The sequence below is a fragment of the Schistocerca serialis genome, chromosome 3, assembly GCF_023864345.2.
Source record: "Schistocerca serialis cubense isolate TAMUIC-IGC-003099 chromosome 3, iqSchSeri2.2, whole genome shotgun sequence".
Taxonomy (NCBI): domain Eukaryota; kingdom Metazoa; phylum Arthropoda; class Insecta; order Orthoptera; family Acrididae; genus Schistocerca; species Schistocerca serialis.
This window is the reverse complement of record NC_064640.1, coordinates 403,205,668-403,277,756: the sequence shown is the minus strand read 5'-3', so window position 1 is coordinate 403,277,756 and position 72,089 is coordinate 403,205,668.

Genomic DNA, 72,089 nt, shown 5'->3' with positions numbered 1-72,089 from the left:
GACTGATATTGCCCTGTTACAAGAAGTTCTAATTTCGGATTTGGTAATTCCCGGTTTTGTCAGTTACATAAATGTGTCTCCCGAAACAAGTGTTGGAACAGCTGTTTTGGTAAGGGAAGGGATTACAGTAAGCGAGGTGGAACGACTGGAATCCGGAAGGGGAATAGGACTAAATATCTATGATGTGACTATCATCAACTTGTACGCCCCTTCAGGAAGTTCTCATCGAGCTGACAGGGCAAGTTTCTTCAAAGACGACTTGATATACTTGTTAAGGAAATCACCAAGACAGTTATTACTTGGAGGTGATTTTAATTGTGTTTTAAATCGAAAAGATCAGTTACCTAATTTTAATTTCTCAAGTGAACTAAAACAATTAGTTACTGGTTTAGAATTAAAGGATATATGGGAAATCAAATACCCCTCCATTGTTGAGTTCACTTATGTCACGGCAACATCACGTAGCAGGATTGATAGACTATATATTTCTAAAAATCTTGTAACTTCCGTGACAAAAGTAGAAACCATTCCTACGTACTTTTCAGACCATTCAAGTGTCTTAGCTTGGATAAATCTAACAAGACAGCCGGTTCGCCGATTCAAGAATCAGTAGAATTTGAACACTTCCTTGTTAGTTAATCATGATTTAGAAGATCTGATTAAAGAAACATGGGCAATATGCCTGCGAGCCCGTAGTAGAAATGCCACTGCTATTGACTGGTGGGTTAAAATGGCAAAGCCAAAGTTGAGGAAAGTTCTTATTCAATACAGTGCCCAGAGCGCAAGGGAAATGAAATGCACTATAGAGTATTACTATTCCGTTTTGAGAGATCTATATGATCAAGTCTCAGCAGGTTCCTCACTTCGGGTAGCAGACATCAAAAAAGTCAAAGCCAAGTTACTTAATATCAAGAGAAGTCAAATGGAAGGGTTGAAAATAAAATCGAAGGCAAATTCGGTGTCAGCAGATGAAACTACTTCCCTATATCATTTAGTGAAGCATACGAAAAACGGGAGAAGGACTTTTATTGAAGAAATTCGAACAAAACACGGCACGATTCTCAGAACCCAGCAGGATATCATGGACGAGATTTATCGCTATTATTGCGAGCTATATTCTGTACATCAAAGTAGTGATGCTTCCTTGGAAGAATTCCTTGACATCCTAGCCCCACAGCTGACAGAAGATGACAACGAAAATTTTCTCGAGGTTGTCAGTGAAGAAGACGTGTATGAGACTCTGTGCGCCTCGCCACCAAAAAAATCCCCAGGACCGGATGGTCTGCCAGCAGAATTTTACATCCGTTACTGGCCAATAGTGGGTGCGAAAATCACGGACATTCTAAATGAGGTTATTCAGGGTAAAATGATTCCGGCTGAGTTTAAGGAGAGTAAAATTGTTCTGGTGCCAAAAAATAATGGAAACAAAGATTTAAATAATTTTCGTCCAATTTCACTGCTGAATTCTGATTATAAATTAATAGCTAGAATAATAAACAAGAGAATTTCATGCCTTACAGATAAAATTATTAGTCAACATCAGAACTGTGCGCAAGGCAGAACCATTTTTCAAAATCTAGCGGAATTCAGGGATATCATTGCAATAACTTCTGTAACAAACATAAAGTGTGCTTTATTGTTTTTAGATTTTTATAAGGCGTTCGATGTAGTAAACCATGAATATCTTCTACAGACACTGAAGAAAATAGGTTTCAACGATAGGGTTATACAGTTGATTAAGAACATAGCAACTGGAATAAATGCTAAAATAGCGGTGAATTGTCAACAATCCAGGCCGATGCAAATACAACGAGGTGTTCCTCAAGGAAGTCCTCTGTCCATGTCGCTCTTCGCAATTTCGCTGGAACCTTTCCTCCGACATGTCCATGCTACATTAAAAGGCTTAACATTATCAGGAAACAAAACAGTTATAAGAGCCTATGCTGACGATATAGGGGTCATTATAAGGAATAATGACGAGGTAACCACGCTAGCAACAGTGATTGATTCGTACTGTAGAGCATCTGGAGCCAATGCAAACGGAAAAAAAGTAAGATGTTAAATCTCAGAGGTTTTGATAATATCAACGTCGAGTGGGCAAACTTAGTCCGACAACATAAAACACTTGGGATCACCCTGACAGCATGCCCTATGAAAATGACGGCTTTAAATTGGAAAGTTGCAGCAGATAAAGTGCAAGGAGCCATTGTAGAGAATTTAACTCGATATATGAACCAAGTTCAAAGAACACAGTATATCAACTCATGCATCCTTGCTAAGGCTTATTATACTGCCCAGCGGTTTCCAATACCGAGAATGATAGCGAGGAGAATAATGTCCAAAATCACAAAATTTTTGTGGAGAGGTGAAGTGTTCAGAGTACCTGCTAAAGTAGCCACTTTAGATCCTAAAAATGGTGGACTAGGATTAACTGATATAACGGATAAAGCCTCTGCTCTTTTTATCAAAAGGCAAGTTAATTTAATAGGAGACTCGAGAGAAAGCATAACCAGCCAACTTTTCGACATCATTAAACCTCCAAGCCTGCTTCCACCGATTGACGTGCAGAATATCAACAGTCGCTTACAGCACGTGAGGATTTTCTATGTTGAGTTTAGTTATGTCAGTGTCGAACTCAGGCAGTCCCGACACTTAACATCGAGAGCCATAATGCGGGAACGAAAGAAAAGCGAAGGAAGAAACAAAATAGAACGACAGTTTCCAAATATTGAGTGGACTGAGATTTGGAAAAACATTAGTTCTAATGTGCTCACGTCTAATATAAAAACGTCATGGTACAAGACAGTTAACAACATAGTTAGCACCAATGAAAGACTGCACGCAATCGGACTCTGTGAAACAAATTTATGTCAACAATGTCATCTAGTTGACACAGTAATTCATCGATATACTTGCAGTGGTCACATGAATAGTTGGAAGTGGATCCGGGAGCAAATAGCTCTGATTACAAGAACATCCCCTGAGTATATATCGCTGTCATTGATACACAGGCCTGAAGCACGCTATTTCCCAGAAGCAAAAAATAACGCTGTGTACTGGTTGCTGGGAAATTTTGTTAACTACGTCCTTAACAAATTAGGATCCGATAGCATCATAGAGTTCAAGGTACACATGCTGTGTGAGTTGCACAAAATTAGAAGCTATTCGAATCACAAGAAAAAGTTCGGTAATATGCTAAAAATTGTATTTGAAAGAATGGGCATTGGTTAATATAAAAAAGAAGACTGTGTTGACAGTGATGTATTGTAGTTACCTTAAGGATACTATTTAAGATTTTACAGTATATTTATGATGTGTGCTTTCTCTACTTCAGAGAGTAGTTTTTTGAAATTTATAATCTAATGTACATAACTTATGTGACATTGAGATTGTGTGTCTAATAGTGCCAAACACAAATCATGAAAGGTGCATTATTGGCTTATACTAGAAATTTGGAAATAGTTTTTATAGAAATCTCCTTATCGATTGGTTAAAACCATAAGATACTATCCGATAAATGTAATATTCAATGGCTGGCACATTGCCCTGTTCATTTTTGCAGTGAATGACTGATTATATAGATCTGATCACTTCAAATACTTAGATTCAATTAATGTCCAGAAAGTGTAGTTGGAAGGCTAGTCAACTTTATTATATATCTCCTTTCCGCCATTCTCAAGTATTTATGTTTAATTTAATTCTTTCTGGTGATTTAGTCAGTAACATAATCTTCTGTTGTCTTTCCTTAATGTCAGCGCAATTGAAATGATCAAACCGCTTTGTTTAAATAACTTCATGTATGTATAACTTAGTATGTATTTGCAATGTGTAACATAGTTTTTTTAATAAAGGTTTTATAAAAAAAAAAAGAAAAAAGTGGTCAGCGTGACAGACTGTCAATCCTAAGGGCCCGGGTTCGATTCCCGGCTGGTTCGGAAATTTTTTCCGCTCAGGGACTGGGTGTTGTGTTGTCCTAATCATCATCATTTCATCCCCATTGACGCGCAGGTCGCCGAAGTGGCGTCAAATCGAAAGACCTGCACCAGGCAAACGGTCTACCCGACGGGAGGCCCTAGCCACACGACATTTCCATTTCCTTCAGTGCATCGATTCCCACACATTTCGCTGGTAAAAAGAACAGTTTGCAATGCGACGAGGAACAGGGCGACATTCGTCACAACGTTTGACGCTGCTGAGACCTCCTGCACGATTAAATCCTTCTGTAAGTCCATCTTTTTCTTGTAACCCCACTGAACGTGATCGCACCCCTTGGGAGTGTAGCAGGACTTTAATTTTTACCCTGGTGAACAGGGTGGAACGACTAGGGATCGTTAAACGCCATTCAACAAAATTTGAACGTTACCCGAAGCAGGAAAGAGTGTTTATGCCTTTTCATCCCTCCTTTTTCGCACTCTCCTTTGGGGTGGTCATGGGGAGATACGACGCTTACACATGCCTGAATAAAAGAGCAAAGGCCCCTCTAAGATCCTCTAAATTCTTCAACAACCTAGGAGCCAGGCGTGAACTTTTGTTCGGCGCTTCAAAAATGTCGCTGTCAGAGACAAGCATTTACTGATTCCCAGATGCCTGTGTGACAAGCATCCCTTTCGACACTTATTAAACTTCGCATGCGGCCAGCAGGTATTAGTTCAGCGATGTACAACTACTGTGCAGAGGTGTGTCGAAATGGTTGTCTTTCACACTGGTACCTAGGTATCAGTGAAGGGTTGTCGCTGTAAAGGGACATTTGTAAAGTGCCATTTATTAACACAAGTGTCATTGTTGTACACCCCTCCCTTCCTCTCCCCCCCGTCCCTTCCCCGGTAGTCACACCACAATAGAGTGCGAAATACGAAGGATGAAAAAAACATAAACACCATTTTCTGCTTTTGATCACGTTTAGATTTCGTAGAATGGTTTTAAACGATGGTTTCACCCTGTACACCAGAGCAAAAATTGTAGTCACACTACTCTCCAAAGTAGTGCGATCATATTCAGTGGGGTTGGAGGCCAACGATGTCCAAAGGGAAGGGTTGAATTGTCCGGCGTGTATCAGAAATGTCAAATGTTGTCACCGCATTGCGAACTGTCGTTTGCGATGGCGAAATGTATGAGAATGAACGTCCAAAGGAGAGCGGTGGTTTCGTTGACGCCTTTTTCGTGTCTATTTTGAGCGGCGATGTGTCTGAAACGGTTTCCTCTGCCACACATAAGGAATCCGCATGATTTAAGTTCTAGGCGATATGGTTCTGACCTTCATCGCAGAGGCGTCAACAGAAGGGGTGAAATGTGGGTAAGAGAGTGTGTAACCATGTCCCTATTGTGTGACACGTCCACCGTGGCGTTGGGTAGAATTATAGCGAAATTTGGTGCCATTGTGACATCGTTATCCCACCTTACACCTCACATGATCAGCTGAGCTCTGGTCTCTGTTTCGCATGTGTCTGCGTCTTGCTGCCTGAAGTATCGTGGATCCGGGGAGTGCCGTTGCAGGGCGCCGTGTTTTTGCATAATTACAGAGGAAGATCGTAGGTACCTTTGAGCCAAAGTTTAATCCTCTGCTTCACAGTGGGAGATAGAACGGAAAACCCTTTCTTTTGTGACACCTCTTCCACGCTACTGAAGAGTATCTTCACAGAAACTTTTAACGTTATTTTTAGGTCAGTTTATATTAGTCTTAGGATTATAATATTTTAAAATTTCACAATAATAAGTAATTTCATTGTATGGTGTGTCGGTAAAATGTCCATCTTTGACTTTTTCCACATAGCAGCAATCCCTCCCTTCAGAAGCCACAGGATGCGACTAATATAATGTAAAGAAAGGAATGAGGTGACGGGTATTCATCCCTTCTTAGACTTGTGTTGCTATGTAATCTTCTTCTTGCAGTTTAGTAATTTACCCTGAAATTACAGGATGTTTGTTGATAGCTAGTCTTCCAGTCGTGTAAACTTGGTTGTGAGTCTTTTCCTGTATGACTTACGTGTATGTTGAGTATCTTAGGTGTTTGTCCGAAAGGGCGTGGGAAATTTATTTACTCGTAGCCTTGCCATGCACTAGGCCAGAAACTGGTGAATCATGTTGTGGCTCCCCTCCGTGAAACTTGTTAAGCTAAACGAGTATATTTAGAAGTGGATTAGCCTACAATTGTCAGCAAGATATTCATTATCCTCTGAGTCACAGCTTTCTGAAATATTCGAAATTTTAAATAATCTGTGTTATGGTGTAAAGTGCCGGCACGCCAGTTGGGAACGATAGAGAAGAGATGGCTGTGAAAAGACGTCAGCCAATCGCTCGCAGACCGACCCCCTCCAAGAGGACAATGCGACAGGAGCGGTCCCTATGTGAAGAGGACATAAGCGCCGCGACCAACTGGTGACGGCCCAGTTCAATAGCAGCTTCATGATTAGCGACTCGCGTAGCAGCGTCAACGCTATTCACTTCGCTTGTACTCTGTATAGCACAGACCTGGGATTTTCTATACTGAAGAAGATTGCTTATTTCGTATGTCGCCCTTTGTTTGCGACTCATCTGTGTAATTGCAAAAGTTAAGTATTGTAATAAAACTCATTAATATGACCGTTTGTCTAGTAAAACGTGTATGCAGGCTTCCTAGACAGAACATATTTGGCGACTAGAATGGGATCGAACACCAACATGATAACCCAGAGCCTGGTTGCCACAGTTTTTCGTGGGCTTTCGTGTTTTGATGGCGCCTTAATTCTACCGTGTCTATTCTTTGCAGGGGTGTACTTACATGTTCTAATAGTGTCTCTTATAGTGTCTTTGCTTATCAGTGTTTTCAGGTGGTAGTTGCAGAAATTTTCTTTGCTTGTGTGCTTATTTTTCTTGCTTGCATTGTTTGTTTATTGGGTTTGCCTATTCCAAAATGAGCAACCCACCTCTCCCACCCCTTTCTCAGGCGCCTCAGCTGCAAGTGATTGATGCAACACCGCTAACACAGATGTTTCAGTTTCAGACGCAGCTGATTGCAACCCTTCTAAACATGGTACAGAAGTTACTGGCGAACCAAACAACTAACGCAGAGCAACATGCAACGACTGTAGCTCAAAGTGCCACACTGGCTTTTCGCCAGTTTAGTGAAAAAGAAGAGGAATAGCTCGAATGGTTGCAACAGTATGCAGCTCACATCATTGCTCACAAAGTGTCAGCTACTGTGAAGCTACATTACTTTTTGTCCACAGTAGGAAGTGCAGTTTTTCGCGTCATTCAGAAATTGTTCCCTAACACCACTCTGAGTGAACTTTCCAATGATCAAGTTGTAGATTCGCTACCTATCCATAATGACCAACAAGTGAATATACTGGCAGCAAGGTACCAATTCTTTTCTTGCAAGAAAAGATTTGACCAAACTTATCACGACTGGGTAACAGAGTTACAGGGTATGACGAGGAAATGCTAATTCAAATGTGCTTGTGGTGCTTTATATTCTGATGTGATGCTGTGTGATGCGATCATGCACAATGTAACTGATGTCAGACATAGAGAACAGATTTTGAAACAGTTGGTTCCATCATTTCAACATATAGTGGAAATTGTAGATCAGTATGATTCAGGTGCCAATGGCCTTGCCGCAGTGGGAACACCGGTTCCAGTCAGATCACCGATGTTAAGCGATGTCTACATCTACATCTACATTTATACTCCACAAGCCACCCAACGGTGTGTGGCGGAGGGCACTTTACGTGCCACTGTCATTACCTCCCTCTCCTTTTCCAGTCGCGTATGTTTTGCGGGAAGAACGACTGCCGGAAAGCCTCCGTGCGCGCTCGAATCTCTATAACTTTACATTCGTGATCTCCTCGGGAGGTATAAGTAGGACGAAGCAATATATTCGATACCTCATCCAGAAACGCACCCTCTCCAAACCTGGACAGCAAGCTACACCGCGATGCAGAGCGCCTCTCTTGCAGAGTCTGCCACTTGAGTTTGCTAAAAATCTCCGTAACGCTATCACGCTTACCAAATAACCCTGTAACGAAACGCGCCGCTCTTCTTTGGATCTTCTCTATCTCCTCTGTCAACCCGACCTAGTACGGACCCACACTGATGAGCAATACTCAAGTTTAGGTCGAACGAGTATTTTGTAAACCACCTCCTTTGTTGATGGACTACATTTTCTAAGGACTCTCCCAATGAATCTCAACCTGGCACCCACCTTACCAACAATTAATTTTATTATTTAAAACATAGCTGCACAACAGCAACGGTTCAACGTAATAAAATTATAAACAGCCGACCAGTTGCAATGTATAAAGAATTCTTTACCTAGGTTTCGACAAATATAAATTTGCCTTCTTCAGAAGGTGGCCTAAGGACAATGAACATCATAGCTTACATTAGAAAAGTATGAAACTTAAGTCAAGAATAGATTTTAACACAAATTAGAGAGCTCTTGCATTACAGAAATATGAGAACGACGACTGGTACTTACAATTTTACATTAGTAAGGACTAATGTACCATCGCCGCTTTTACAAATGTCGGCATAGATCCATTTGTCAAAAATGAAATATAGCCCTAGAATTAGGGTTTGTCACGTAAATATAAATTAGTACATGGATCTTGCAGAGCTCACAATCGACTGAGTGTAATTGGCGAGCGTAGTTACTCTGAGACCAGGGCAGGTGGCGCTCATGGCGCGAACCATGTGCCAATTGGCGTACAAAGGCAACGTGTAAATTATCAGTATTAATAACGTCCTTAAATAAAGTAACAATAAAAAGAAGGAAGGCGTTAACACTCCCGTTATAACGGTATGGGAGCATTGGTACAATTAATGTAGTTATACATCAAAAAGGCAGGTGGCGCTTACGCCGAGAGAATTACGACCAGTGGCATATACAGCCAAAATATAAAAATTACATTACTATATTAGTGAAGCCCACAAACGGTATATATGTCAGAACTTTAAAATTGACAATAATGGCTCTTAAGACAAAATTACGAACCCTGGTACATAATCCAGTTAATAGACATTCGCAGGGGACCAAAGTTTTAGAGCCAGACAAAATCACATAAGGCCGATGTAGTGGCAACCATACATCGTGAGAAAACCACATTACATAAAGGGTAGTGAGCTTAAAGCATTGAAGGTGCATCATAGCTTCCTGAGGAAATAGACCACTTAGGTTACCAGCGTTAATGTTATACCATAAACAGTACAGGTTTAAAGCCTTCGAAAAATTGTCTACAAGCAAGGTTCAACTGGTCGTTCAGTATATTACCGTCCTTGAGCTCTAGATGTTTGAAAATTTGTAACTATTCCCACAGATCTAATCTACGCCTTTTGACTTCTCAGTGTAGGATAACAGTGTCTCCTAACTAATTAATTTTATATGATCATTCCACTTCAGATCGTTCCGTAACCATACTCCCAGATATTTTACAGAAGTAACTGCTACCAGTGTTTGTTCCGCTATCGGACTGGGCTAGCACTTGGATGGGTGACCATCCAGTCTGCCGAGCGCTGTTGGCAAGCAGGGTGCACTCAGCCCTTGTGACGCAAACAGAGGAGCTACTTGATTGAGGAGTAGCGGTTCCGGTCTCGGAAACTGACATACGGCCGGGAGAGCGGCGTGCTGACCACATGCCCCTCCATGTCCGCATCCAGTGACGCGTGTGCCTGAGGATGACATGGCGGCTAGTCGGTGCCTTTGGGCCTTCATGGCCTGTGCGGGAGGAGTTTAGTTTCAGTTTTAGTTTTTATGATTCAGGTGCCACCGCGGATGATAAATTTGACCAGCCACAAATTTGTCGGGGTGAGTTGTCCTTTGCTTGCGACCAGCCCATTAGGCAGTGGCAGCTTGTGCGAGCCGCGCCACATAAACAGTTCTTGACGCTGCATGAACAACTATCTAAATAGGCGAACAGAATTAAGTCATGCCCTCAGTTCCTTTCACAGCATAGACGGTAAGACTGCCCGTCCAGTCAAGCTTGTGGCAAGACGGGTCACGTACAATCCGTATGTTTGCAACGGAATAAACATAAGAATTCTGCCCACTCACAAAAAAATCTGGTCACAAGGCCCATGTATGCAATGCAGTGTATTAAAAGCCGGCTGCAAGCATTAGCAAAACTAGCAAGCAAACAATTTCCTCAGTGCTACACCAGTCCAACAAACTTCTTGTTCATTTGCATATTAATGGAAAAATGTGAAATTTCAGTTGAACACGGGTGCCTTTGTTACATTGCTGAATTGTATCACGTATGAACTGTTAGGCTCCCCACGGCTGTCTAAAACTAGCACACACCTGACGGCTTATAATGGGCAAGAAATCCTCATTCTCGGAAAATGTACTTTGCCTGCCATATATCGCTCGTATATGCGAACTGTGACTTTCACTGTGCGACAATCACACAACTGTGAGAACACATTTGGTCTCGATTCGTTTGATTTGTTTGGCTTTCAGATTCAGGACAATGTGTTGTCAGTGACTGCATTCAGTGCGAGCTTGCTGAAAGAATTCCCTGAACTCTTTTATGAAGGTTTAGGCAAGGCTAAAAGTTTGTTGGACATATTACTATGAAAGACAATGCTCAGTTGAAATTTCGCCAGGCCAGAACTGTTCCCACTGCATTACGTGACAAAGTCACTGCTGAAATTTAAGAATTGCAAGATAGCCAAGCTACTGCGCCGATACAAGCTAGTCAATGGGCAAGTCCACTGGTTTTGCTCCCCAGACCATCAGGTCGCATTCGCCTCTGTGTTGTCTTTATGTCTTCAGTCAACCCACAAACTATGGTTGACACTTATCCATTGCCACTCCCAGAGGATCTCATGGACAGATTAGGCACTTTTCAAAAATTGATTTGCGCGCTGCATATCTTCAAATATCACTAGATGAAGAATCTCAAACCGTTTGATTTGTGAACACTTATTTGGGCTTGTTTAAATATTTGCATTTGCCTTCTGGCGATGCTTCTGCACCCGTCATTTTTCAACGGTATTTGGAACAGTTGACTGCTCAAGTGCCAAACTGTTCGGCCTGGTTAACAAACGGGTGAGCATATGGTAATGGCGGTGACTCTCATTTTGATGCAATTGACTATATTGGGAAACACTGGCCATTTAAACCTACCACAGTTGTAGAAATTGATTTTTAACACAGAAATAAAGCGTCTCAGAACTCTTTTTCATATACTATATGAGGAATGTTTCCTGAAACTTTTGCTGTGCCTTGTATAAGGGGAGATCAAATAGTTTTCGTTAGAGGGCGTTGTTGCAGTATACATGCAACGTAGCGCGACCCCAATGCCGATATATAAGCACCAACGCGTAGGAAAGGGATTCATCTACATCTACATTTATACTCCGCAAACCACCCAACGGTGTGTGACGGAGGGCACTTTACGTGCCACTGTCATTACCTCCCTCTCCTGTTCCAGTCGCGTATGGTTCGCGGGAAGAACGACTGCCGGAAAGCCTCCATGCGCGCTCAAATCTCTCTAATTTTACATTCGTGATCTCCTCGGGAGGTATAAGTAGGGGGAGGCAATATATTCGATACCTCATCCAGAAACGCACCCTCTCGAAATAGGCGAGCAATCTACACCGCGATGCAGAGCGTCTCTCTTGCAGAGTCTGCCACTTGAGTTTGCTAAAAATCTCCGTAACGCTATCACGTTTACCAAATAACCCTGTAACGAAACGCGCCGCTCTTCTTTGGATCTTCTCTATCTCCTCTGTCAACCCGACCTGGTACGGATCCCACACTGATAAGCAATACTCAGGTATAGGTCGAACGAGTGTTTTGTAAGCCACCTTTGTTGATGGACTACATTTTCTAAGGACTCTCCCAATGAATCTCGACCTGGCACCCGCCTTACCAACAATTAATTTTATATGATCATTCCACTTCAAATCGTTCCGTACTCATACTCCCAGATATTTTACAGAATAACTGCTACCAGTGTTTGTTCCGCTATCATATAATCATACAATAAAGGGTCCTTCTTTCCTTGTATTCGCAATACATTACATTTGTTTATGTTAAGGGTCAGTTGCCACTCCCTGCACCAAGTGCCTATCCGCTGCAGATCTTCCTGCATTTCGCTGCAATTTTCTAATGCTGCAACTTCTCTGTATACTGCAGCATCATCCGCGAAAAGCCGCATGGAACTTTCGACACTATCTACTAGGTCATTTATATATATTGTAATTAGTGTGGCATTCGTGTCTTTGCGACGCGCATGCGGTAAATGCACGAATGTGAACTACCAAATGCGTCCTAACAGGACCAACATGCTGTTATTCTGTGCTTGCTGCCGACGGACAAACACCAGCAGACATCCATCGGAGAATGAAGAATGTGTATGGGGTAGCATGTCTGTCGAAAACCACCATTGTGTTATGGTGCGCCGAGTTCCGTTCCCTTATCGCAAATGTAACGCAGGAGTTGCGCCAACTCAAGTGGGAAACACTCGAGCACCCGCCCTGCAGTCCTGACGTCTCCCCAGGCGATTGTTACGACTTCGCTCCCTCAAAACAGGCCTTGAATGGTCGACGATTCTTGTCGGACAAGGACGTGCAGCAGGCAGTTACGCACTTCTTCACGCAGCAGGACACGGTGTTTTACCAAAGGGTATCTTCAGTCCAGTGCGGCGGTGAGATGATTGCTTCAGTGCTCACGGCGATTTTGCCTGATTGGTATACTGATACTGGATTGTACGTCCTTTGAACGGAGACTTTCTGACCGCGCCCTATAGAATAAAAAATAATAATGGGATGGAAATAAAAAAAAATTAAGTTAATATCAGATGTAGGAAGCAACTTTCATATACTTGCTTTATGCGTTTGGGGTTCAATAAAAACGTAAAAACGCAGCATGAACATACTGCATGTTTATAAATCCCCCCTATCACTTCATAAACTCATGACCTGGAAACTTTCGGAGATACAGCATCGTTGTTTTGTTTTGGAACGTTCAGCATCTCTCAATTTTTTTCTTCTATGCTAGAATTTCAATGCGTGTATCTCTAGCCGCTTGCTGAACATCAAGGCGATATTCAGAGATCTCACCATGTGCCGGTGAGCACTGATTCATGCACGAAGGGGAGCAGTGTCATTGACTTGTGTTGTGTACACGCGATTCTTGACGTAACACGACAAAGAAATAGAAGTGGGGTGACATTGGGAGAGCATGCAATGGGACCATCACGACGCAGACATTTCCCAGGAAGTGTGTCATTTGAAACATATCAAATGTTGAAACCCCAATGGGGAGGTGCACAGTCATGCTGGAAGATGGTGGACATCAGCAGCTGTTTGGTCTGTTGTAGAAGGAACTACTCGAACACGTCGAGGTAAACGTTTCCAGTTAAGGTTTTCTTTTCGGACTATCATGGATGTGTTTACGTGTGTTTCTTGAGTTTTCGGAGCCCCAAATCCTTATACTGGGGCTATTCACATGTCGTGAAATGTGGAACGCTGCTTCATCTGAAACAGGAACTTTTTCAGGTAGTCATTGTCACTATATATGGAGCCGATCATGGAACACACGAATGCATACGGAAGGGGACGATCGCGATGCAATGCTTGGACCATTTGCACTTTGTACGCAAAAAGTCGTAATCGGTTACGTAACACTTTACGTACAGATGATCTTGCTAATTGCAATTCACCTGATGCAAAACGGATTCACTTCTGGGGGCTGCGTTGAAATGCAGCTTATAGTCCACCAACATGTTGACTGTGTTCCGGACGCTCACTTCGAAGAAGGTCCCTGATGCTAGTTGTCTCTTTAAAATTTTAGAATTGCACAATTATGCTTCTTTTTGCCGGTGGTGGCCTGCTATGTGACGTCGTTATTCATCTGTACCGTTGTCACAGATTTGGATTCAGCATACCAGATGACACCCTGCAACTTTCCCTGTTGTCAATCTGATGCACTCAAAGTCAATTCTACAACGACGGACAAGCGAAAAATACTTTGAGGAATTCTTTTTCTGTATGACAGTGAAACTTAATGGCCATCCTGTAGGCCCCGGAAATGAAGGTAGTGTGCAGGAGCGTTATTATAACTGCACGGACGGCTGACAATATTTCCGACCTCTAACGGTACTTTTTCCCTCTTAATAGGTCATAAAAACAGCAATAAAAATGTATCGCGAAGAACAATGCCAGAAATTTAAAACAGCACGGGTATTGGAAAAAGGTACGCCTCTTAAAATGTTACGTACTCTGTAAGAGCACCAACGAATCGAACGTTTTCGTTTATCTTATCGGAAGGTGATTCTGTGTTTTTGCACCGATTTTAATCGCTGTAGCAGGATTCCCTTGGCAATTTAATAAACATATGTTTATAATTTATTAATCGTTGGCAAGACTTCCTGTAATGAAGCTACTAAAATGAAATATCAGAAACAGTTCAAATATTATTTTGTGAAATATATTCTAGTAAGTCTGATAAAAAGTAGGTTATATTTATCCGCTTCAGCAAATGGTCAATTTAGGTATTATGTTATCTAGTAGAAATAGATGACAAAGTGAGAATAGAAAACAGCGAGTATGCAGAAAGAAGCAGCCATATCTGTCATCCAATATCCCTGCGACTTGATTCCCAGCCAGATTACATCCATTGTCCCTGTCAGAGATCGCAGCTCTGTGTGCTGATTTCAGACAGCTCACCCCGATGTCACAAACAAATTTAATTACGTATTCATCCTACTATACTGTATACGAACAATAATCAAAATTTCGTTGTTTGCTATCCTTCTTGATGTTTCAACTTTAATGGTTAACATTGTACTTATCAAACTGGAAAGCAGTTACTTTCCTTCAACCACTGTTCTCATATGTTTCCTATAGACAAATGGTGGGAACATTTAATTTTTAGGATGGACTGTGCGGCTGGTCCCGGCGGAGGTTCGAGTCCTCCCTCGGGCATGGGTGTGTGTGTGTTTGTCCTTTGGATAATTTAAGTTAAGTAGTGTGTAAGCCTAGGGACTGATGACCTTAGCAGTTAAGTCCCATAACATTTCACACACATTTGAACATTTTGAACATAATTTTTAGGACAAACAACTCAGTTCACTTCCCCTTTCGCTCCTTCCTCGTTTGGGTGGACTCCACCTGAAGTGTTAAAATTTCGAAACAGAAATGACATTTTTCTGCAACTTTCACTAATATAGCACTTTTTTGCAATTTTATAATTTCAAGCATTGCACAACAGATACTTGTCCTTTCTGCCATGATTTGTATCCCGGTGATTGTCTGCTTTCGCAGTTTTCGCCAATTTCAGTCTTCCTACGCCTTATTCATCTGCTCGTCACGGTATGTCTACGTGAGCTTCCACACTGATATTTATCAAAAATGGTTCAAATGGCTCTGAGCACTATGGGACTTACCATCAGAGGTCATCAGTCCCCTAGAACTTAGAACTACTTAAACCTAACTAACCTAAGGACATCACACACATCCATGCCCGAGGCAGGATTCGAACCTGCGACTGTAGCGGTAGCGCGGTTCCAGACTGAAGCGCCTAGAACCGCTCGGCCACAACGGCCGGCTGATATTTATCGGAATTTCTAGATATGATGAAACGTCTCCGTATGAGCCGTTCAGTTGGTTTTGTTGAGGTGACTTCGATTTTCCAATATTTCTAGGCACCTGTGATTTTCGGTGCATCTGTGCTTTAACCTGGGAGATAAAGACGAAAAGCAAAATGCTTTAGTTTAATAGCCACAGTGGAATTTCAATATTTTGATCTTACGATTTTCATGTTTCACACATATATGTCCATTAAGTGTTTAAGCAATCGTATAACCATGTTTATTATGTACTTTCTCTATGTTTATGCGTTCCCTTTCATACTATTTCTCCCTCCTGCTTAGGAGAGTTTGTGAGTGTCTGTAAGCGATGCTTCGAAATGCATAGATTTATGGGCACAGGTTCTTTGGATAGCAGTGGTAGTTCAGTTATCTTTTGTGCACAGTTTCGGGAGAGCTGTGCTGGGTCTGAGAGACATAAGTGGTGACTGGTCAACAGCTATTGTGTACTTTGGTGCTGGTAGCACGCGCGTATTTTCTCTGACGATTTCTGGCGCTGTTGATGGACTCTGGTCTCATAGCATCGAGGCTCTCTATTTCGCCGTATTGATAAGTATTAGCAGTGTAATCGAGCAAGATGGAATGTGTAAGACGTAGTTTAATTTCAGTTTATAGTACGTTTCTTTCAGGTGTAACCGTTGCAAATCATATAGTATAACTGATTTCATTTATGGAGTGGTATCATGTTTATTAACATTACGTTTCGTTAGCCTAATCCTTTGTCTTGTTGAAACTTAGAGATGGGAGAATGTTTAAATCAACCTGTGTCTAAGTTCAGGTATTTCGTATATCTTACATATAAATGCGTTGTGTGTTTTCTGTATATTCGTTCTAGAATTCTTTTTCTACCGTTCCATTTGATTTCATATGGTGAGTTTCGTGTTTCTTGTAGTGTGCGTGTGCGACATTGTATGATCGCACCCACGTGATTCTCAGGTGGCGTACTGAGCCTTTAGCCCTGGTAATCCATTTTCTTTTGCTGTAGTCTTTTTAATAATCTTCCATGTGTGTGTGACTTCATTTAATACGAATCTTTTTCACGAGTTCAGTGTTTTGCATTGTGTTTCTTGTCTGAGGTAGACCACGTGTGGTATCGAACTGTGGCGAGCTTCCAAAACAATATAACCGAGTACTGCTTGGTCTGAATACTAAATTCATCTTATCGGTAAATGTTTTTGTCTGGTAGTATGAACAGAGACAGGAGGTTTTTACGCGGATTTATCGAAGTAGGACTTTGTTCATTGCTGAATCCTATAGTTGCTGGTGTATTCAAGTTCGTTGTTCAATCTAAATTCCACATCACGTGTCAAATTATTTTTGTTCGAAATGTTTCTGATTATATCGCATTTCCGAAGTCGGAGATTTCTATGAAAATTACTAATTAAGCGACTGGCCGTTAAACCCAGTTACTCTCTTACCCAATGCGTATAAGTTTGGTACATGGAAGTATCCTTATAGATTCTATTCTTCTCTCTGTGTGGACTGTTAGGATGAATGTCCACTCTTTCACGTAAAACCTGACTGGCAGCTGGCAGCCACCCGCCGCAGAGTCTAATTCTGCGCCGATCGCGACGTTGGACAAATAACATGGCCACGCTGATAATAGTCTAAGTCCGGCTATCTGCACAGTATGGGAAGAGAGAAGGCTACGGCAGTTCCTGGAGGAAGTCTTGCACTTTTTCCAAGCAGCATGCTTTGTGTATATCCGTGGTCTAGGGATATACAGCGCTTCGTCTGAATGAACCGTCTCGTGGTCGAAACAGCTTGGAGACTAAATATTTTTTAACCACCTTCTGGCTGAATGTTGAAATCCTGAGTGGAATGCTGACACAGCAACTGTTTATTTCACTTTCTGACACACCAGTAATGACAGTTCAGTCTAATAAAATTTTTGCGGAATATTTCTTGGCAGTGTGTCTGCTTTTGAAGGGCGCATGCGCCAGAGCTCTCCGCTTTCCACTTGCGGGCACCCGGCAGCGGCTGCGGGCGGCGGGTATAAAATACTTTTATAAATTGTGATCCAGTTTTTATTTATTTTTATTTTATAGATTATGATCCAATCACAATACCTCACTAAACTGTTTAATGTTGTTACTAATGTTTTATATCACTTTTCCTTTTACAAGTGATTCGTGATGGAATTTTTTCTCCAGAAATTCATATTTTTTCGTCAATTCTCAGTGGGCAACTCTGGTGTAACGAGTTTTACTATCATTTTTGGATTTCTTACCGTGAATGTGTGCAAAAAACTGTGTAAATACCTTACAGTGCTTGCTCTATATCAGCGCGGGCACAATGCATATTTTAACGTCCACTTATGGGTGGATGGATAATTTACCGCTGATGGAAAATGATATTTAAGGTATTCAAATAGATTTGAACCAACGATATTGCCCATTTTTAAGTTACCCAGAGTGGGAGGAAGTTACTAATATGGTGTCAGAAATCTTCTACATCGGTGCGTCAGTGCTATTACCCACATGTAACACAGAGATACTACATTCACTTCATAACTGTTCCCCTGATATGTGGATGCTACATGACGAACAACCCCCAGATTCCTATCGTCGGCATTCGAGATGAAGTTCAAGGACTTTTGCATAGTGAAGACATTTGGTGACCGCAAAGCAGACATCTATCTTACTGAGTCGAGCTTGAGAGAAGACAATGTGTGAACGTTTTCTTCAGATTTTGTTAAAGAAGTCCTTCTAGCAATTTACAGCTCCAGTAAATACAACGGAAAATAAGAACCTGCAGGTCACTGATCTGCACCGCCATTAGAACTGAGCACTCACGCTGCCCATGCATCACAAGAGGTGTGTGGAACCACTGAACTAGCTTTCTTTTTTCAACTAAAATTGTTTATTGAACTGAAAACTATTCCAGTGTGGCACAAGCGGCGTACGGAACTAAGCACTATCAATATATTCTTCAAAGTATTACATGGAACAAGGTGAAATTAAAAAACATTTAAACAAACAAGGAAAGAAGACAATGCAATTATACACATATCGGCAAGAACGTAGACGTAAGTCCTGAAACAAACATATCTTTTCTAATTGCATAGCGTTGTATCGTCTTCGGTGCGCAACTGTTTCTTCAAACTGCTCACCTCAGTGACAGCAGAAGGTGGGAACATTCTGGTCGTAGAGCTCCAGCATTCCATGAGATTAGTCGAAAGTTTTAGAGGGTGCGAATGTTTAGAAACCGACGTCCGCGCAGGTGTTCTTCATATGTACCAACAAGAAACCAGTTGGTAATCGGGCTCGCCAGTGAACAGGGCCTTATTGGTTCAGTCATTGTTTCTCTAACTTTCTCACTGATAGTTGTCTCTGTTCGTGTTTCTATACAGTCAGTTCCGCAAGAAAGTGTACACGTTACCTGTATGAAATAAGACAGTATATAAGCATACCTTTACATAAAAATACATGTTTCTATTAATTGCACGATTACCTAATGTTAATCCAATCGCCGCCATTATCGATTATAGCTTGACACCTTTTTGGCATGCTTTCGACGACATTTTCTGCATTTTCTCTCGGTAAGTCTCCATATAGTCCTTATTTTATATGACAGCTGCTTCAAAGTAGTAGAGGACTTTCTATTTCATAATGAATATTTTGAGCAACTTGACCGTGTTGCCATGGGCAGTCCTCCGTCCCCTCTGGTAGCAAACTTTTATATGGAGGACTTTGAGGAGAGGGCTCTCGATTCGGCGATGTTGAAACCAATAGTCTTCTGGCGGTACGTGGACGATACCTTTGTAGTGTGGCCTCACGGTGAAGAAGAGCTTTCACGGTTTTTACAACATCTGAATTCCATCCACACAAACATTCAGTTTACGATGGAAGTTGTAAAAGATGGTTGCCTACCATTTCTGGACGTCATGGTTAAACGCAGGGTGGATGGGTCATTGAGGCATTCTGTCTATCGAAAACCCACGCATACGGATCTGTACCTGCAGGCGTCAAGCTGCCATCACCCGTCACAAACTATGGGCGTCCTTCGAACGTTGGTGCATAGGGCACATGTCGTGTCTGATAAAGACAGCCTTGCAGACGAATTAGAGCACTTGAAATCGGTATTTCAACATAATGGATATTCTGCAAATCATGTCAGTACTGCTTTAAGGAGGAAAAAAAACGTGACCACCAACAAGATCAAGAGGATAAGGAGGTGTTTAAGTCCAGAGCATTTCTCCCATATGTCGGGAACATTTCATCGAAAGTAGGCAGAATTTTAAAGAAACATCGTGTGAAAGCAATCTTCCGGCCACCTACAAAGACTCGTGCTCTTCTGGGCTCAGCCACGGATGATCTGGGATTACGGAAGGCTGGAATTTATAAAATAACTTGCGAGTGTGGGAAAGCCTACATTGGTCACACCACACGCACAGTACACGACCGCTGCGTTGAACATGAGCGCCACACTCGCCTTTTACAGCCCAGTAAGTCGGCCATAGCCGAACATTGTATTTCCACAGGACATACTATGGATTGTTCGGCCACGAAAATCTTGGCCCCATCGAGATCCTTCTGGGATTCAGTTGTGAAGGAATCCGTGGAAATACGTTTAGCGGAAAATCTCATTAATCGTGATGGCGGCTTTTTATTGAATAAGGCCTGGGACCCGTTGATTTCTTTAATTTCAACCAAAAGAAAACTTTTTATGGCTTCTGACACGTCGAGCGACAAGTAATTTTAATATTGAAATTTTGCATTTTATTGTTTTGGACACGTCTGCGTGCATGTTTTACTTTTTTCACGCATTCGATTGCGCTCCATAGATGCAATAATATTGTAGAGGGCCTTGGAATCGACAGGTGGCGCGCATGCTACGGTAACTTGCGCATGCGCGCCTGCGGCACTTTTACGTATAAACAGAGCGACTTGCACTAGCAATCTCGATCTAGAGGGTTGGATCTCCTCCTTCGAAAGCGTCAGATTGCATAGCCTGGGCTACTCTCAGGGTGGAATCTCCGTCTTCGAAGATTGTGTCTGTCTGTCTGCCCGCCGCTTGCTACTATCGCTGTTCGTTTGTTCGTCCGTCCGCCTGCCTGCTCGCTGTCCATCGCCGTCGTCGTAACCACTGCCGCCGCCGCCGCCGCCGCCGCCGCCTGCTGTTCGTCCGTCTGATCGCCGCCGACCATCGCCGCCGCCGCCGCCGCCGCCGCCGCCGCCGCCGCCGCCGCCGCCGCCGCCTGCTGCACGTCCGTCTGTCCGTCGCCGTTCGTCTGCAATGAGTACTCCCACCTCCACCGTCATCTACACCTCCCCCTCCCCCTCTCCAACAGTCACTTCCTGGAGTGCCGCCCCTGGCCTCCCTCCTTCCACCTCCCCTTCCCTTCCCCCACTTACCCATCCCCCTATCTCCTCCCTTGCTGTATACCCATACCTCTACACCCTTCCTCCAGCCTCCACACCCTCAACAGCTCCCACTATTACCCCCGCCCTCACGTACGCCTCTGTTGCCGCCTCTGCTGCCGCCCCTCAGGTGGTTGGCTTCCCCTCTCTCACCGACCCCGTCGCTTCGTCTTCTGCATCTCCCGCACGCATCACGTCGCGCCGAGCCACTGAACCAGCTGCTTCTCCCGGTGCCTCCACTACGCCACAGGGATCTGCCACCTGCCACCTCCCTCTCCTCCCCGTGCCTCTCCCTTCCTCCCAGCCTCCCGTCTCCAAAAAACCCCAGAAGCGCGTCCTTACCGACTCTGCTCCCGCCACTTCCCACAAAAAATCAACACCACCTCCCCCTCCCCCTGCCGTCACCATTGACACCACCCCTCCTCCTGCCACCCATACCTTGGCCCCCACCCTCCACACCTTTGTCCTGTCAACTCCCGATCCTAAGTTCCTCAACGCTCGTACCCTCACCAAGGAAATACGAAGGTACTTACCTGGTGCTCCCATCTCCCAGCTCATTCCCCACAGGGACTCAGTCCTTATCAAGTCCCCGTCCCCATCCTTTCACACAGACCTCCTGCGAAAACTCCCACGAGTTATGTTTGGCCCCCACGCCTCTCTGACACCCTTCCTTTCTGCTTCCACTCCTCGTCAGCCCCAGCCTCCCCGTCGCCCCCCCACCTACACCGCTGTGATCACCAAGTTCAGCCCGGTGATCACAGAGGATGAAGTGTTGGTAGAACTGAACTCCCACCCAGACTTGGAAATCCGCTCTGCCCGTCGTATCCACAATGCCTCTGGTCCCACCTACCTCATGTGGATATTCTCTGAGCCCGCCCCATCCATAGACCATCTCCTCACCCAGGGTGCCCTGATATACCACCGTCGCCACCCTGTTGAATCCTCCAAATCCCCTCCCTAATCCTACCGTAGCCAGCGGTGCCTGATGTACAATGACCACCTGACTCCCAACTGCAAAAACCCCCCACCTGTCCCCATTGCAAGGCCTCCCACTTTCTTAAGAACTGCCCCAACCCCGCTGCTCCTCCTTCCTGTAATACCTGCAATGGCCCCCATCCCACATACTCCCACAAGTGTAAAGCTAAACCCCCTCCAGCCACCCCTGAACTTACTGTCCCAGTTCGTCCTGTCGATTCCCCTGTCCATCCCAACAATTCCCTCCGTCCACCCCCCACGGCCGAGGACATCATCCGGTTCATTACCGTTGTACTCCAAAACATTCACCCTTTTCAGCGCCCCCACACCTTCCAACAAATCTCCCTTGCTGCTCGCTCAGTTTTCCACCTGAACACCTTTGCCACTTACTCCCACAACCAAGCCCACTTCACCTTCACCTGCCTCGACACCCTAGTTTAAGTCTCTTCCCTTCCCTCTCTTCCCCCCCCCCCTCCTTCCCGTCATGGCGCGGCACGAGTCTTGCATCCTCTTCCAGAACATTCGCTCCTTCCACTCCAACAAATACCTGCTCATGCACACCCTCTCCCACCACCAGGTCGACACCTTCCTCTTGAACGAAACCTTTCTCCAGCCCCACCATTCTATCCGCACCTCCCCCTATATCCTCCACCGCACTGACGCTCCTGGTCCTCATGCGCAGGGTGGAGTTGCGATTAGCCAACTTAAGCATATCCCTGTCCGACCACAACCTCTCATCAATGACCCCACTGAACACCTTATCCTTAGTGTCTTCTTCCCCTCCCTCACCATTACCTGTGCTACCATCTATGTCCGCTCCACTGCTCCTCTTCCTTATGACTTCATCCCACAGATTGACCACACCTTCTCCACCTATGTGATTGCTGCCGACCTCAACATCCATAGCCGCACTCCTGCTGCCCTTCGGCGGTGGCATCAGTTCCTCTCCACAATCCAAGGTGACCTTGTTCCCCTTCCCCAGCACACCCGACCCGAAAGTGACACCATCCCCGATGTTGTCATTGCCTCCGCCAACCTCCTTGGGCGTATCGCTGTCGCCGTCCTTCACCCCACAGGTAGCGATCACCTCCCTGTCCTTCTCACCATAACGTCTGCTCACTGCCCCCCTCCGGCTCCGCACCCTGCACCCCCTCCCAAGGTCGTCCATGACTATCGCCGTGCAACTGGGATGCCTACTGGGATTCCATCTCCACCCAGGTTGAAAGCCACCCTCTTACCTATCGCCATCCTGACGACATCATCCACGCCTCGTCCTTCCTTCAGAATGTAATTACTGACGCCGTGGAGGCCCATGTTCCTACTAAAACCATCCAACCACACCGTCCCACTCTCCCTCCGCGGGCTGTCCTCCTCCTCCGTGAATCCCGCCGCCTCTATCGCTCCTTCCTGCGCACTCGTGACAGGGATACACTCCAGCACCACCAGCAAATACAGCGACACGTATGGAACCTTATTACAGCAATGAAACGCTGCGACTGGCGCCAGACCTGCACGCGACTCAACGCCACCCTCCCTATCAACTCCTCCAAGTACTGGTCCGCCTTCCATTGTCTTACTGGTTCCCTTTCTGCTCCCCACTACCCCCTTCTCCATAACGATCGCCCCCTTCCTGACAACCTCAGTAAGGCCAACCACTTCGCTTCCCACCTTTCCAAGGTCTTCTCCATCCCTGATGATCTCCACTTTGATTATTCTCTTTTCCCCACAGTCATGGAACGTGCCGATACCTCGGTCGCTCCACTTGCTCCTAGTCTCCAGTACTTGGGGCAGTTGCCCCCCTCCGACGTAAACACTCCCATCACAGCACAAGACATTAAACTTATCCTCTGGTCCAAATGCACCACGGCCCCTGGTCACGACTGTGTCACCTACCGTCACCTTCACGAAAGCCCCTATTCCTTCCTGACTGTCCTCGCCCATCTCTATAATGTCGTCCTCTCTACTGGCTTCTACACTGACCTGTGGAAGACCTCCCGCGTCTTCTTATTCCTCAAACCCAACAAACCCCCTAATGCCGCTTCTTCCTATCATCCCATCTGCCTCACCTCTGTCTTCAGTAAGGTCTTTGAATCCATCCTCTCCCACCGTATCCATCAGCACCTTGCTCAACACCACCTCCTCCCCCTTACCCAGTGTGACTTCCGAACCTCCTTCTCTGCTGATGACCAACTCCTCAACCTTGTTCACCTTCTGTCCCTCCAGCTCAACTCCCGTCGCTCCGCCATTTTTGTTTCCCTTGACCTCCAAAATGCCTATGACCGTGTATGGCATCCCGGTCTCCTCTTTAAACTCCAAACCTACGCCCTGCCTATCAATTTTGTCCGTCTGGTCGCTTCCTTCCTCTCGCACCGTCCTTGCTATGTCACCCTCCACAACACCAACTCCAGTATCTTTTATCCCACGGCTGGCGTCCTCCAGGGTTCTGTCCTCTCCCCTCTCCTTTATCTCTTGTATACAGCTGATATGCCCAAGCCACCCCCACCAGTCCACCTTCTCCAATATGCTGATGACACTGCCTTCCTGGCTCTCTATCCTACCCTTCAACGGTCTCAACGTACCCTCCAAACCCACCTTAACCAGTTCACCACTTGGTGTAACCAGTGGTCCCTTCGTCTCAACCCCTCCAAAACCCAGGCAATCATCATAGGCCGCACCACTCGCTCCTTTCGCCTCCATGATTTCTACCTCACCCTTTATGGTCGTCCTATCCAACTCACCCCCACCCTGAAATACCTTGGCCTCACCCTTGACCGACACCTCACCTGGACCCCTCATCTCCTGACCATCCAGCAGAAAGTCCATTCCCGCCTCCGCCTGCTGAAACTCCTGTCTGGCCGGACCTGGGGATTGCATCCTTCTACCATCCTCCACACCTACAAATCCCTCATCCATCCTAACCTCTGTTATGCCAGCGTCGCCTGGGTCTCTGCCCCCACCTGCTTTTACAAGGTCCTCCAAATCCTTGAACCCCATGCACTCCGCCTTGCCTTCCGTATCCGCCTTCCTTCCCCCACACTGCTCCTGTATGAACTGATCCCCTTCCCCCACCTCCTCCTGTTCCTCCAACAACTCCGCATCCTTTATATTGTTCGCAGCCTTGATCCCCCCCACCCTCTGGTTTCCTCCTTCCTCTCCACCCCCCGCCCGTTGCCGCGCCTCTATTGCTGTATCCCTCCCTCTCTCCACCTCCACACCCTCCATCTCCTTCATCAAGGCAATTTCCAACGCCTCCCCCTCCCGGATGACGAACTTCGCCGTGACATCCACCCTTCCTTCCAACTATAACCTGGCCTTGTTCACCCCCCCCCCCTCCCCAGGGCCCCCTTTTCCTCTTTCTTCCTCCTCCCAGAGCGGATTTTCCTCCGTTCCCCCCTCCCCTGAGACCCTGCGCCCCATACTTGCCTCTTTCCTTCCCACATCCCTCCCTACCTGGCCCTCTTCCGCGCGCCCCCCGCTCACCTCCCCCATCTCTTCCCCTCCCTCCCTTCTTCAGGTCTCCCTCATCTCCTAGCGCCTGGCAGATCCTCTGTATTGATCATCATCAGTGTGCCACATCAGTGTTGTGTTTAGTGCTGTTTCTCGTGTGCGTCTAGAGGTGTGATTTTAATTGTGTACTGCCTTGAGGTTCGCCGTCAGTGTTACATTATGTGCTATGCCATCTGTCGCTACCTTTATGCTCTTGTCGTACTGTGCCTTGTGTTCTTTTAACCGTCGCAGTGTGTGGCTTTTTGTGTGTGCTACTTTTAAACAGTTTTTTATCTCCATTTTACAGTCACCCCGTTTTTTGTCTATTGCCTTCCATGATGTTCCCCCTTTTATATATCTATGTTCACCTTATTCTCTCCTTTGCTGTTTTTAAATGTCTTCTATTGTTTTGTTCTATGTCTTTCGGCTGAAGAGCAGCGCCTATGCTGCTGTCAGCCCGCCCCGATGGGGAACTGAAATACAATAAAGAAAAAAAAAAAAAAAAAAAAAAAACTAGCAATCTCCAGTGTCAAACACTCGCCTGAAGATGGCTGTAAGGTTGTCAACCGAAATATCGTGGAAAGAAGTCGATGAGATCCGGCTGCAATCCCGAAATCTTGTGGAATAATCTGTCTGTCTTGCTTGTAAGATGAGCGCAGAACACACCATTTGCAGCATACTTGACAGTACCAATGGCGGACCTCTGGTACAGAGCCGAGTGAGGGTCTGAAACAGAGGCTCACACGGTTCTGCGACCGCGTGCGATGCAGATTCCTCGCGCCATAGGGTTCCGCCAAACAGGTCAGCAGTCCACCACACGCTGGAGGCATCTGCGCGGGTAGCACGGGCTGTGCGGCGTGGACTGGGCAAATTTTTATGTTAGAGGGTCTCGGGGAAACACAAAAAGGGCTTCAGTCTCAAAGGGTACAGGTTGAACACAGGAAGTAGATATGTAGGAACCATCGATATAACAATTGTACACTGTAGCTGTGTTGTGAAAGTACCAGGGCTCTTAGGGCTAATAGAAAGCAGTGATGCCCAAATCGTTATAAGCACTGAAAGCTGGCTAAAACCGGAGATAAGTATAGCCGAAATTTTTGCGAAGGGCCAGCGGTGTTCAGAAAGGATAGGCTGTACACAGTTGGCGGTGGCGTGTTTGCTGCTGTTAGAAGTAGTTTATCTTGTAGCGAAATTGAAGTAGATAGTTCCTGTCGGTTAATGTTGGTAGGGGTCATTCTTGGCAACCGGAATAAAATAATAATTAGATCCTTTTATCGACCACTCAATCGATGATACAATTGTTGAAAGGTTCAAAGAAAACTTGAATCTAATTTCAAACACTTACGCGATGCATAAAATTAGTTGGTGGTGACTTCAATTTACCGTCGATAAGTCGGCGAAAATAAATGTTTAATTACGGATGTACGCATAAAACATCGTCCGAAATGGTGCTAATCGCATTCTCTGAAAATTATTTCGAGCAGTTAGTTCATGAGCACAGTCCAATAGTCAACAGTTGTGAAAACACCCTTGATCTCTTGGCAACAAGTAATCATGAGCTAATAACGAACATCAAAACAGATCCAGGGAGTAGTGAACACAGGGTTGTCGTAGCGAGACGGAGTACTGTAGTTCCAAAATCCACGAAAATTATACCTAATCATAACAGCACATAAAAATTCACTTCACGCCTTCCTGAGAGACGATATCCACTCCATCCAAATTAACAATGTACCGGTAAGAGTAGACCAGATGTGGCTTGAATTTGAAGAAATAGCATCGACAGCAATTGAGAGATTTATACCAAGTGAATTAACAAACGACGGAGTTAATCCCCCTTGGTAAAGGAAATGGGTTAGAAAACTGTTGCAGAAATAACGAAAAAGGCATGCCAAATTTAAACGGACGCAAAATCTCCTAGATTGGTGATCTATTACAGAAGCTCGAAATTTCGCCTGGACTTCATTTCGAGATGCTTATAATAATTTCCACAACGAAACTTCATCTCGAAAAAAATCCAAAGGGATTCTGGTCGTATGTAAAGTATGCTAGCGGCAAGACACAATCAATACCTTCTCTACGCGATAGCAATGGAAATACTAAAGCAAAGTTACTATACACAGCCTTTCGATATTCCTTCACCAAAGAAGACTAAGTAAATAATCCAGAATTCGAACCAAGAATAGCTGCCAACACGAGTAACTTAGTAGATATCCTCGGAGTAGTGAAGCAACTTAAATCACTTAACAAAAGCATGCCTTCCAGTCCAAACTGTATATCGGTTAGGTTCCTTTCAGAGTATGCTGGTACAATAGCTCCATACTTAAAAATCATATACAGTCGCTCGCTCGACGAAAGATCCGTACCCAAAGACTGAAAAGTTGCGTAGGTCACACCAATATTCAAGAAAGGCTGTAAGAATAATCCACTATATTACAGGCCCATATAATTAACTTCGATATGTGACAGGATTTTTGAACATACATTGTGTTCGAACATTATGAATTACCTCGTAGACAACGGTCTATTGACACACAGTCAATACGGATTTGGAAAACATCATTCTCGTGAAACACAACTACCTCTTTACTCACACGAAGTATTGAGTTATCGACAAGGAATTTCAAATTGATTCCGTATTCCTAGGTTTCCAGAAGCACCTCACAAGCGTCTTATAGTCAAATTGCGTGATTATGGAACATTGTTTCAGTTGTGTGTCTGGATTTGTGATTTTCTGTCAGATAGGTCACAGTTTCTAGTAATTGGCGGGAAGTCATCGAGTAAAAAGGAAGTGATTTCTAGCGTTCCCCAAGGTAGTGTCATAGGCCCTCTGTAGTCCCTTATCTATATAAACGATTTAGGAGACCATTTGAGCAGCCGTCTTAGGTTGCTTGCAGATGATGCTGTCTTTATCGTCTAGTAAAGTCGTCAGCATATCAAAACAAACTGCAAATCAATTTAGAAAAGATATCTGTATGGTGCGAAAATTGGCAGCTGACCCTAAATACTGAAAAGTGTGAGGTCATCAACATGACTGCTAAAAGAAATCCGTTACACGATAAATCAGTGGAATCCGAAGGCCGTAAATTCATCTAAATACCTAGGAATTAGAATAACGGAATTGGAAAGAACACACAAAAAATGTTGCGGGGAAGATGAACCAAAGACTGCGTTTTATTGGCGGAACACTCAGAAGATGCAAAGGATCCAGTAAAGATACAGCGTCCACCATGCTCGTCAGTCCTCTTTTTGAATACTGCTTCGCGGTGTGGAATCCTTACCAGACAGGATTAATGGAGTACTTCCAGGAAGTTCAAAGAAGAGCAACACGTTTTGAATTACCGAGATATAGGGGAGTGAGTGTCACTGACATGATACAGGATTTGGGGTGGAGAGCATTAAAATAAAGGCGTTTTTCGTTACGGCGGAATCTTCTAATGAAACTTCAATCAACAACATTCTCCTCCGAATGTGAAAATATTTTGTTGACGCCGACCTACAGACGAATAAAACATTTATGTTGATTGTTTGCAACGAAAACATTTTTTCAGTGGAATAAAAAGTAACTGGAAATCAAACTTCCCCCACACGTGACGAAACAGTAAGATATTAAACACTTTGCACATGGATGCAACAATTGCTCTCGAAGGACTGTTCTTACATTCGTCTGATTCGTCCCCAAAGTTACGTGCAACCAATAGAACTGTGTTAAACTGCGAAGCAAGCGAGATGACCATGGCTACGGCGCAGTTTTCCCAGGTTTACTGAATGCACACAACCTGGGTCGGGGAGAGAAAACTGCAATGATCCTGGGACTAGGCATACGGTCAGCTCGCGAAGTGGAGGAGGGACATACACTCCTCGGGAAAGCATTGGACAGTGTAAATAGACTACCATGTGACGAAGTGAACAAAGCAAGCAATAGGTACAAAACATAAAGTGATATACAGTGACTGTGTTGACGTCAATGGCATCATATTGACAAACATTTGTCAGTCTCAGTCATATGCTGCCAGGGGGCATTGTGATGTCTCCTGGCAAGGCATTTGTAAAATCTATGTAATATATGTGAAAAAAACATTTATCTATGTTATTATATTTCATTTCTGTATGAACAGTTATCGATTATGTGGATACTGTAAAAAAAAAGGAAATAATTATTTTTCATTTTTATGTTTGTGTAGTATTATGTATGACCATTTTGCAAATAACATCTGTGATCAGCGAGTGTGGAAATCGAATCCTGCCTCGGGCATGGATGTGTGTGATGTCGTTAGGTTAGTTAGGTTTAAGTAGTTCTAAGTTCTGGGGGAGTGATGAGCACAGATGTTAAGTCCCGTAGTGCTCAGAGCCATTTGAACCATTTTTTTTTGTGGAAACCGAAGCAGACAATGATAATAAAAAATAACAAAGATATATATTAGCATATTAAATAGCTTATAAATAGTAGAGGTTTAGACATCACTCTGTCTTCTTGTAGCCGTGAATGTTGTAAGAGCCTGTGGCGCTCTCTCGAACGCTTAGTTAGCTTTCTTTTGTTCTTTTATCGAGAAAGACTCCATTGGATACTGATGTATATAAAAAGAAGGTGTGTACTTTGAATATTACGTTGATTTTGAATATAGAAATTGTTAAAAATGCTTGTAAAAATTTGTAGCTAGTTTGCCCAGTATTCCATTTTGCATTTATAGCCGTTTTCAGCGAGTTTAGAATTTACCGTGATGCAGTGCTGCGCCACGTTCGTGGAAGCCGCTGCCGCGGCAAATTCAAACTACAATTGAATGAAAGCAGTTTTCCCGCAACTAAGCGGGCAGGTAATGGTTCATTAAAATTATTTATTTCGGCTTCCCGGAGGCCCCAGAGGAGAACTGTAGATTTTATTATGTTATTTTCAGATGGACATGGGCAACTGCCAGTACAATATCAGTGAGCTAAATAATTTACGTAAATCAGAATGTTAAAACTTTACTTGTGTGATATAAAAGACTGCTGTGTTGAAATCTGGTCTGGTTAATAATATTAAAATCAATTTTCATTTTGAGTTTCGTGCTCCCGTGTTAGCCGTGGTAATCAATAATCTTCAAATATTAAAAAAAAATCCACTGCAGCTTTTATGTTTGCAAACACTGCATACTGTAACTTCTGTGCTTATAATAAGAGTAATTTTCAGTGCATTTCAGAGACGAAAGTAGAGAAAGACATGTTTAATTTCGTAATCGGTTACAGTAATGATAGTGTCCCATTTCCAACAAGCCAGATCAGAATTACGAGAACATAGTCGTGCAAATTAAAGATCATACATTCAGAGCAGGAAATCTTTTAGTGTTGTGCGTATCCCCACATTATAGATCAGAGGGCACAAAGTTAAAATTTCCAGATGCAGAAACCAGTAGCGAGAACCGCATTTTATCTTTTGTGCTCGCAACAATAATGAACATATAGTTTACTTAAAGTGCTATGCAACATAAACTGTATGTAAAATCATAGTGCACGGGGAGACGCGAGAAATCTTGGACGTGTGGGGTGTCACATTGCCCTGCTGGAATTGGCCAAGTCCGTCGGGATGCACAATGGACATGAATGGATGCAGGTGATCAGACAGGATGTTTACGTGCGCGTCGTCTGTCAGACTTGTATCTAGACGTATCAGGCGTCCCATATCATTCCATCTGCACATGTACCACACATTACAGAGCCTCCACCAGCTCGGACAGTCCCCAGATGACATTCAGGGTCCTTGGATTCATGAGGGTGTCTCCATACCCGTTAACGTCCATCCGCTCGATACAATTTGAAACGAGACTCACCCGATCAGGCAACATGTTTCCTGTCATAAAGAGCCCAGTGTCGATGTTGACGGACCCAGGCGAGGCGTAAAGCTTTGTATCGTGCAGTCATCAAGGGTATACGAGTGAGTCTTCGGCTCCGAAAGCACATATCGATGATGTTTCGTTGAATCCTTCGGACGCTGACACTTTTTGATGACCTTGCATTGAAATCTGCAGCAATTTGTCGAAGGGTTGCACTTCTGTCACGCTGAAAGAGTCTCTTCGGTCGTCGTTGGCCCCGTTCTTGCTGGATCTTTCTCCGGCCGCAGCGATGTCGGGGTTGTGATGTTTTACCGGATTCATGATATTCACGGTACACTCGTGAAATGGTCGTACGGGAAAATCCTCACTCCATCGCTATCTCGAAGATGCTGTGTCCCATCGCTCGTGTGCCAACTATATCACCACGTTCTTGATAACGTGCCATTGTAGCAGCAGTAACCGATCTAATAACTGCCCCAGACACTTGGTATCTTATATAAGCGACCACAGCGCCGTATTCTGCGTGTTTACATATCTCTGTATTTGAATACACATGTCTATACCAGTTCCTCTGGCGCTTCGGTGTAAGTACATGCGGAAAGGCATGGGCTCTGATTGTTGTGGCATGGAGTGTGTGAGGACGGCAACAGTAAACACATGTGAAGGGTCGTAGATGACACGCATTCGTAGGAGACGGTCTCTTCGATCAGGTAGAGGAAATAGTGAAGATCGAGATGAAAGCTCCATTACGTCTGAACACAAACAGGAAAGAGCCTCGTTAGGCATGCCAGCTCCACGCAGAGATAAAAGATAATGCAAGGCACTGCCAAACTCCCTTAGTACGTAAAAAATTACTTTTGTGAATCACACAATGTAAACAAGAATCTTTTGCGTTCTTTTTCAGATTTATTGTTATAATCATGATATGTAATATTCTGTATTGAAGCGTTTATGCACATGTGATGTGAAGAAAAATAAGCAAATAAAGATTGATGAATATATGTAACGTGAAAAAATGGGAGAGACAAAAATATTTTATCATTGTTGTGTATATCACGTATCTGCAACGTGAAAAAACAGTAGTTATTTAACCAGTGATTTAAATTGATGTTTCTATGTATATGTAAATTACTGTGAAAATTGAACCAATGATTTACACTGATGCTACTATTCCTATGTATCAATGTGTGTATAGTCTAAGTTCAATGAAAAGCGAAAAACTGTTTTATATTGATGTTTACATGTTTGCAAAAGTGCGCCGACCGTAGTGGCCGAGCGGTTCTAGGCGCTTCAGTCTGGAACCGAGCGACCGCTACGGTCGCAGGATCGAATCCTGCCTTGGGCATGGATGTGTGTGATGTCCTTACGTTAGTTAGGTTTAATTAGTTTTAAGTTCTAGGCAACTGATGACCTCGGAAGTTAAGTCGAATAGTGCTCAGAGCCATTTTGAACCATTTTGAAACCAGATTACACATTTGTTGCCAAGTGATTGTCAACAAATTTTTCCCATGGGGGGAGATGTCATACCGGGTGATCAAAAAGTCAGTATAAATTTGAAAACTGAATAAATCACGGAATAATGTAGATAGAGAGGTACAAATTGACACACATGCTTGGAATGACATGGGGTTTTATTTGAATCAAAAAATACAAACATTCAAAAAATGTCCGACAGATGGCGCTTTATCTGATCAGAACAGCAAAAATTAGCATAACAAAGTATGGCAAAGCGAAGATGATGATCTTTACAGGAAATGCTCAACATGTCCACCATCATTCCTCAACAATAGCTGTAGTCGAGGAATAAAGTTGTGAACAGCACCGTAAAGCATGTCCGGAGTTATGGTGAGGTATTGGCGTCGGATGTTGTCTTTCAATATCCCTAGACATGTCGGTCGATCACGATACACTTGCGACTTCAGGTAACCCCAAAGCCAATAATTGCACGGACTGAGGTCTGAGGACCTGGGAGGCCAAAAATGACGAAAGTGGCGGCTGAGCACACGATCATCACCAAACGACGCGAGCAAGAGATCTTTCACTCGTCTAGCAATGTAGGGTGCTTTATTTTGGTTCTACTAAAACCCTATGTCATTCCAAGCATGTGTGTCAATTTTTACCTCTCTATCTACATTATTCTGTGGTTTATTAAGTTTTCAAATTTATACTGACTTTTTGATCACCCGGTATATTGACGACGTAATGACTTGTACATTGTTAAGCTTAAGGCTGCAGAAAGCCAGTATGTTCACTTCAAGATAGGAAATCAGAGGCACAATGCAGAGAGCAGGTGAAAGTGGTAGCGTTTAGGTTACCGGAATCGAGGACCATATCGGCAGTTGTCCCAAAGGAGAAGTTTCACTTCAGAGACTTGAATGATTACTCTATCCACCGTTTAGAGTGTGTTGTAAGGCGTCACAGTAGAGGATGATCACAAACGGCACGTCTTAGCAGACATAGCATGCTTGATAAGTGCCCCTGAAAATCGTTACGTCAGTGAGTTTGCATAGGTTAGAGTGCTACAACAGCGCTCCGCACTCACGAAAGGCCTCTGGGCGACGCCAAATGACCACTGTTGTTGCTGGCCATAAGAGGAAGCACTGTGACGTTTAGCTTTCAGCTGAATGTTGTTGCTACCAAATTTGGAGTGTATCTATTTATTTATTTTTATTCGAATAGCCCTTTTGGAGAGTATGATAAATCAGCTTTGGTTTTGCTTCTTTGTATTTAATTTTCGTTGCTCCCACACTTCCTTCATCCTTTGAGAGTGTCGTTCCTTTTCTTCTTAAGTCCATTTTCTTCCTTTTGCAAACCTCTTTCTTTTCTGATATCACGCCTTTTGTGTTGCTTCTCTAAGAAGTATTCTGTTATCTGTTACGTCCATTCTAATGTCTGTGTTTTTCATATCTTTGTCAATTTCGGTGAACCATGTGGGTTTGGATTTTCAACTATTTAGTAAATTGAAGATCTGCTGGGTTAGTCTGTTAGTATCCATTAGTATATGTGGCCACAAAACTGTAGTGTTCTTTTACTCATTGTATCAGTTAGCTTTCTGCTTGATCTCAATTTGTATTCAGCATTGCTATTAATTCTAGGTCCCAATATTTTCCTTAGAATTCTTCGTACAACTTTCCGTTTCTCAAGATCCCCAAATCTTATTAGTTTGAGTGTTCTGCTGCATACAGTGTTTCAGGCCTTACTACTGTTCTTAGTCATGTGTTCCAGGACAAAGGTTTTTTTGATACATGTGTTTTTTGTCATTTGGAATGATCTTTCCGTTTTTTGGACACTATTATCTATGGCTATCTTTTTGTGTTGCTTGTTACCTATTCGCATAGGTATTTAAAACAGTTTATTTTAGAGTTGGGGTTGGGTTGATTTGGAGGAGGAGACCAAACAGCAAGGTCATCGGTCTCATCGGATTAGGGAAGGATGGGGAAGGAAGTCGGCTGTGCCCTCTCAAAGGAACCATCCCGGCAATTGGCTGAAGCGATTTAGGGAAATCACGGAGAACCTAGATCAGGATGGCCGGAGGCGGGATTGAACCGTCGTCCTCCCGAATGCGAGTCCAGTGTACTAACCATTGCGCCATCTCGCTCGGTGTGTTTGTTTTAGATATTATGTTGTTATGAATTTTAAGGTTTGGAATGGCATAATTGATACCTTGCATGAAATGTTTTTTATCAAACGGTATTTTTAATCCTATGTTGTCTGCTTGTTTATGTAGTTCTGTGATTTGTTGTTTGATACTGTCCAGTGATTCAGTAATTAATGCAATTTCATCTGCAAAAGCTAGAAAATTTATGGTGATTTTATTTGGGTTTCTTCCTAGTTGAGCATCCTATGTATTGATGGATTTTATCCACTCCCTCACTGCCTTCTCTAATGCACAGTTAGAAATTAGCGGCGATAAGCCATCACTCTGTCTTACTCCTGATTTTCTTTCAAAAGGTTTTGACAGTTCCCCCATAAATTTTACTTATGATATTGTATTTGTTAAAGCTATTTTAGTTATTTCTGTTGTTTTACTGTCGAGTCCGAAATCCTTTAAAATGTTGATCAGTGCATTTCTGTCAATGGAGTCACACGTTTTTCTAAAATCTACAAAAGTTATTACGTAAAAATGGTGCAAATGGCTCTGAGCACTATGGGACTTAACATCTGTAGTCATCAGTCCCCTAGAACTTAGAACTACTTAAACCTAACTAACCTAAAGACATCACACACATCCATGGCCGAGGCAGGATTCGAACCTGCGACCGTAGCAGTCGCACGGTTCCGGATTGAGCGCCTAGAACCGCTAGACCACCGCGGCTTTATTACGTATTTCAAGTTCCTGGCTTTCCTCATTTCTGTTATGTTCTTTAGACTTAGTATTTGCTCTGCACAAGACCTTCCCTTCGCAAATCCTACGTGATACTCTCCTAGTTCTGGGTCGAGTATTCCTTCAGTTTTCTTTAAAAGTGTCATGGACAAGATCTTAAATGTCACTCGTAAGAGGGTGATCTCTGTATAACGGCTAGGATCAATTTTCTTTCCTTTTTTACGTAGTGGATGTATTATTGAATTAATTCCAATTTACATTCTGATTTTGGTTTGTGGGGCGCCCAATTACATTCTGATGTAAGCTGTTTATTGTCCAAATTTCATTAACGAATTCTGTTAGAGATAGAATAATGTTGTCACTAGAGTCTTTCCACAATTCAGCAACTATATTGTCTCCTCATGATGCTTTGTTATTTTTAAGTTTTTTATGATTTTTCTTTCTCTATTGTTGATGGCTTTGAGTCTGCATGTATTAGGATTACATTATCAAAATGAAATTCTACTTTTGATGGATCGCGAACGGGTAGAGCCCCTCGACGCACACACCGATGTGTTGACCATCTCAAAAGATCTGTCACTTCGTATTTGTTAGTTACTAATCAAGGACTTAACAGGATGTGGGGCAGTGATGTTGTCCATACGTCTGGGCAGGATTATCCACTAATACGATCGCATATAGGAGGTAGATAGTGGGAGGCGTCGTCCGAGTAGATGTCAGCGTGAGGTGGAATGTTGATCATGCATTATCTAACTCGGAATTCTACAAAGAATCCCCCTGACATGACTTCTATACGCAATATCTGACTTTTAATCCCTAGCATCTGTTGAAGAATCATATCAGGTGCGGACGTACACCGCACATATAATAAGAATCAATTTAATAAAAACACAAAAATAATCCCCCTAAAAATGATTGGGTTGAGGGGGCTGGCGGGTAATTTTCAACTAAAGCCAGGAATACTGTACAGAATGAAACAAGCTGTTATTACTACTAGATTTTTATCTTAACATCTCAATATGCAAGATGACGTGATGCCTCCAGGATAATTATGGTACAGTGTGCGTAGATAAAAATGACAACTAACACAAAAGTACTAATTTTTTTCAGTTTTAAATACGGATTAGCACCTCTCCTATCACTGACAGCTCACGCGATTCTAGTTGGTTTACTTATCAACATGAAGGTCATTTACATACAGAAGAAAACCACACTTGGAGCACGCACTGCACTGCACTGCATATATGGCCCACAACTAGACCATGTGCACCTATCTCGGCAAGAGCGATCTGAATACGGCCGGAGCTGCTGATATTTACCGTGAGATGTTTTCTGCAACGTCGAAACTACAGCAGACGACTCCTTCGTTGTGTTCAGGTGTGGATCAGCGTTTTGTTGCAGCTGTGGCTGCCGCACGTGATCGCGCATGTGCAAAACTAATGTCCGGGCTCCTGGACGAACTCCAAAACTTTGCACGGTCCGGAACAAAAGCGATTGCTTCCCTCCGAAGCCAAAACGAGAGTGCTAAATTCCTGTAGCTATCAGACGTTACTGGCGCTCCGCGCCAGCGCCCATCCAATAACAACAACTTTGTTCCATAACATTTTTTGGAAAACTGCCGGATGTCTGCAACGTTGTGCCACAATATTTCGGCGCAGAGTCTTCTGGTCATCTTCAGGTGATAATGACGAAAACGCACCGAGCTCTGGCAAAGACCCCGCCGGCACATGCGTTGTGGATTCACTTGGCGTTGCTCATGCGTTATTAATTTGACTGGGAAAACAATAGATCACATGTTAGCAAGAGGTCTCAATTTTCCTCCTACACCTGTTTCAGCACCATTAGTGGACTTTGTGAGTTCCATCGAAGAAACTGTGGGCCGTCTTGCTACAGATGAAGCAGAGGAAGTGCGTCGGGAGTCTTGTCGTGTGTTGACAAGAGCTACAGAGCCGAAGAGCAACGTCTCGCCTATGGAGAAGGAAGCCCTCCGGAACTTAAATCGGACAAAGGTAATGATACTGTTTTAATGCTACGGTAGGACTATATTAACAAGATCAATGTTTTATTAAGCGACTCATCATATCACAAATTCGATAAGGATCCTACTACCCGAATATTGCGGAAAACAGCAGAACTTCTGACTAACAGTTCCTTACCAAAGGAGGTAATTGAGAGCCTGTAACCAAATAGCTCTGTTACACCTAGGATATATGGACTGCCTAAGATCCGTAAGGATAACATGCCATTACGTCCAACTGTGAGTAATATTGGAGCATCCACCTATGACTTAACAAAGGACTTGGCGTCTTTGCTCAAACCAACGGCAGGAAAATGTCCACATCACATAAAGAATTCTAGTGATTTCGTCAGCAGACTTAAGTTATTGCAGCTGCAAAGTAGTGACTTGTTTGTCAGTTTTGATGTGGTTTCACTTTTTACAAATGTATCTTTTGTGGACCCACTACATCTCATTGGCAATAGGTTTGGAACTGATATTACAGCACTGTTTAAGCACACCCTCTCCTCTATATATTTTTTATTTAACAACGAGTTTTATAAGCAATCAGACGGTGTTGCCATGGGGAGTCCTTTGTCCAGTTTTTTTATGGAAGATTTTGAGGAGCGAGCACTCGCCTCAGCCACTGTTAAACCAACAGTATTTTGGCGATATGTTGACGACACTTTTATAGCTTGGCCTCATGGTTTGGATCTTCTGCGAGAGTTCCTACAACATCTGAACTCCATACACGAAAAACATAAAATTTATTGTGGAGTTGGAGAAAGATGGCTGCTTGCCGTTTTTAGACGTTTTGGTGCGACGTAAGAGCGATGGTACACTTGGTCATACAGTATGTAGAAAGCCCTCTCATACAGACCTTTACTTGCAAACCGTTAGTTGCCACCATCCGGCACAAACGATGGATGTTCTGAAGACCTTGATTCTCCGAGCCCACGTCATCTCTGACGCCTACAGTGTGCAAACGGAAGTGGAGCACCTGCAGACTGTTTTTCTGAAGAATGGGTATTCGTCCCAGCAAGTGTAGAGAGTGCTGCAGATCTATAAGCGATAGAGCAAAGAAGAGGAAGAGGCCAGGCAGAATATTAAGAAAATATAAAGTAAAAGCAATCTTTCGCCCTCTTGCAAAAATTTCGTCGCTGTTGGATCTGTCAAAGCCGATCCAGAGCTGCGCAACGCAGGTGTGTGCAGGATTCCGTGCGAATGCGACAAATCTTATATAGGGCAAACGACGCGTACTGTGCAGGATCGCATTGTAGAGCACCAGCGGCATACTCGCCTCCTTCAGCCTTGTACTTCCACCGGTCATGTTATGAATTACAGTGAGACAAAAATTGTAGCCCATACATCTAAGTTTTGAAGCCTTACTACGAGGGTTGTCCAGAAAATAAGTTCCGATCGGTCGCGAAATGGAAACCACAGTGAAAACGAGAAACGTTTCATTTGCAACATTTAGGTACACCTTCCACCTACTTCTCTACATAGTCGCCGCTCCGACTTCGAGTTTTTTACTAGTGTTGTATGAACTTTCCAATATCCTCGCCATAGAAAGCAGCCGCCTGTGCTTTCGGCCAGTTATCTGCACTGGTCTGCAGCTCGTTGTCTGTGAAAAAATTTTGTCTTCATAGCCAGCGGCTCTTGTGAGCAGAGATGGTACTCAGGGGGAGCCAATTACGGACTGTATTGTGGGTATCAAACGCTTCTCATCGGAAACGCTGCAGGATCGTCTTCATTGCCCCTGCAGTGTGCGGCGCAGAATTGGCATGAAGAAGGAACTGCTAGACAGTTGTGTTATGTGGGCTGCATGACACAGGCGAAATCTCTAACCAGGCCCTCGTAGTTGGCGGGAGACGCTATTCCCTACGCATCTTTACGTGCTCACTATTCACTCAAACCTGAAAAGAGCGACGCGACACGATCGACGGGCATACTAAAGACACTGCCCAACATATCCGTGCAAAGCTTTACCGGGTTTTCCCAGTGGTTTCCATTTCGTGACCGACCGTAACTTACTTTCTGGACAACCCTCGTATTAACGAATTCGTGGAAATACTTCTGTCTGACAGTGAGTCTCTTATTAATCGAGACGGCGGTTTTCAGTTACATTCGGCATGGAATCCAGTCGTTGAAAAACTTCGTGTCCTTCTAGCCGGCGTAATTCTGTGATGTAACAGCGCGGAGACAATCGAACTGATATCGATGAGGCAAGTCTTCACAACAAAGGGCGCGCGGCGCAGCAGAATCGAACGCGCTCAAGCAACGCATGCGCAACGCCAAGTGAATCCACAACGCAAGTGCCGGCGGTGGCTTAAATACCAGAGCTTAGTGCGTTTTCGCCAGTATCACCTGAAGATGAGAGAAGACTCTGCGCCGAAAATTGTGGCAGAACACTGCAGAAATCCGGCAGTTCTCCCGAAATGTTGTGGAACAATAAGTACGCCGAGAAAGTTTTAAATCTCAGTAACAATTTTCTTACGAACTACCCAATCACCATCACTCCCGCTCATTGTCTGGACCCCCAGCGACTGCCCAATAAGCGTTGCTTGGAGGCGCCCGTTGTCTGAGGTCATTGGCCCGAGCACCACACCAGCGCCGTTTTCAGAATTCGCAAGAGGTCCCTCCGCTGCATGGCGACGGGGCATCCATTTTCTGGTACGGGCGTCCGCTTCTGCACAGGATGTCGACTTGGGCGGCCCTCTCTGAGTGCTGTAATCTCCCCGTGACTGCTCAGCATCGAGCACACTTGCAGTGGTTTCCGGCAGAGAAGTCTGCCACGGAAAACTTCTTTATAATACGTGATTTTTACTGCAACGCAAATTGTGCTCATTGTTCGTTTTTATAGACCTATGATAGTTATAATTATTCGTGCAGAACCCTTAACTTGATCTCCGCACTGTGCTGGTTGCCAGAGCAACCCTCAATTCAGTAATAAAAATACAAAACGGCGGATAACGTGGGCCTTGCACTTATGGCCCAGATAGGACGTCACCTTGCGAATGCCCACCCTTGCTACTAGAATTTCGTTCGGCTATGTGTACAGCTTGTGAGTCAAGGAGATGTGTGCAGAACGAAAGAAATTCTGCAAGTATGGGGTATGCGCAAAGGACTAGCCGAAGAACACTTGCCAGTCTTGAACAACAGAGCAAAACGAAAATGAATGGGGTACGAACCTGCATATCGTGACAACGTAAAAATATCCTCAATATAGACACTAAATAACACTTAACTAGACAGTAATGGTACCATACATAAATACACTTCAGTTGAAATTTAAATATCACTGTGGGAGTAGAGACTGTGACGTCTCTTGTCAATCTAGATACACAGGACATGACCAGAATTGGTGCTAGATAGAACTGTAGTACTATTGCAGATATACAAAATGAATTGTGAAACTAGTGAAGAGAGAAAAATAATGAGAAAAAATATGTGAACATACGATATAAACATTTGCGTCCGGAAGTATGTGACAACAATTGGTATAAGTAGAATCACAGTAATGAGGAACATGTATATATAATAATAATATGTGATTATTGAAAAGAATACGAAATAGGCTTAATAAATACGACCAATCATTAACAGTCTGTAATAAAAACTTAGAAAAAAAAAACAAGTAAAATGTACATGTCTGTCAGTTTACACAAGCACTAAAAGTCGTTGAAGAAATATGGCACTGTGTTTTTGTTACCTAATCATTTAAAGATTGACTCCACACGACCTCGCTTGGTGGTTTACACGTGTGAAATAATGTTGTTGCACATGGTTTATGGCAGGGCGGGTGCGAGATATAGCGTCAGAGAGGGAGTGGCTTGGGGCCTGAGGACGCATATCTCGTTTGGTATTGTTACGGCACTGGTGGCGAGTAGCTGCAATTGCTAGCTCTGGCGTGACGTCTGCATCTCGCATGCATCCGCTTTCTGGAGATGCCAGCCGTTGGTAGGAGCCGGCTGCTCGGTCGAGCCACGCGCGCAGGTACGTGCCATCTGTCAGCATGTGCACAATGGTGTTACGCGTCCTGTGACGTCGGCCGCGGCCTACTGTAACGTGAGCCGGATTTACCCGGGAGTGGTCCGGCAGCAGGGCAGCGGCCCACGGCGAGCTCCAAGGAGTGGCTCTAAGCAGGTAGTCAAAGCTAGTGCGGCGTGTAGCCCCCAAGCAGTGTTAGCCTCTCACACTGTGGGACGGTAGCTCCTTGGCAGGGCTAGCTTTCCCCTTCACGCGCTGCCCAAATCCTTTCAACGACCTATTACTTGGGGAGGCAGCTGTGGTGGCGTGCAGGTTCTATAAATGAAATATCGCAGATAATCCACAATCAATTTCTAAATGATTTGTGCCCATGCAGTTTGTTAGAAAGAGACATAAGTTACATGAAATTACCATCAGCACACATTTAAAAAAAAGGACTGTCTCTATAAATAATGTGGGAATGTGCAGACATAGATTCACCAGGACACTATTATTACTATTACGTTAATATATGTAGTAGTGTATCATTGCCATCTGAAACATCAATTATTTACAAAAACTTATGGATGAAACGAGTATATTAGAAGAAGACAATACCTGAATTAATTTAGAGTACGCATTCGGGACATGAGTGGTGACAGAAAGATAAGAAAAGAACTTTATGCAATTGTGTCATATGATGAGATGATGGAGACCGTGGCTGTTGTTTGAAGACAATTTTGATGGTGTTAGGACAGCAACCAGCCACAAATTTACTTTCAGTTCCTTTATTCAAAAGGGTACCGTTACCGGTTTCGAATCGTTGTGATTCATCCTCAGACGGTTTACACGCTTTCTTTATGACATGTGGTGTGTTTTTTTACAGATTAATTGTCCTAAAATATAAATAATACATAATTATAAACACGCCACACACAGATGGTTGCGTTACAGATTTTCGTTGCATGTGACTTACGTGAAACGTCGGTTTGGAGTGTTTGTTTTCATAACATTCGTCCAACAGATGTGAATACATTCCCGCTGCATTCTTATTGTTGCACACGTAAAAGAACTTTAGCTTTTACTGGGAAGCTGGGATAGAATAGGTATATTCTGATTGCGCTGGCGTTTTTACGACGTCGTAATTACGGCCAAAGGGAAGGAAGAAACATGGCCAACACCAAGTGGATGGTAAACTGAATTAGCAAACATGCAAGTTTGACGTAGAATTATGCGTGCCTTTAAAGTAACATTCAAGCTTATCGTAGCAGGCAGATAGTAATTCTAACATGCTAGTACTTATTGTAGGATGCATGTAGTAACGTTATCATGGGAATTACGGTTAACGTTAACTACTGATAAGAATAAAGGATTGAATGTCCTGTTAACGTGGTACCGTTGATGTTCGGCTCGTCATATCCCGAGGAAAAATATGAAAAATCGGAAAAAGCTTTTGCAGAGAGTGCCCAGGTACGAGGGTGTGTGTGTGTGTCTCTCTCTGTCGAGGATTTCTGCCAAATTCATCATGGCGTCCAACGACACTCCGCAGTAGAATGTCAGTGGAAGGTGAAAGTGCTCTCATCAGTCCGGTAGAATGTGGCGCCGTTGTTTCCTTTCCATAATTGTTTAACAAGTACACAGTCTGAAACTCACAGACCGGCATTAGTAATTGTGCAACTAGAAATATGTCGCCGAAAATTCTAAGAAATGCGGTACTAATTTGCATTTCATGAAGCTAGTTACTGTGCTTTCGAGTGAATGTCGTTGGGAAATGTGCGTAAGGCGGTTTGTGTACGGTCAGTATCGATAGCAGTCGTTCGTTGTTGCCGAACAAACAAAGCGTTTTGCAGAACGGCACACCACCCATACGCAACATGTGCACTGGGAGCTGCTAGATCAAAGACAATTAGTGGACAGGGCGTGGCTCTCCGCATAGCAGCGAGGCCATCAGCATTTAAACCGTCCATCAACATCGCATATTTCGATCGCATATTTCGGTCGTGAGGACCATTACGTCTATGGTCGGCACGATTCCAAAGCAACAGAAAAAGCGTCAGTTCCCGACGCTATGTGCGTAAGGGTGAACTGTTCAGTGGCTCCACAGACACAAACTCCATACTGGTAAGAATTAACCAATATTCCTCAGGTGTTTTTCTACGTCATTTTCCCCTATTCCGTTGCCTGAATGCATGGTAATTCCACAGAGTTTGTGAGAATTACGTACCGAACAAGCTATGAAGTTATTCACAGCGTAGATAAACTACGAGCCGTAAATGATGTGACTGTCGTAGTGTCTGCGGCAGGTCGCCCAGTGATAGAGTTTGGTGCTCAATCCGTATTCAAACAAACGGAAGATAACAAGAGCAAGAGAATGGATAAGAACATCAGTTCTTAAACTCCCAGCAACAAGGAAAAAAAGAGAAAATCAGGAATCAAAATGCACAAAACTAGGCTAAAAATAACGCTAAAATTACGGAAAAACTAGAATGTAGCCTATTACGCACACAGAGAGGCAAGGTGTCACGTCTCATGCGTTACAATTTTCTTGGGGCGAGCAAAGGATACTGTTCATTTCCGAAAATGCTTTACATGAGAAACATGATATAGTGCTATCGACTTGTGGAACTTTTTGTATTCCGGTTCCAGCGAATTCACATGTGCCACCCTTCTGAAACCGAACGGTCCGTTGTAGATGGAGAAGAATTTGTGACATTTGCGCTGGGCTTTATTTGACAGGCGGAATCTTGTAACGAGGACTAAGTCTCCAACGTTAAATTTTCTAACATGTGCCTTTTTGTCGATGCGTGTTTTCCTGTTGATCGCTGCCGACATTGTGCGTTTGTGAGCCGTGGCGACAAGATGCTCATGTTGGTCTTTATCCTTTGGAGGAAAGTCGACAATTTTTCTAATCAGATCGACAGGCTATTTGTTCTTGAGGGTCCGTCCCATTGGGTAAAACTCCCAAATATTTGGGTCTACATTTGTAAAACTAATTCCTCTCTCTCGAACACCACCATATGGGGAGAGAGGGAGAGTTTTAGTTTCAGCGAATCAAAATTTACGAAGTAAATAAGTATTTTTTATTTATCCATAACCATTTTCCACACAAAAACGAGAACATGGACTTTCTTGAATTGAAGCGCGAAGTACCAAGAATCTAAACAAATGTTTAAGACAAAATGTACGTAGTTTTCTATGTAGAATCTGATTCTACAATAAAAAATGGGGGTTTCATTTGAAATTTTAAAGTTGCCTCCCGCCCCACACCCAGAGGGCTGGGTGGCGGGCTAATTTTAGCACCAATAGATGTCCCCCTAATAATCAGCTTTGGTTTCTACACATTTTTTCGTGTGAAGCTTATTTTTCGAGTTATTCTGGTTTGTCAACTTAAAATTTACACCCTGCATAGGCCACGATTGAATGCGGCTGATGAGATGTTATGGCCGAAGAGAAGTCATCAAAACTGATAGCACTTCCCAAAGGCCAAAAATGCTGTATATTTCCTGCATTCCGGGTGGAGATCTATTTGCCAGAAGTTGCTTCGGAGGTCGAGAGATGTAAATATCGATACACCATGAAAGTTCTGCAGCAGCTCCTCAAGTCTTTCTGGTCTATCAATCTCACTATCAGTAATTGTGTTTATCTGACGTGAATCTAGCACCAGTCTGATAGAACCGTACTTTTTCTCTACTGCTCTTATTGGGTTGTTGTAGGTGGAAGGGAGAGTTCAATAACTCCGTCGGCTAACACACGTGCAACTTCATTTGCCACTTTGTCCCGGCATACGTGCGGAATGACGTACGGTACCACGAAGAATTTGTTGTGATGTTTGACCTGAAATTTGTACGTAAAGTTTTTAATAGTGCCCGATTTAGACAAGAAGACTTCATCGTTGTCCCCGTAAGATGGTCTGCAACCGTTCCCTGTCCCGGTCGTGTATGTGCTGCAGTGTGTTCACTTCTTGCGCGATCATCTAGTATATGACTGCCGCTAGTTCGGTCTGGTACTATTGTCGTTGTCAGACTGATCGGAGGGCTGTGGTGTCAATTCAGGTACGTCATCCGCGTAGCACAGCTTTATGCTGTCTGTGGGCAGATGTGCTTTAATGGCCTAGTCTTCGAATCAGACTGTGATTACGCGATATTTTCTTGAAGTGACAGTACCTCTGCCAATGTCTATCAGGGCCAGGTGGTCACCTAGGAAGTTCATTTCTATGGCCATTTGCAATGAAGGATTAGGTACCACTAGGAAATTTTCCTCCAGTTGATGCCGTAGGCAGAGGAATTGTAGACGAGTTTGCAGACCTGCTTCAGTAGTCTTTACGGCAATCGAACCTTTGATGCGTGCCTTTTTCATGGCCAGTGTCGGCCAAGTTTTGGCCGTGTTAAGCAACGGGAAAAGCGCTTTCTGAGATGGCAGTAGCACGGCTGCCGCTGTCGACGATAGCGCGTAATTGAACACAGCCGACTGTGACTGAGATGACGGAGTGGATTACTGTCTTCCTCCTCATCCGCGAACACATCTCGTATGTCCTCATAGCCGATGAGATTTATTGTCTCCTGTTTGTTGTGTCGGGAATTAAGGGATGGTATCGCGTGTCTTTGGCGTCAAGTGCGGTTGTTGGCGTTGTTATCATAATTCGGGGTAGGGTTAGAACGCCGCAATTAGACGAACTCGCAGTACCATTCAACGAAGTGCTGGCAGTTAGTATCGTTGTTTGGTTGTGAACTTTGTCCCTGGAAGCGACAATTCGTGTTCGTCCTGTCGTCTTGTTGACTATTGTGCTAGATACTGTTGTTATTGTGCTTACTGTTGTTGTTGTACTTGTTATTGTTTTTTCGAGTAGTTATCTCGCCGCCCGTTGTTTCCGTGTGACTAAGTGTTATTCTGTTCGTCTTGTTGGTTGTCTTAGCTTTTCTTGTGACGGTCAAACACCATGGCTACCTCTTGGAAGAGGTGCTGGAATATGTCAGCTTTTTCCTGGCAACACCCTACCAACGCCTGTTGATAGATAAATGGTAGTTTCGAATAACATTTTTATATTATGTCTCCGTAAGAATATGGAGAGTAGAGGAAGTAATTTTTCCGCATTAGTGTGTCTAGCACCTTAACGGGAGACACGTACTGGGGAAACTTCAGGGTCGGGGCGCATCATAATCTCGTGTTTGACACGAAATTGTTCTGTTGGTGAGCGGCAGAGCGCCTTGAACTTTTCTATGAATGATTCGTATGAATCTCAGTACTCTGGCATAGAGAAGGGCAGTCCGCTCCTGAAGTGATTCAAAGTGCCATATCTTTCTAAAGAGTGGATGATGGATGACTCGGAAAAAATGAATGGTAGTTCATCTGATTTCAAAATGCGTCTCTGGTGGCTGTAATGAGCGGGATGAAAATTTTGCTCTAGGCTACTGTGATGGTGCCCCACGCCACATCCACAAGAAAACGTTTCCCAAGCAGGTTCGAATCCTCCCTCGGGCATGGATGTGTGTGATGTCCTTAGGTTAGTTAGGTTTAAGTAGTTCTAAGTTCTAGGGGACTGACGACCACAGATGTTAAGTCCCATAGTGCTCAGATCCATTTGAACCATTTGAATCGTTTCCCAAGCAACGAAAACTGTGTCATCTCAATAGTAACACTAATTTGACGACATGAAAGTAAACACAGCACTTTATACAGTCTCAGAGACAAAAAAAAATTTTTCGATCCTACCACGAATCGAACCTGGGCCCCTTCAATTCAGAATCCGCCGCATTGACTGCGCAGCTACTGCAGCTTCACTGCAATATATTAACGCGGAAAACACTTTCAGCACCATGTTTCAACTCTTGAGTTCAAAAGAATATCTCAGATTTCAGAATCTCAATAAACATTTATACACTTCTGAGTGAGTTGACTTAGCACCACACTTGGAATGTGTTGCCAGCGATCATAAAAGGTGCAGTCTTCAGCCACCGTGTGGTCAAGGCAAAGCGATCCCGGCATCACGCCCCTCCCAACAGGTCAGACTCCCCACCACTCTCACCGAACGGACCTTACGCCATCTCATTAGCTTACTACTCCCCACCACTCTTACGGATCTGATTGCAAGCTAGCTCACTGCTCCCCACCAAGGCAACTAGCTCTCGCGGACGAGATCGCACGGAGCAGAGCACAAAGCGACTTGAAGCGTCACTCCATTTTCTACGCTCTTCGCACAATGATACTAATTGCAATTCGCTTTCTTCACTGGCAATGTGCACCTTCCCATGCAAGTTCAGCTCTTTATTCTTTGTATCCTTATTTGATTTTCTCTAGTTGTCGTCTTCTTGTGTTGTTTCTCTTCTGTTTTCTTGTTGTGTGACACTGTTATGAACATTACTATGTCTTCTTCTATGGCAGTATGACCAGAGCATAAAAGTATCGACAGATGCCGTAGCACATAACAAACACTCACAGTAACACTAAGTACAAGGCGAGCACACAATTAAAATCACACCTCTCGACACACAGGAGAAACAGCACTAAACACAACACTGACGTGGCACACTGACGATGATCAAAATGGAGGATCTTCCAGGCGCAAGGAGATGAGGGAGAAGGGAAGAAGAGAGGGAGGGGAAGAGAGGGGAGGGAGATGGGATGGGAGTGCACTGAAGAGGGCCAGGTAGGAGGGACGTGGGAGGGAAAGAGAAGCAAGGATGGGGTGCAGGGTCTCGGGGGGGGGGGGGAGGAGGAAAATCCGCTCTAGGAGAAGGAGGGGGCCCTGGGGAGGGGGGAACGAAGCCAGATTATAGTTGGAAGGAAGGGTATATGTCACGGAGAAGTTCATCATCCAGGAGGGGGAGGCGCTGGAAATTGCCCTGATGAAGGAGATGGAGGGTGTGAAGGTGGAGAGAGGGAAGGATACAGTGATAGAGGCCCGGCAACAGGCGGAGGGTGGGGAGGAAGGAGGAAACCAGGGGGTGGGGGGAATTAAGCCTGCGGACAATGTAAAGGATGCAGAGATGTTGGAGGAACAGGAGAATCTGGGGGAAGGGGATGAGATCGTGCAGGAGCAGTGTGGGGGAAGAAAGGCAGATACAGAAGGCAAGGCGGAGCACATGGCATTCGAGGATTTGGAGGACCTTGTAAAAGCGGGTGGATGCGGAGATCCAGGCAACGCTGGCATGACAGAGGATGGGATGGATGAGGGATTTGTGGGTGCAGAGCATGGTGTAAGGATGCAATCCCCATGTCCAGCCAGACAGGAGTTCCAGGAGGTGGAGGCAGAAATGGGCTTTCTGCTGGATGGTCTGGAGGTGAGAGGTCCAGGTGAAGTGATGGTCGAGGGTGAGGCCAAGGTATTTCAGGGTGGGGGTGAACTGGATTGGATGACCACAAAGGGTGAGGTAGACATCATGGAGATGGAAGGAGCGTGTGGTGTAGCCTATGATGATTGCCTGAGTTTTGGAGGGGTTGAGATGGAGGAACCACTGGTTATCCCAAGTGGTGATCTGATTAAGGTGGGTTTGGAGGGTGTGTTGGGAGTGTTGAACAGTAGGATAGAGAGCCAGAAAGTCGGTGTCATCAGCACACTGCAGAAGGTGGACAGGTGGGGGTGGCTTGGGCATATCAGCCGTATACAAGAGATAAAGAAGAGGGGAGAGGACAGAGCCCTGGAGGACGCCAGCAGTGGGATAAAAGGTACAGGAATAGGTGTTGTGGAGGGTGGCATAGGAAGGACGGCGCGAGAGGAAGGAAGCAACCAGATGGACAAAATTTATAGGCAGGGTGTAGGTTTGGAGTTTAAAGAGGAGACCAGGGTGCCATACATGGTCATAGGCATTTTGGAGGTCAAGGGAAACAAAAATGGCGGAGCGACAGGAGTTGAGCTGGAGGGACAGAAGGTGAACAAGGTTGAGGAGTTGGTCATCAGCAGAGAAGGAGGGTCAGAAGCCACACTGGGTAACGGGGAGGAGGTGGTGTTGATTAAGGTGCTGATGGATAGGCAGGAGAGGATGGATTCAAAGACCTTACTGAAGACAGAGGTGAGGCAGATGGGACGATAGGAAGAAGCGGCATAAGGGGGTTTGTTGGGTTTGAGGAATAAGAGGACGCGGGAGGTCTTCCACAGGTCAGGGTAGAAGCCATTAGAGAGGATGACATTGCAGAGATGGGCAAGGACAGTCAGAAAGGAATAGGGGCTTTCTCTAAGGTGGCAGTAGGTGACACTGTCGTGACCAGGGGCCGTGTTGCATTTGGACTGGAGGATAAGTTTAATGTCTTGTGCTGTGATTGGAGTGTTGATGTCGGAGGGGGGCAACTGCTGCAAGTACTGGAGACTAGGAGCCAGTGGAGTGACCGAGGTATCGGCACATTCCATGATGGTGGGAAAAAGAGAATAATCAAAGTGGGGATCATCTGGGATGGAGAAGACCTTGGAAAGGTGGTAAGCGAAGTGGTTGGCCTTACTGAGGTTGCCAGGAAGAGGGCGGTCGTTATGGAGAAGGTGGTAGTGGAGGGCAGAATGGGAATCAGTAAGGCGATGGAAGGTGGGCCAGTACTTGGAGGAGTTGATAGGGAGGGTGGCGCTAAGTCATGTGCAGGTCTGGCGCCAGTCTCGGCGTTTAGTTGCTTTAATAAGGTTCCATACGTGTTGCTGTATTTGCTGGTGGCGTTGGAGTGTATCCCTGTCACGAGTGCGCAGGAAGGTGCGATAGAAGCGGCGGGATTCAGGGAGGAGGAGGACAGCCCATGGAGGGAGAGTGTGATCGTGGGGGTGGATGGTTTTAGTAGGAACATGGGCCTCCACGGAGTCAGTAATTACATTCTGAAGGAAGGACAAGGCGTGGATGATGTCATCAGAATGGCGATAGGTAAGAGGGTGGCTTTCGACCTGGGTGGGGATGGATTCCTGGTAGGCATAACAGTTGGCATGGTGGTAGTCATGGACGACCTTGGGAGGGGATGCAGGGTGGGGAGCCAGAGGGGGAAGGTGAGCAGACGTATGGTGAGAAGGACGGGGAGGTGATCGCTATCTGTGGGGTCAAGGATGGCTTTGGTGGGACGCCCAAGGAGGTTGGTGGAGTCAGTGACAACATCTGTGGTGGTGTCACGTTCGGGTCGGGTGTGCTGGGGAAGGGGAGCGTGGTCACCTTGGATCGTGGAGAGGAATTGATGACACCACCGAAGGACCACAGGAGAGTGGCTATGGATATTGAGGTTGGCGGCATTCACATAGGTGGAGAAGGTGTGGTCAATGTGGTGGGAGAGGGTGTGTATGAGTAGTTATTTGTTGGTACAGAAGGAGCAAATGTTCTGGAAGAGGATGTGATATTCGTGCTGCGCCATGGCAGGAAGAGAGTGGGGGAAGAGAGGGAAGGGAAGAGGCTTAAGCTAGGGTGTCGAGGTGGATGAAGGTGAAGTGGACTTGGTTGTGGGAGTAAATGGCAAAGGTTCAGGTGGAAAACGTAGCGGCCGGCAAGGGAGATTTGTAGGAAGGTGTGGGGGCAATGAAAAGGGTGAATGTTTTGAAGTACAACGGTAAGGAACCGGATTGTGTCCTGAGCCGTGGGGGGGTGGACGGAGGGTATTGTTTGGGTGGACAGGGGGATCAACGGGATGGACAGGGACTGTAAGCTCGGGGGGGTGGCTGGAGGGGGTTTGGCTTTACACTTGTGGGAGTAGGTGAGATGGGGACAATTTTAGGTGTTATAGGACGGAGGAGCAGTGAGGTTGGGACAGTTTTTAAGGAAGTGGGAGGCCTTGCAATGGGGACAGGTGGGAGGTTTTTTGCTGTTGTGGGTCAGGTGATCATTGTCCATGGGGCATCACTGGCAGCAGTAGGATTGAGGCGGGGATTTGGAGGATTCAACAGGGTGGCGATGGTGGTAAATCAGGGCACCCTGGGTGAGGAGATAGTCAATGGAGGGGGCGGACTCTGAGAAGACCCGCATGAGGTAGATGGGACCAGAGGCATTGTGGATATGGTGGGCAGAGCAGATTTCCAGATCTGGGTGAGAGTTTAGTTCCACCAACACCTCATCCTCCATTATCACTGGGCTGAGATTGGTGATCACAGTGGTGTAGGTGGGGGGGGGGGTGGGGCGACGGGGAGGCTGGGGCTGACGAGGAGTGGAAGAGGAGAGGAAGGGTGTCAGAGATGCATGGGAGTTTACAGAGGAGGTCCGTGTGAAAGGAGGGAGACGGGGACTTGATAAGGACTGAGTCCCTGCGGGGAATGACTTGGGAGATGGGAGCATCAGGTAAATACTTTTGTATCTCCATGGTGAAGGTACAGGCATCAAGGAACTTAGGATTGGGATTTGACAGGACAAAGGTGTGGATGGTGGGGGCTGGGGTATGGGTGCCTGGAGGAGGGATGGTGTCCATGGAGACAACAGGAGGAGGGGGAGGTGGTGTTGACATTTTGTGGGAAGTGGCGGGAGCAGAGTCGGTAATGGCGCGCTTTTGGGATTTTTTGGAGACTGGAGGCTAGGAGGAGTGGAGAGGGACGGAGAGGAGAGGGAGGTGGCAGATCCCTGTGGTGCAGTGGAGGTGTAAGGAGAAGCAGCCGGTTCAGTGGTGGTGATGGTGGCTGAGTGTGACGTGATGCGTGCGGGAGATGCTGACGATCAAGTGACGGGGTGGGTGAGAGGGGAAGCCAACCACTTTAGGGGTGGCAGCAGAGGTGGCAACTTAGGCGTATGTGAGAGCGGGGGTTGTAGTGGGAGCTGTTGAGTGTGTGGAGGCTGGAGGAAGGGTGTAGAGATGGGGGTACACAGCAGGGGAGGAGATAGAGGAATGGATAAGTGGGGGAAGGGGAGGTGAGGTATAAGAATGGAGGCCAGGGGCGGCACTCCAGGAAGTGACTGTGGAAGAGGGGAAGGGGGAGGTGTAAATGACAGTGGAGGTGGGAGTGCTCATGATGGATGAACGGCGACGGGCTGACAGCAGGTGGCGGCGGTGGTGGTGGCGGCGATGGACGATGGCGGTTGGACGGTGACAGATGGACAGCAGGCAGAAGCGGCGATGGACGGCGACGAACAGACGAATGGACAGCAGGCAGTGGCGATGACTATGGATGGCGAGCAGACAGGCAGTTAGGCAGGCGGATGGATGGACAGCAATAGCAGCAGCAGCAGACGGAAGACAGACAGGCAGATAGACACCAAACGTAACATCAACAGCAACTAGCGCTTCGAAGATGTAGATCACACCCTGAGGGTAGCCCAGGCTCTGGAATCTTAAGCCTTTTGAAGGAGAGAATCCAACCCTCTAGATGTTGTTATTGGTGTGTTGGTAGCGTTTATGAAGGTTTTAATTACTTTGGGTGGAGAGGACACAAAATATATAAAGGTTGTCTCAGAAGTAATGCTCAATATTCAGAGATATGACAGGAACGATCATTTGGAGCAAAAAACTAAATATCGACATATGGCCTATTCCAAATGTTTTCTGACGTGGAACATATTTAAATTTACTTTCGCACATTTTTCTTGAACAATACGAAATCCGCGACCTCTAGCGCCTATTTATTGCAGTATAGGATTAAACTCCATTAAACTTCCTTTAAAAAGGTCCTATTCATTTTTTCAAGGACTTACAGGTTGCGTGAAGAGAGTGAGAAAATACGGAAAATCTTGCGCAACGTGCATGCGTTGAGGTATAGATAAGCCAGTTTGAGTTAGTTCCCTGACTTGATAGACCACGTGTCCTACATCAAATTATTCATCTCGACTTCGTCTAAACTACTATGATACGTTGTAAACAATGACAATGTACTGAACAATAAAGAAAATAAGTAACAATGTCCATTAAATACACTCCTGGAAATGGAAAAAAGAACACATTGACACCGGTGTGTCAGACCCACCATACTTGCTCCGGACACTGCGGGAGGGCTGTACAAGCAATGATCACACGCACAGCACAGCGGACACACCAGGAACCGCGGTGTTGGCCGTCGAATGGCGCTAGCTGCGCAGCATTTGTGCACCGCCGCCGTCAGTGTCAGCCAGTTTGCCGTGGCATACGGAACTCCATCGCAGTCTTTAACACTGGTAGCATGCCGTGGCAGCGTGGACGTGAACCGTATGTGCAGTTGACGGACTTTGAGCAAGGGCGTATAGTGGGCATGCGGGAGGCCGGGTGGACGTACCGCCGAATTGCTCAACACGTGGGGCGTGAGGTCTCCACAGTACATCGATGTTGTCGCCAGTGGTCGGCGGAAGGTGCACGTGCCCGTCGACCTGGGACTGGACCGCAGCGACGCACGGATGCACGCCAAGACCGTAGGATCCTACGCAGTGCTGTAGGGGACCGCACCGCCACTTCCCAGCAAATTAGGGACACTGTTGCTCCTGGGGTATCGGCGAGGACCATTCGCAACCGTCTCCATGAAGCTGGGCTACGGTCCCGCACACCGTTAGGCCGTCTTCCGCTCACGCCCCAACATCGTGCAGCCCGCCTCCATTGGTGTCGCGACAGGCGTGAATGGAGGGACGAATGGAGACGTGTCGTCTTCAGCGATGAGAGTCGCTTCTGCCTTGGTGCCAATGATGGTCGTATGCGTGTTTGGCGCCGTGCAGGTGAGCGCCACAATCAAGACTGCATACGACCGAGGCACACAGGGCCAACACCCGGCATCATGGTGTGGGGAGCGATCTCCTACACTGGCCGTACACCACTGGTGATCGTCGATGGGACACTGAATAGTGCACGGTACATCCAAACCGTCATCGAACCCATCGTTCTACCATTCCTAGACCGGCAAGGGAACTTGCTGTTCCAACAGGACAATGCACGTCCGCATGTATCCCGTGCCACCCAACGTGCTCTAGAAGGTGTAAGTCAACTACCCTGGCCAGCAAGATCTCCAGATCTGTCCCCCATTGAGCATGTTTGGGACTGGATGAAGCGTCGTCTCACGCGGTCTGCACGTCCAGCACGAACGCTGGTCCAACTGAGGCGCCAGGTGGAAATGGCATGGCAAGCCGTTCCACAGGACTACATCCAGCATCTCTACGATCGTCTCCATGGGAGAATAGCAGCCTGCATTGCTGCGAATGGTGGATATACACTGTACTAGTGCCGACATTGTGCATGCTCTGTTGCCTGTGTCTATGTGCCTGTGGTTCAGTCAGTGTGATCATGTGATGTATCTGACCCCAGGAATGTGTCAATAAAGTTTCCCCTTTCTGGGACAATGAATTCACGGTGTTCTTATTTCAATTTCCAGGAGTGTATATTCTGTCTCGGAAACCATTCAGAATAGTGCATATGTCCACCTGAAGTATTTGGCTTCAAATGGTTGTTCCTGTCATATCCCTGAATATTGACTCTGGTACCGAGCGCCACGGAATTTGAATCTGCGCCAGACATCTTGGACGTCGAGGACCCCTAGAGGCGCGCGTCTCCTGGCCCACATTTAGTGTGAGGGCACCACAGTGGAACACATGGTCTAAGCGGCCTATAGCAGCGCCTGCCTCTCGCTCAGCTAGCCAAACACATTCGAGGGTTAGATTCCCTCACTTCCTGATCGAGGACTCACACTGCCTGGGCTACACTCAGGGTGTATCTTCGACGTGAAAGAGCCCCAAGTTTCCTGTCGTGTGGTCGCCCGACTGCATGCCGTCACTACTACCAGCTGTCCGGTCCTCGCCGCCGCCGCCGCCTGGTCGCCGCCTACCGGTGCTCGTCGTCGTCGCCGCCACCACCGCCGCGCCGCCTGTTCGCCACCTCCCAGTTCTCGCCGCCGCCGCCGCCTGGTCGCCGCTTCCCGGTGCTCGCCGCCGCAGCCGCCTGGTCGCCGCCGCCGCCGCCGCCACTGCCGCCTTCGCCCCCTTCCCCCCCCCCCCCCCGCCTCGCGCGCCGCCACCGTATCCCAACCCACCACCACTATCATTTTCACCTCTCCCTCCACTGCTCCAACCACCATCACATGGAGCTCACTCTTCACCTGCCCATCCACAGTTTCTGTGCCACCCACACCCCCTCCCTTTGCATCATCCGCTCCTCAGGGCGGTACTGCCCTCCACCATTTCCCGCTGCAACACATCCCCCAGCCCCGTCTCCACCCTATCGTGACCGCAAAACCTTCCAAGTGCCCTAATGTTGACCCTTCCCCCGAAATCTCCTCAAAGAATACCCCCGATCCTCATGACCCACCCACCCCCATGTATGTGACCCGACCCCCACCCATGCCATGCATGCCACCCACACCTTTGTCCTCTCCAATCCTGACCCTCAATTCCTTGATGCCCGCACCCTCATCCTGGCCATCTGGAAATACTACCTCAATACTCCCGTCTCCCTTCTTATTCCTCGCAAGGACTTGGTCCTCATTAAATTTCCCAATGCTTCCTTCCACACCGATCTCCTCTCTCACATCCCACGTATCCAGTTTGGCCAACGTGCAACCCTCACCCCCTACCAAATGGTTCAAATGGCTCTTAGCACTATGGGACTTAACTGCTGAGGTCATCAATCCCCTAGTACTTAGAGATACTTAAATCTAACTAACCTAAGGACATCACACACATCCATGCCCAAGGCAGGATTCGAACCTGCGACCGCAGTGGTTGTGCGGTTTCAGACAGAAGCACTTAGAACCGCTCAGCCACAATGGCTGGCTCACCCCCTACCACACCCCATCCTCTCCCCATCAGCCTTAAGCTCCCCGATGTCCGCTTACCTTCACCGCTGTGATCATGAAGCTTAGCCCCATGATCACCGAGACTGAGGTGTTGGTGGAACTCAACTCTCGGCCCAACATCGAAATCCACTCGGCCCATCACATCTTTAATGATATAGGGCTGACTTATCTAATGCGGATGTTCATCGAATCCTCCTCCACCACTGACTGCCTCCTCACCGAGGGAGCCCTCATATACAATCGCCATTATAAGGCAGACCCCTCCTGTTCCCCAGTCCAATCCTACCGCTGCCAATGCTGCCTCACATACAATGACCATGTCACCTCTGCCTGCAAGAACCCCCTTCTTGTCCCCACTGCAAAGCTTCCCACTTTCTCAAGAACTGCCCCAACCTCACCTCTCCCCCCTCCTGCAACACCTGTAACGAACCACATCCTACCTACTCCTTGAAGTGTAAAGTGAAACCTCCTCCAGTCACCCCTGAGCTCACTGTCCCTGTCTGTCCTGTTGATGACCCCACCCATCCCAACAACTCGCTCTTCCCTCTGCCTACTGCAGAGGACATCATCCGTTTCATCACCATTGTGCTCCAAACCATCCACCCCTTTCAGCGCTCCCATACACTTTCCCAAATCGCCCTTGCTGCCCGTTCCATCTTCCATCTCACCACCTGTGCCACCTACTCCCACAACCAGGCCCACTTCACCTTCATCCCCTCACCACCCTCGTCTAACTCTCGCCTCCCATGGTACAACAACCCTACCGTATCCTGTACCACAATATTTGCTCCCTGTTCACCCACAAATTCCTCTTCCTCCACACCCTCCATCAGCACCACGTGGATGCCTTCATCCTAAATGAAATCTTTCTTCAACCCCATATCTCCATCTCCACAGCTCCTTATACCCTTCACTGCACCAATAAGCCATTCCCTTTGGCGCGTGGCAGAATTGCTATAGACCACCTCAAGCACCTCCCTGTCCGGTCCCAACATCTCCTTAACAATCCTGCCGAGCATGTCACCCTCAGCCTCTTCTTCCCCACCCTTACCGTCACCTGTGCCACCATTTATGTCTGCCCCCGCACCCACATCCCATACGATTTCCTGGCCCACATTGACCACACCTTCTCAACCTACGTGATTGCCGCCGACCTCAATACCCATAGCCTTCATCCTGCTGACCTCCAGCAGTAGCACTGGTTTATAACCACCCTCCTGGGAGATCTGGTTCCCCTCCCCCAGCACACCTGACCCGAATCCAACACCACTCTCGATGTGGTCATTGCCTCTCCAAACCTCCTTGGGCGTATCACCACAGATGTCCTTGACCTCATTTGCAGTGACCATGCTCCTGTTCTCCTCACTATCTCTAGTGGTCGCCATCCCTGCAATGCTCCTCGCCCCGACATCCCTCCTGAACTTGTCCATGATTACTCCCATGCCAACTGGGATGCCTACCGGCACTCCATTCACACCCAGGTTGAAGGCCACGACCTTACCTTCCAATCTCCTGATGACATCTCTCACACTGCTGCCTTCCTGCACCAGACCTTGTCTGACGCCGCCGCCACCCATATCCTCACCAAAGCCATCCACCCTCACCACCCTGCCTTGCTTCCACAGGTTGTCCTTCTCCTTCGAGAGTCCCGCCGCCTCTACATGTACACAACTCAACACCACACTCCCAATAAACTCTTCCAAGTATTGGTCTGCTTTCCACCACCTTACTGGGAACCCCCCCACCCCCCAGTACCCTCCCCTCCATGACCGTCCGTTTCCCGACAACCTCAGTAAGGCCAACCACTTTGCCTCTCACCTCTCCAATCTTTTTATATACCAGATGATCCCCACTTTATTCCCTCTTCCCCGACGTCATGGACTGTACGAATACCTCTGTTCCTCCTCTTGCTCCTAGCTTCCAGTACTTGGGCCGCACACCACCGTCTGAACTTAACACTCCCATCACCACGCAGGACATCAGCCTCACACTCCGCACTAAACGCAACACTGCTCCTGGCCGTGACTGCCTTACCTACCTCCTCCTCACACACTGCCCTCCCTCCTTCCTTTCAGTCCTTGCCACCCTCTACAATGTCATCCTTTCCACCGGCTTCTACACTGACCTGTGGAAAACCTCCCTGATGTCCTACAAACCCAACGAGCCTCCATCTGATGCCTCTTCCTATCGTCCTATTTGTCTCACATCGGTGTTCAGCAAGCTCTTGGAATCCATCCTTATCCGGCGCATCCATCACCACCTCCACCGAAACCACCTCGTCCCCGACACCCAATGAGGCTTCCGACCTTCCTTCTCTGCTAATGACCAACTCCTATGCCTCAAACATCTCCTCTCCCTCCAGCTTAACTCCCGTTGCTCTGCCATTTTTGTCTCCCTTGACCTCAAAAAGCCCTACGATCGTGTCTGGCATCCCGGTCTCCTGTTTAAACTCCAAACCTACGCCCTTCCTGTCAGCTACATCCGTCTGATGGCCTCCTTCCTCTCCCACCACCCCTCCTATGTTACCATTCATAATGCCAATTCCCATACCTACCCCTCTGAATGTCTGCCCCAGGGCTGTCCTCTCCCTCTCCTCTACCTCCTGTACAAATGGTTCAAATGGCTCTGAGCACTATGGGACTTAACATCTGAGGTCATCAGTCCTCTAGAACTTAGAACTACTTAAACCTAACTAACCTAAGGACATCACACACATCCATGCCCAAGGCAGGATTCGAACCTGCGACCGTAGTGGTCACGCGGGTCCAGACTGTAGCGCCTAGAACCGCTCGGCCACTCCTGCCGGCGATCTCTAGTGACTGTATTCTGATGGGAATGGGTTTTTCTGCTGTGTTATTGAGACAAGAGCTTCAAAGTCTAGGGAGCAGTAGTGGTTCAACAATAAACTTGCTCATTTGGACTAAGATGCCATCCTGTACAGTAAATGGTGATCTGAAGGATTTTTTCACAGTTCTGTCAGCTAAAGAAAGAATTTTTCGCTACTACTTTCATTTATTTCCTCGAAATAATCAGTAAATTTGTTTTATTTACGGTTCAGTGAAGGTTATCGCTAAAGTCAAGTACTTGGTTAGTTTCTTTGTTGGGAGAATGAGATAGCTGCAGCTTCTACTTTGCCTGCTCTTCGATAGATCACAGCTTTTCCATGGATCTGGTCTTCAGCGCGTGGTAGCCACGCGGTCTAGGGTGCCTTGTCACGGCCCGCGCGACTTCCCTCGTCGGAGGTTCGAGTCCTCCCTCGGGCATGGGTGTGTGTGTAGTCCTTAGCGTAAGTTAAAGTTAGTTTAAGTAGTGACTGATGACCTCAGCAGTTTGGTCCCGTAAGACCTTACCGCAACTTTCGAATTTTTCTGGTCTTTATGTTTTAATGTACTGGCATATCTTATCGTTTCCCTCAGATTAATTGACTCTGTTTGCTTTCTGCTTGTAATCAGTTTTATATTCAAGAGTAGGAGGTCCTTTGTAAGCTTGATGTGCAGTGTCTCCAAGATTCATAAACGGTTTACGTTCTTCCGTTAGCCAAGTTGCAGAATTTCCCTTCAGGTTTCCGGTCTTTGGGGGATCATATTTATTGTGTAACGGTTACTTTGATAATAAATCCATGGAGTCGGTCTTTCACGTCCAGGAATTATATGGACGTCGGCTCAAATTATCTCTTGTGTCTCCACGGCAAGTTCAGGCACACTGATACACTTAGACTCTATATGTTGGCATAGTTTATTCCTTGCATATTTTGGAGACTAAGTCATGAATATTATGTTGTAAGTTGGTATTGCAGGTACAAATTTCTTTGCTTGTTTATTTCGTGGCAAATATACGTATGGGTACTGGACTATAAGCTGCATTAGCAAGCTAGAATACTTTTAAATTTGAAGAAGAAACTATACACTTGAATTTCACAATGATGGGGCAGAATATTTATGTTAGTGTTCCCAGCTTTATTTGTATGCTCGTAAGTCTAATCGAATTTTGAAAGATCAGTTTTGAAATATTGTATCCCGCATACTTTCGGGGATCTGTGGAGGACGCACATTAAGCAAATTTTCTTAAGGGATTTAATATATAGGAACATATATTTGACTTGTTTGTCTTCATTAGTAATGGATGTGAGTAGCACGGTCGGCAATAAGTTAAAGCGTTTGTACGCCACTGCTCCACCTGCTTTTGTTACTTCTTTTGGTGTCTTAGGACAGTGGAGTCTATATTTAGGTAACTGGAGAGCATGCTTGGCTTGAGCCAGTGTCCACTTCCGTTAGAAAAAAGACCTGAATGTAGATACTCTGAAATATTAGGCTGAGTTTGTCGAAATGAGTTGAAAGTGATGGTCAACTATACTCTATAGTAACAGTACATACACACTGGTAAAACTAGTGGCTGCATGAACAGACAAGTTCGTAGTTCGTTAAGCACAGGCTTCAGAATTCATTTGCACTGCTTTTTTCCAGCCTTTATCTGCACCATTATGCTGCCATGTTCACAGGCTATGTAGCCCAAATTCGGATATCACATTATTCAAAATTTTTATCTTTCATCAATGAAACTTTCTCATATTATCAGGCTTGCTTTCGCGAATTTGTTAATTACTGTAGCTGTTTCAGACCTTTTCGTGTGTGATACAAGCTTCACGATTGTGGGTCTAGGTTTCGCAGGTCACAATGTTCTACATCCTACTCTATAACTTCTGATTATAGAATGTATATTTGTTCTCTTTAAGCCTTTATAATTTGAAATGGCTATGTTAATAGTAAATATTTTAATTTTACCAGTGTACTTTTCAGTGCTGCACAACAATATGTCATCCACGTTGCCTTCACCTAGAAGATTAACGAGCGATGTTCGGTACCATTTTGCCAAAACAGAAGAAAAAGGAAAATGGCGCTCTGTTTAGAAGATAATTGCCATGGCTTCTGGCACATTATCAAACTTGAAGAAACATCTAAAATCGAAGCATCCCACATTACCTCTGGAACGATTTGTGTCTCTGGAACGATTTGTGTCAGGAAGCCGATCAAAATCACCATCAGTCGCTGCAGACATTCAAGAAATCGTTTCTCGTGAACCGTCTTCACTTAACTCTGTTTCCACTTCAGGTGAAGATATCCTTCCAGAACGGCAAATTGAGTCTCAAGCTCTATTCAGTCCATCACTGTCGTCAGGTTCTGGACCAAGTCCTGATTTATTCCCTTTTTTGGTGCTCTCACACTCAACTGCTTTTCATTTACCGCTACCAATAAGTAATTTTTTTAAATATTATAAAGCTGCTCACATTAAATAAAAGTGTGATATTAGATGTATTGCTTTTATAAATGATGTGCAGAGAATACCGTTCTTTCTCTGTAGTTGAAGAGAGAGAATTTAGTATATATATGCTTTGCCCAAATTATAATTAACCAAGTCGAAAAAAGTTGTCACACTCTATAATGCCCAGTTTACATCATGAGTTATTTTATAATACTAAAAATGACTTGACCTCTGCAAAGGCAGTCTCCCTTTCGTCTGATGCATGGACGAGTGTAAATATCATTAATTTCTATGCACTCACTGCACATTTCATAGATGAGAAGGGTGAACTAAACTCATAGCTTTTAAAGAGTGCACACAGTTCGAAGACAGGCACACTACAGGAAACATCTCAAAATGAGTACAGTCAGTTATCCCAAATACAATATCAATTTTAAAATCACTTCCATAACTACAGAAGATGCGTCAAAGATGAAATTAACTGCCATGATTCTGAAACTTCCACATATCCCTCGCTTTGCACATTCTTTAGGCCTCGATGTGCAACACGCAGTTCAGAAGTCCATGCAGAAAACTGTTGACGAGGTCAAATGAGTTGATACCTTTCTTAAGGAGAGACGCTTTGCTTTAAGCAAACATGCTGAAATGCAAGGAAATTAAAAAAAAAAACACCGACTGAAACTGAAACAAAATGTCCCAACGAGATGGAACTCTACTTACGAAATCTTGCAAAGATTTACTTTAAATAAAGATCCCATAATTTCAAGCCAAACTACTTTACGTTGAAAATCGATCACCTTAAAGAAAAAGGTGCAGACTGGGAGATAATGCCACAGGCTTTAAGGATTTTAGAACTGCTACAGGAAGGATATTGTAGAAATGAAAGCGTTGGTTGTTCAACAAAAAAAAAAAAAAAAAAAAAAAAAAAAAAACAGAGCTCATTTCTGAAGTAGTTATCACTGCGACACTTGAGACTTCTTCAATCTGGGAGGAGTTAAATGAAAATATTAGCTTCAACCAAGCCACGATCCAGGAAGTGCAATTGTCGAACTGGAGGACAAATACTAAGCAGACGGAAATTTGCCTAGAAACAGCAATCTCAAACTGGTGGGGCGTATGGGCGTTGGTCAGCACTGTATCAAGTGGCTCTAAAAGTATTATGTACCACAGCAGCATCAGCACCCTGTGAACGAATATTTTCAAAAGCAGTACAAATGTGCACTAAGAAGATAAAGAGACTCGCATTGACTAAAATAGGTCAAATTTTATTTATAAATAACAATAATTAATTTTTCCTTTATGAGAACATATATGGTAATACTAAGTTATGACTGCAGATACACTTCAATTGCAGTTGTTACAATTTTTATACCGTTTTTCCCCAATAAAAGTGTCAAAATATAAGAAATATCAATTTTAATTCTTAAAATTTTTCTACTTGGTAAAAAATATTTAGGATGTTATTGTAATATTTATACTTTTTACAGCAGACGAAATTTAAAACTCTTGTATCTGAAAATTACTAGGGACGTAACACAAAATTATTACTCCTCTTTACATTTTTTCAAAACAGGACCAAATCAAATAAAAATACAGGTTTAGTTACTTGAATTAAAAAGGCGATGTTCTTTCCTTCTGTTTACTTTTGTGAGTGAGTGGCGAGTTTTGAGTCATGAAAAAGAGCTAGTTCATTTCAGTGACCAGTTCTGATCAGTTATCTGAAAAGAAAAATTTTGCCCATCTCTACTCTGCCGTGAGACGCTTCGTATCAGTGGCATTCCCGTCCCCATACATGTACAGAAACTCTAACTTTGTGTGTAATGGCCAGAACGAGGGGAATGCATTTTGCAACTACTTTGACCTGCGATGGGGTATAAAAGACCATCCTTTTTGAAAGTTGCGCATTTCATAATAGACATACTAGTGCTTGAAGTCAAATGCAACATCTGCTGATGTATTCTGTAATTGTGTCTGTTATTGGAAGTGCATGTCTTCATGCTGGCCAGTGGTAGCGTTATGAATATGACTTCCCACTGAAATAGTGCTGTCGCTGAGATTAATTTGCAGTGCACCTCGAGTATTTGCCATTGGCTGCGGTGAGGGAGCACTTGATAGCGTTTGTAGGGGTATGTGTGTGTCCACCAGTGCGGAATTACATGGTGTCAGCGAGTAGTAGAGCAAACCCGGTTTCAGGACGTTTTTTAGTGCAAGTTGCCTTTATTAGGGGCAAACCTATTGTTCTCTTTTGATTGACAGGTTATGACCCCCTGGGGATGATCTACCCTTCTGATTAACAGGCTATGACCACTTGGGGATTACCCTTCCAATTGATTGACAGGTCCTCAACCTATTGTTTCCTCCATCCTTCCCCTCCTTTTCCTCCTCCTCCTTCTCTTCTTACCAATCCCCCCAGAATCCTCCAACCTTCCCCCCTCAATGATAGAGCTACACTTCCAGGCCCAAGGGTTCCGAATACACTTCCACTCTATCAATTTGATTGACTACTTAATTAATTTGATAAATTAAACTGCCCTTCTTCCACTGGTAAACTCCCCAACCCTCCTCTCCCGTCTCCCTCTCCATTACCTGGAAACTGGCGGCCCTGAGGTGGAGAGGAAGGATCTCATGACAGGAATTCAATTACATGGTAGAGGGTATATTGCTTATACATAAAATAAGTCAGTTTGTAGGGGTTGGGTCTCTCTTGCTCATCATTCTCTGCTATTTGGGAAGAAGTAGGTCTAGTACAGAAGTAATTAAATCGATCGCTTTTTTAATTTCAGTTGGGCAAGGAATACCGCCATGAAACACCCATCATATATAAGTATGCGGTTAAAAGAATGCTGTGCAAAGCATCCTCTGGCCACTGGAATGTACCCCATGCTGGCTCGCGTCACTGCACATACAGCTCGCTCAGGCTTCTACAAAGCGCAGCCACACCACGTGTCTGTCCAGGAGTGGCTGCTCGGGCCCCACGACTGACAGACTGAATGTCACGCTAATCCTCGATAAAAAGCATCCAAGAAATTACTGTCGAAATAACGTGCTTTTTCTCTGTTTGTCCTTGTGTCCTATCGGGCCTGCATGCGCCGTTGGTCACCGTTAGACCGAACCGCAAACAAAACAGCATTACCGGGTAAATGTAAATGTCGTGTGACTAGGGCCCCTCGTCAGGTAGACCATTCGCCCGGTGCAAGTATTTCGATTTGACGCCACTTCGCCGACTTGCGCTTCGATGGAGATGAAATTATGATAATTAGGACAACACAACACCCAGCCCTGAGTAAAATACACTTGAAAAAAAAAACAAAAAAAACCAGTACGTCGCTGAAAGAAATGAATGCAAACAGACTGTGTCGAAACTCTGAAGACGATCCTGCAAAATATTGTTAACCCTCCGGCAGCCGCGCCTACTGTTGTCACACTAGCAGGCGCACGTTGTAAAATTTACAGCATGATCATTTGTCAGTAAAAACAAACTTGTCTTAAACAAACTATTATATTTATTGAAGAATGCATTTAATATTCGCTATCTTCAACATTTATAACTGCCGGCCGGTTTGGCCGAGCGGTTCTAGGCGCTTCAGTCTGGAACCGCGCGACCGTTACGGTCGCAGGTTCGGATCCTGCCTCGGGCGTGGATGTGTGTGATGTCCTTAGAAGAGTTACGTTTAAGTAGTTCTACGTTCTAGGGGACTGATGACCACAGATGTTAAGTCCCATAGTGCTCAGAGCCATTTGAACATTTATAACAAAAGCTTTGGCTCTTTTAGTTCCTTAAATGACGATTTTCTGACATATGTTCACTTTAATAACACCTTTCACAGACAATTTGTTTGTGAATTAATTCCGACAATGTTCAGAAAAATGAAAAAGTAGCCAATGGCCATCACCTTGTAATTCTTGAAACAGAGTATCAGGCACACATTTTGTCATTTTGTACTCAAATATGATTTCAGGTTTGTGTGTTTCTTCACTCACTGTCGCCATGTCATGCACAGCAGACAAAAGTATGATAGCACAGTTTTTACAAGGAATATATGAAACTAAGGTCTTGTCCTACTGAAATCCAAACATGGCACATCCAATTTCTTTTGTTTTGTTTTGGAGAAATTCTGGAAGAATTTCACGTCTGTTCGTCATGGTACCAATGCAGGGGATAGCCTTCTGCAGCAAATATTTAGAAAGGAGTTAGCTTGTGTACCAATTGTCAGTTGTAAGGTTCCTGTTAGTTTTCTATAGGCATCACATATTAATGTGTTTTTTATTACACAGAGGAAACATTTTTGTCCCATATTTAGTTGGTTTTACAGGTACGTACTGAATCCATCTACAGCAGTCTCTGTAGAGGGGAAGCATTTCATCTATTGCGGTCCATTCACCATGCTGTGAGAACATTGACAGTTAGCAGCAAAAGGATCCAATACTGTACGAATTGCAACCAACTTATCAGATTTTCTCCTGTCATACAGGACCATACGGTTTAGAAAAAAACAACAACCTATTGTAACTCATTGCAGTCCTAAGCAGTAGCATTTCTGTTCCGTCTGCTGCCCAGAGTTCCAGTAGATTAGCATGATGGCTTTTCTTCTTCTTCTTCATCTTAAAAAAAATATCCCGAACACAGCTATTCTTTCGTCACTTTATTACCTATTTTGCGCGAGAATGGATGTGTGTCTCGCTGTTTATTTATATAGGTATTTGTATAGTTTACGATTTCATCAATAAAGTCAAGGTAAACTACTTTCAAAAAAGCACTAACTTCATCAGTTACACCCATCACATTTCACTTCGGATCTGGTGGACTTTGCTCAATGCTTTTTTCTGTAGAATTTTGATGTTTTAGCACACTCGCTTTTACACCAACGTGAAACTCTGTCTTTTCAATAAAGAACCCTCGTACATCTGATGTCTCTTCAGGATCATCACCATCCTCACCTTCAAGTTCAGGTTCACTGTCATGGTCCCGTTCAATGTTTTCATCATTCAAATCTACTTTACTTTCTTCCAAGTCTGAAAAGTCTGGATGGACTTCATCAATACCTTCTTCGAGCATTTGCGAACTTCTTCAGCTGAGACACCCTTTGAATTGGAACAAAATATATAAAAAAAATGTAATGGATAAGTACATTCAGATGTCGGTGTAACCAAAGTAACGTTTAATGTGCATCTATAAAAACTAATAAAACAACGAGCAAGTGTAGTTACCTTTTTAGAACACTTTCCTCTGGACATTGACAGCTCAAACAAAGCTTGCAACTCTCACACCAGCAGGCGTGCATTGTACTTTTTACAACATTCGACACGTCGTTGCTTACAGTTCTGAAAACAAACTGAGAATGCTAACCAAATGGAACTGAAGCCACTTTAACATTGTCGAGAAAACATCAGCGATGGAAAACAAGGCAGCAATGACGCAACAGCTCAAGGTTAAGGCGTCGATTAGACAGAAACTGTTTCTGTTGTACTTTTTACAACAGCGCGCCATCTCGAGCGTTAAATTCACTTTCAAAATAGTTTGCTACAGAAGTAATGAAATTTCCTACACAAAAATAGATTGCAGCACTAAATAAATCCGCGGTCTTGTACACGCCCTACTCCACCACAACGTTTCCACGAAACATATCTGCTGAACAAAAGATACTGACGAACATACAAACTCACGGTCACGAAGCACGCGCCACTTCTTGTTGGGTTCCACTCTTGTTTGCCGCAGTGCTGGCCATGCCAGCCCCCACCAAACACATGCGTGCACGCAGTAGAACTATCGGAAACAAGAAATTGATCAGTCGGAAATTGAACGTAGCCATTGGGTTTTTAAAAGTACTATAGACTTCCTAAATTGGCTCTCTCCACTAGGACGGGAAGGAGGGAGGCAGATTCTACTGCATGATAGAATAGAGAAAACAGCAATTACCACTGCAAGGCAGAGTCCACTGCGATGTGTTGAGAAGCACTAAACACGAACACTTCAACCACGATGCAGTCCGCAGCAATAAGCTGTCTAAGCTGGATGCCGTAGACAGCTGAAGACATTCGCACATCCCACGCACTCACCTCCCAGACATCCACACGCAACGCTATCGTCTACATCGTAAATATGTCAGTGAAAATTTCTGCAGCAGCTACAACTGCAGTCGTGGACGAGCATGTATGCCCGTGTGTACTGACCCTGGTCATATAGGGCATTCAGCGATGACAGGAGTGACAGAAATTTTGATGTTATCATTGCATCCAGTGCAAACATTCATCTTTTTGAATCTTGTCTTCGCAGCACACACACACGTCCGCTTCTGTCATGCTCACGCACCACACTGGTCGCTTTGGTAGCCCTCGCTGAGGTGGGCAAGATCAGGCAGGTAAGCACTTTCTTTGTACATGGAAAAAGCTGAGCTAATCCTTTACTTCCGGTTGCCGACACCTCATGACTACCATTGCAGGCGGCAATGGTGCGCTCCAAAACAAGCAATTGCAGCTTGGACGTATACAGTAGTTCTAAACAATTCCACCTGACATAGATCCAGCAGTTTAAAAAATCTACTTTACTCAATCCGAGGACACGATATTGTTGACCATACACCTCGACGGTACACCCTTCCTTTGAAAGGGCACGGCCGATTTCCTTCCCCATCCTTCCCTCACCCGAGCTTGCGCTCCGTCTCTAATGACCTCGTTGTCGATGGGACGTTAAACACTAATCTCCTCCTTCCTCCTCATACACCTCGAATTTCTCATGCGAAATGTATTTTCCCCTGTTTATACGAATTATTTTCGAAGATAGATGAAATCGGACAATACACGCGTTTTTACCTCGCTGAAGTATCGTTACTTGTGAAAATCCTGTACAGCATAGCCTAAGCGTTCTTTCAGCAGGTAGAAAAATATCTTCCTTATCTATCACCTTATGCATCAAAGGGCAAGAATATTAAACTCATATTTAGCTCATGATTAGGTGCTAGTAATCAGACAAACTTAAATGTGCCCCATGTTCCATTGTTGCCAGACCTATTCAAGAGGGCGGATCCAAGATGGTGATGATAGATGTGGCAATGCTGCAATGACGTCAAGGCAGGTAGCTCAAATTTTGGCATGAAAATAGGTCAACTGTTCTACTTCCACTAACGTAAATCCTCCCCTTCCCTCCCCATTCCCCTTCTCCTCCCCCCCACCCATCTGGAAATTGGCAGGAGCAGGAGTCAGTCAATGTCTAGGAGCTGGACTGGGAGGAGGGACATAATTGTTTACTGTGTTCAATTTACTAGATGTCTGTGCCGAAGCCGGCCGAGGTGGCCGAGCGGTTCTAGGCGCTACAGTTTGGAACCGCGTGACCGCTACGGTAGCAGGTTCGAATCCTGCCTCGGGCATGGATGTTTGTGATGTCCTTAGGTTAGTTAGGTTTAAGTAGTTCTAAGTTCTAGGGGACTGATGACATCAGAAGTTAAGTCCCATAGTGCTCAGAGCCATTTGAACCATTTTCTGTGCCGAACAAGGAGGAGTATATTAGCATCTGAGGACTATGCTAATAGGACTGATATTTGATGAAGAAGAATATGAGCTAACTTATGCTTCACAACTCATACTTATGAATGCGAGTGCTGTAAATGTACATCATTTAATAAAAGTCCAGTAACATTGATATTTGGTGAAGACGAATATGGGGTAAGTTACGCTTCACAGCTCATATTGATAAATGCATGTGCTGTAAATGTAGATCATTCGATAAAAGCATCTTTTGCAAGCTTTAACTCTCATTGCAATGTGGCGATCTGTAGAAAATAGTTTTTCCACTGAAAGTTTCGTCTCCAGAAAATGGCTGACAGTGCTCCCACACTGGCAGTAGTAGTAGTTTGCCAAGTTTCACACCGAAAAATTCAAGCTTTGCTCGACAGTAGCTGAGCAGTGTATTTGAGGAAGTGATTTTCTGTATTTCATGATCTGTTGACCACTTTTGCAGGGTTTAACTGTCATTGCAATATGGCGATCTTTACATAATAGTTTTTCCACTGGAAGTCTCGTCTGCAGAAAATGGCGGACTGTGCTCTCACACCGACAGCAGCAGCAGTTTGGTGGGTAAATTCAGTAAGAGCCAAGCAGAATTCTCCATTCATTCACAAGACATCCCTTGATTGGGGCATACAAGCCTCTACAGACTGCTTCGAACAAGACAGGGGCAAGTTACCTATGAAAAGTTGTGTATGTAACGTGATGTCTTCTTTGTTCAAGTGTTCAAAGACCTGTTCAAGCAGACCATCCATCTCTGGCAGGATGCTGCACCTCATCCACCGCTGTGGCTTTAAAGCATCTAAAAGCCAGCAACTGTAGGACACAAAAGATTCACTGAAAATTCCAGCCATTTTTTTTCGTCTCTATAACAGTGCTTCGAATTGTTCTGATTTTCCTGTATGTGCTTAGACTGTGCTTCGAGAAATAAGGAAAGAATAGCGTCCCTGACTCCAGCAGTAGAAAATATAAACTAAGGCCACTCACTGTTTAAGAAAAGTGATGAACACCACAGCAGCTGTGGGACTCAGAAAGTTTTCTCTCTCTCTCTCTCTCTCTCTCTCTCTCTCTCTCTCTCTCTCTCTCTCTCTGGCAGTGCCTTCAAACAAGCAGTTAAAACTCAGAAAGTGGTGAGCATCCTGTTTAGAGCTACAAAGATATTTATTACGACTTCCCGATATCGTCGTTTTGGCGTGTAAAATCAGATATTGCAGCTGATAACGGTCTCAGGACCTATATCCCATAAAAGCGTGTGAAGTGTCTCGGGGATGGTTTCACAAGTGTGCCATGATCTGTTTTTGGAGTCCATGTTCGATTAAGGTAGTATACATCGCAAAATTGACGCAAACTGCAGTGCATTGATCTTTTTGAAAGTGCGTTTAGATACATATTTGTGTTCAAAGACAATGGTATTTCCTGCAAAAGCGCACGAAGTGTCTCTGGGACGGTTTCACAACTGTGTCGCGATCTTTTTCTTGTAGAGTCCATGTTTGAGTGCAGCGGTGGTGGTATTCCTCGGAATAAGACGTGTAATTGGTTTTTAATGTTCTCACATTATCTGCAAGGTTGTCTCTCTCCCCCTTTGGGGAGTGGTTCATTTAGTTCGTGTGATATCTTCAAGTTATGTATGTAACAATATTCTGCATCAGTAGATGTGATGTAGTAAATCGTGCAGCAGTTTGTGTTCAACGACAAAGGCTATTCGTGCACTGAGGAAGGAAAGGGAGGTAGGCTGTGGGTATTTCCATTGCGACAGGAAGAGCTTAGCAGCTACTGAAACTGTGCCATAAATAAGTGCGCTTCCTGGCTGTGGCGTGAGCAGGTGGGGAGACTTAGGGCAGTCAGCCCATTTTGGCCTTCTAGAAGAGGCCGCTCGCTGGAGTGAGTGAACATCTTGCCTCTTGCACTTCAGCTGGACTTTCATCGAATGATCTACATTTACAGCACATGCACTTGTCAGTATGAGTTCTGAAGTGTAACTTAGCCCATATTCGTCTTCACCAAAAGTCAGTGCTACTGGACTTTTATCGAATGATGTACATTTACAGCACAGGATTTACCACTATGAATTATGGAGAGTAACTTAGCCAGCATTTTTGTTGTGTCTAGGCAAGACAGCCTAGACACAATGAGAGGAAGCCGAAAGGCACGCGCTTAAAATCACGCAGGCTGGCGTGAGGTCTGAAACAGGATAAGTAATGAATGCTATAAAGAAAAGTACGTAGCTGCTGGAATACTTAACTTTAATCCACAAGTGTAGAACATCGCTCTTGATGATACATGCTTCATATAATAAATATCAATTGAATACGGCGCCTTGCTAGGTCGTAGCAATTGACTTAGCTGAAGGCTATGCTAACTATCTTTTCGGCAAATGAGAGAGTCTTCGTCAGTGTAGCATCGCTAGCAAAGTCGGCTGTCCAACTGGGGCGAGTGCTAGTACGTCTCTCTGGACCTGCCGTGTGGTGGCGCTCGGTCTGCTATCACTGACAGTGGCGACACGCGGGTCCGCCGTATACTAACGGACCGCGGACGATTTGAAGGCTACCACCTAGCAAGTGTGGTGTCTGGCGGTGACACCACATTCCTCCCCCGCAAATCGGCGAACGGTGGTGTTATAAGGCTTCCGCCCGCCGTGGGGAGGACCCCATGTTGACGTATGCGACGAGGTGGGGAGCCTAACAACAGGCGAGGCTGTGCTACGCGCACCCGGCCATTCGGTCCGAGGGGAGCTAGGAAACGCCTGAAAACCTAGTCCAGGGTGCACGTCAACATGCGGTGTATGCGCCCGTAAAAAGACAGGAGGGGCCGAAGATTCGACCTTCAGCCGCCGGTTGAAGACGACATCTGGTCCGGAGCGGGCAAAAGTTCCATGTCGGAGAACAGCTGGTCCCGGGAAGCGATCGGCGGCGCGTGACCCAGGGAGGCGCTTGGCGGCTGCAGCGAAGCGTCCACTGCGGGCGTCGCCGGCGGGAGAACAGGCGGCGGCGGCGGCGGCGGCGCGTCGCCATGGGGCAAAATGGAAGGCAGCGTCGGTAACACCTGGGGATGAGGCGAGCCAGTAGATGGGTCCCCAGGGCGCTGACCGGACGGCACCGTCGCTGAAAGCAGACGGGGAGCGGCAGAACCCGTGCGACGACAGAGGCGCAACTGATTGAGATGCCGACGCACCTCACCAGAGGCCCCCAAAACCAGATACATAGCGCGGCCGAGGCAGCGAAGAA